The sequence below is a fragment of the Mytilus edulis genome, chromosome 6 (assembly GCF_963676685.1).
Source record: "Mytilus edulis chromosome 6, xbMytEdul2.2, whole genome shotgun sequence".
Taxonomy (NCBI): domain Eukaryota; kingdom Metazoa; phylum Mollusca; class Bivalvia; order Mytilida; family Mytilidae; genus Mytilus; species Mytilus edulis.
The window spans coordinates 10,137,117-10,209,205 of NC_092349.1; the positions used below are offsets into that span (position 1 = coordinate 10,137,117).

The window sequence follows — 72,089 nt, forward strand, 5'->3', positions numbered from 1 at the left end:
AGACTATTCTCAGGAAATGGCACCAGAGAAATTGCGTAAATGCTAAGCAATTGTTAAGTCAATCGTTTGTGTGGCCAATTTTGTTTTACTCTTTTTCATTTAGGATTGGTTTTACAAATGTACCATGAGTTTGGTTCAAAACACCTTGTTGAAACATTGAATGCCAATGGATTTTATGCTTCTTAAAGTAAAGTGCGACGCTATCTAATGTGTTGCCAACCATGAAAATGAGCGAATTCAAGATAGTGTGTACATCTCGTTTATTTTTTTCCTCAGCATCTTTGCAGACACGCAAATGGATGTCATCGCACCTTCCTAAACCCCCTTTTAGATCTCTGTTAAATCTTGGATGAATTGATAGGGATGGTTTGAAACTGGTATTTTTTTTCGGAACAAATGTCTTCGGACTTCCTACAATACCTTGTCTATACTTGTAAAAAAAACCTCAAAATAACGTGTTTGCTTAGACCAGAACCTTTCATGTGTCTTGTCATGTCTTGTGACGGTTGATGAAAATGAAGATGATGAAGATAATGGTTGATTTGGTATAAAGCTTGTTGCACTGGTACACCCAGGTTAGGGGAGTGTTGGCGCACCCTTAGAAAAGTTAAACCCCGCCACATTCTGTATGTGTCAGTTTCAAGTCACGAGACGGTAATGCCGTGTTTGTCGTTTGTTTCTATATACTATATTTGTTTGTTTCTTATTTATTTTGTACATTAGTCGGGTCGTTAGATTTTTTGTTTGTTTTACATTATTTATTTCGGGAATTGAAGACTATGCAGTATGAGTTTTACTCATTGCTGAAGCCCGTACGGGACCTATAATTGTAAGTTAATGAATGTCTCATTTGTAATCATATTACATCTTCTTTTTTTATATGGAATACTTTTGAAGTTTGTGGTACGCTGCAAGGAAAAAAGGGGGGATATAGGTACAAACCCTATAATGTAATAGATTTTAACCAGAGTAAAATACACAACAACAGATAATACTATGGAAGCAATGATAATTGTGAAAAACCCAAAAGCAATGAGTAGTCTATAAAAAAAACCTGAAGTATCCCCAAATTCAATTTTAGGTCTTATTTGACTGTAGTGTTCTATTGCTTTGGTTTGATACCTCACCCAATATGATAGTTTAAAAAATAATTTTAAAGTATTGTCCTGCATGACACTTGATGTTTACCTGAAATTGAAATTTGTCAGAAGGTTAAGGTGCTCTAAACAATTTATAGGTTGAAAACTTGATTTTTGAAGTTTTGTTTATAAAACGTCGTTTTATGAATTTTTTTGATAAAACAATCTCAATGATCAAGGTTTATGTATAATAACAAACATTACTAAAGCCAAAACAGTATCAGTTGTATTTAGGTAGAGTTTAGAAATATAAAAAAATGTCAAAATTGAAACCTTCTCAAATTTTCACAGATTTTTACATATGACCTTTGACCTCAATTTTAAAAAAAATGTGACCATATGAAGTCTTGACGACAGGCATATTATTATAGTACACGATTTCCTCTTTCCAATGATATATTATATAGGTGTGTGTTCGGTGGGGAGACTAAATTCAAAAAAATCTGCCTTCAGTCACCGCACTATTAGGCAAATGGCAAAATCAAAAGCTCAAACACATCAAACGAATGGATAACAACTGTCATATTTCTGACTTGTGGCACTATGGGTTATAGAACTTTTATATCTGGGCGTCACTGGTAAGTCTTGTGTGGACGAGGCGCGCTTCTGGTGTTTTGAATTTTAAACCAGGTGCCTTTTATTAACTATTATTCATGTGTTTCTTTGTCTAACATGTTCTCCTATTTATTTGTATTGTAGTCCTGTAATGTTATGTTGTCATTTTAATGTTATATTTAACATTGCCATTAAAGAGGAAGGTTTGGCATGCTACAAAACCAGGTTCAACCCACCATTTTTTCTTTAAAAAATGTCCTGTACCAAGTCAGGAATATGACCATTGTTATATTATAGTTCGTTTCTGTGTGTGTTACATTTTAACGTTGTGTTTCCGTTGAGTCGTTTATTTTCTCTTATATTTGAGTTTGGATTCACATTACTATAAGACGTGTCACGGTACTTTTCTATCCCAAATTCATGTATTTGGTTTTGATGTTATATTTGTTATTCTCATCGGATTTTGTCTAATGATTAGTCCCGTTTCTGAGTGTGTTATATTTTAAAGTTGTGTCGTTGTTCTCCTCATATTTAATGCGTTTTCCTCAGTTTTAGTTTACGTTGTGTTTCCGTGAGTCGTTTATTTTCTCTTATATTTGAGTTTGAATTCACATTACTATAAAACGTGTCACGGTACTTTTCTATCCCAAATTCATGTATTTGGTTTTGATGTTATATTTGTTATTCTCATCGGATTTTGTCTAATGATAAGTCCCGTTTCTGAGTGTGTTATATTTTAAAGTTGTGTCGTTGTTCTTCTCATATTTAATGCGTTTTCCTCAGTTTTAGTTTGTGACCCCGTTTTTGTTTTTTGTCCATCGATTTACGAGTTTTGAACAGCTGTATACTACTGTTGCCTTTATTTATAGAAGTATCATAGGTGTACTAGTAAGTTGTTTTGTACTGCTTGCAATGCCTTCCTATTCCAGAGAGTATTGATGTTTTTTTTGGTCCGTTTTTCTTCTTTAATTGAAGTAAACAGCAAAGGCATATCTTCTTGTATGCTGTCCTATTTTCCTCTTGAATACAGTTAAGATTTTTCTAGGGTTTTGCTTGGAAGTCTTAGGATATAATAAAAACTTATTAATTAGATCATCAACTTCATGTACTTAATAATGTGCCAACTATGCCCAAACTAAGTAAATGAAATTGGAGATGAACCCATTCAGACGGACATGTACACCTTATAATCATTTTTACACTAAATATTAATTATTGACCTATCACTGAGAAGCAGATCTAATGCTGATCAATCAAGTTGACGAATAAAACTCTGCAATGACTTTAAAGAAATATAGTTGTCTTAGAACCAAAACAACTAAATTATTGTTAACCAGTCATTGAGTCTAAGAGTCAAAGAGTATGGATATTTGCCACAATGAAAAGTCGGACCACAAGGCCGATACAATAAAACAAGACATGAATTTTCCACCTATACAAATATAAACTTATAGAAAAAAGATTCTGGGGTCACAGTAAACCTGACATTCATCGCATGCAGGAAAGACAATAAAGAATCATAAATCTTACTCTTACTTCCTGGAGCATTTCAAGAATGACAAATATTGGTCATCTGATGATCGGTTCATGTTTATTGGTAAGTATACGATTCTTAAAAGGGATAGTCACATATCAACATGTATTGATACATTCTGATTATTACTCGACAGTCATGGATTTATAAATATGCCATAAAATCCCAGTATAACTAGACTTGAGCAAATTTCCTTCGACTCCTAACTAACAATGCATTGCTCATACTTCTAAATGCTGTTTTGCTCAAGGAATAGCAGCTAATAAACTATGTGTATAAGTCTTTAATTCGACCAGGTCGATGATTAAACCAACAACTTTCAACACATTAGGTTAAGAGTGATACCAGGAGATGAGATTGATGATTGCAGACAGATAATGGTATATATTCACATATGTAATTGGTCAAAGTTTTCATCTTCTATATTGTTAGATGATGCAACACTGATGTTGTGAGTTCGAACCCTGCAGGTGGATGGCGGCTCTTGATCTTAGTTCAATATAATTGCCTTCTGGATGTTTTTTGTTCTTAACCCTTTGCCATTATACATTGCAAGCAACAAAATAACCTCTAGTGCTGAAAGAGGTGTTCAACACCAAAAAATTATCAATCAATCAAATGCTTTTGGATCTTTTGGCGTAGATTTAAAGACAGAATATTAATTTAGAGTACGATTTTATTGCTGTATGATTATATAATATACAAATGATCATAGCATAACTATTTATAAAGGACATAAATTTGTGACAAGTTCCATACTGAAAACAAGTAAATTATGGCTCTATGTAATCATATCATAATGTAAATTAGTGGCAAAAAATAATTTTTTACATTTCACTTTGTGGATTTATTTTCACAATTTTCTTCAATTTAAAAGGAGTATTTCTTTTCGTGAAAACAAGTACATGACGGAAATGTTCAATTACCCTTATGGTTACAAATTAGAGTCCCCCCTAATGAATTCAAAAATGTGCTAATTTTTCACATGTGGATTTTTTTTAAACAGACATCAAACAAGATAATAATTACCAATAAGAGCAGAGCTAACCAATTAAGGTCATGGTCATCATCAAGATAGAAAGGTTAGAATCATTATTCATCCTTTTCCAAGTTGGAAAGTAAATAGTTTAGAAAAATTAAATTAGTTCCTACTTTGTAAAATCATGAATAATGCTTAGAAAATATAGTTATAAGGAAAACTTGTACATGTGATTTTTGTAACAATGATATAATTTTTGATAAAAACAATTTTTTCTCCATTTGTCTATTTGTTCCAGGAAGAAAATAATTTACACAACTTTTCTTATGAGACAGTTTAAATCCTGTTTCAGGGATAAAAATTCAAAAAAATAAAGGTGCTTTGGTTATTAATTTCTATTTTATGTGTGCATAAAATATATATACTACAAGTGAGGTGAGAGAAAAAAATAAGTCCACAATTGTAGAAAATCAATGGGGAGTATTTTGTTAAACCTGTATAAAATCAGCAGTTCTATAAGAATTTCTTTAAATGTTGCAGCAAGAGCTTAGAATCTATTATGTACCTAACACAACTTCACTACTCACAAGAATTACTGCAAAACCAAACAGTCACTACGACATTGAATTTTAAAAATTAGACAAAGCACATTATTTCTGACACACTATTATACAAGCCTAAAGATCTAATGGATTAATAAAACCTGAAATAATATGTAAAAGAGAATCTGTTAATCTTGAGGTAAATGAACGAGTAACAAATTACAGTGTGAGAACATATAGACTTCCCCAGCATCAAATGTATTAATTCTTGAAGCAGATTATTTGATAAGACCAGAATACATTCATGCTCCACACAAAAGGTGATACTGGCAGAGTTTCAGTATGATTATAAAATAACTAGCTTTCTCTCACATACTTCATATATATGTTTAGGCTATAGGAGTCTCCAGTGTGGAGGTTGATAAGGTGGTATCACACGACATTATTATTATATATGCATCTGCAGTCTTTCACACAGTGAAATAAACCAATGGAATGATTTCATTAAACCATCACAGAATATATTCATTTTATATTTGACCCCTTTACCCTGGTGAAAACTTAAGACAAGGAGACATCACCTACAGGTTGATGTTTTATTCTAATGATGTTTAATTGATCATAACACAGTGCTTTGTGTGTAAAATAGGATGATAATACTGAAAAAAGTCACCTTGGAACTAAAATAAAATGTTTAATTCAATGCTGATTTCTAATGAGAAATTTAACATTCCTTTCTTCCATTTTTATCTATTTCAAACATGGTCTGAAGTTGGAAAGATTCCAATAGGAATATCTTAACGAAACCCTTAAACTCTGAGATAAGCAGTCGTTGGTGAGCATTTTTATCACTTTTCTGTAGGATACAAACTCAATATGAGTTAAAATAAACTATAGCTAGTTTATTTATATCAAATTGTTCTTTTTATGTTATTAAATATTTAGCAAGATAGATTTCTATTCAAGTACCTAAATCCTACTCAATTCTGACTGCAAAAAAATATTACTATTATTTCAATAACATAGATTGAACATTGATGAATCAAACTGAAAGAAATAGCTGAAACTATTTTACATTTAACAATTAAGCAAAAACCTATATAAAAACACTAAACAAAAGACTGGAACAGAGCAATCAAAACCTGAGAACATATAAATCAAAAATATATATTGTTCCTCCAAATTGTAAGCACGTCATATACAAAAATAATCATTTTCATGATCTATATCTAATCTGTACAAGGGAAACTATATTTACAAATAAATATTAACATACAAGCCTTGGAATGCTCAGAAATAGTCATGACTTATTAATAGTTTATAAATAGAGCCTATAAGATACTCAAAATTTCTAATTTCATCAAATTATATTTATTACTTATGTATGTATGTATATGGAATTTTGTTTTTGTATTCATCACAGAATGGCATACATTCAAGATATATATGTGTTGATCAGCATATCATTTACTTCTAATAATAGCTCAAAGGTTACATTTTGAAATAGATCTTGCAGAAATTTGTTTTCCAGAAATTTTAATGATTTTCATAGAATTACAAATATTGAAAACATTAAAATGAAAATGTGAACATAAGATAGTCCATGTTGTTCAAAAATATATAATGAGAAGAATTGGTTTCATTGCCAATGAGAACTCTCCACCAAAATACAAAAAACAAACCAAAAATGATATATAGATATAGATCCTTGTTATGAAATTTCCAAAACAACAATTGGAAAAGATAAAAAAAATAGTCAGAAAATTAAAAGAAATAGCTCAACTTTCTATGTTTATAGGGTATTGCAGAACTGTTTTTTAATACTAAAAATCAAATCAAAAGTTCATGAGCTAGAGTGGTTATGGGTAAATTTATAAAAAAAATAACGATTCTTTTGCAAAGTAATTTGAACATAAGAACATTTTTGAAAAAAAAAATATTTACTTTTATTCTACATCCTTTTTATTAAATCTACGTTTAGATAAAGTGAACCAATGCCATACTTTGGGGGGCAACCCTACATGAATAAGGAAAAAAAATCAATGACCGTTTCTCTGAAAATTTCCTACAAAATAAGCATATCAAACAACAACATGTTTACAGACACTTAAAGCCATTTTCAACAACAGTAACATCCAGGGGAAAAAACAAACAAATCTGACACATAGCAGTCAACATAACAAAGCACTTTTTATTTGCATAAATGCATAAATGAATGACAAATAACAATAACAAATCTAAGTCTACTTTAAAGTTTTGCAATACTTGATTGTCTGCTTGTGAAAATTCCAAAATATGTTTACTTAGAATCCGAGTTCTCTCTTCTGTTGATACAGAGTTATCTCTCTTTGTTTTTACTTTAATATTAAATAAATCTAAAATCCTAATGAGAAAATGAGAGAATTAATTTTGGCTACAAAATTTGTAGCTTTTCCACACCTCATATACAGTACACAGAATGAAATGGCACTTGTGTATCTAAAGCCTTCGGCCAGCTTTTACTGACTTTAATCCAACAAAACAATCAAGTATTGCAATCTTTTAAATGATAAAATTGCATGTATGATGTATTTGGCAGTTATGGGAAATTCATGATCAGCAGCTAAAATTTGATCTGAAATATTTCCTTGTTCATTAGTTAGTAAAAAAATCTATTGCTACACCAGTTTTTAAAATGTCGTTATTTTTCTTTTACTCAAATGAAAAAAAAAAGTTTTTTTTTATTAAAAAGCATTAAATCTTAAAGCCTTTTTTTTTTTATAATATTTAATTCTAATTGTTTGAACTGTTTCACTGTTAAAATGCTTGTGTAAGTCATGCATATCCAATATATATAAAGAAGTGCTAATATATATATTTTTTTGCCAGCATTTAAATAAATATACATTGCTTAAATACAAAATGTCTTAAAAAATAGAGAAATGTTAAAACACTTAATCTTAACCAGCAGCCATTTTGATTTTTAATGTCGTCTGCAGCATTAATTATTATCTGCCTGTTCCTGGTCGACAGCTTTATCATTGCCTAATGTTTCATCATTTTCTGTTACCCCACTATTGTTTGCTGCCTTTTCAAGGGAAATAACTCTTTCCATTAAATCCTGAATAGTTTGATTCTGTTCTCCAATCACTTGCTTTAATTGTTGGATTTCTTTATGGACTGCTGGTGATTTCTGAAAAAAGGCGGGAAATAAAAAAATCAACAAATGAATCAAAATATACATAAAGTAAAATTATGGACAATTATTGTCGTCTATTCAGGTTAAAAGTTAACAGTCTAAGGAAATTTGAATTGATCAAGGCTATCTACTCATGCTAAAATTTGTTTTGGTTTAACCCATTTATAAAGGTTTAATTTAATTTTAATACATGTAGTGCAATATACAAAGACACAAATATTTTTTTTTACCTGAATCCAGATACTGTGAATTCATTATTATTTGTTGGATAACAATTTTTGTGGACTTCATGGGTAAATACGAACCACAAATTTAAACGTTCAAAGAAATATGAATTTCCAATAGTCTTATAATAAATTTGAAATTAAGTATCCATGTAAACACAATTTTTCTTCAATCCATGAAAATAATTGAATCCAGAGTAATATCTTGTTCAATGAGGCAACCAAACCAGACAAATACAATTGGGTTTTAGTATGTATGTTGTTGATCATTGTTACAAGTAAATGATTACTTTAGCATATAATGCTTATAAGTGCAATTCATTTTTTAACCAAGATAACATTTGTCAGAAGTTAAAAAATAACCCTTAAATCATATGATTAATCTTAAACATTGACATTTTGCACTTCTTGCAAAAAACTAGCCAAGAAGAATTTCATTCATATAAATATGCATGTGATTTGTAAGCTGAAAAATATGCATGTGACCCATGACCTGCAATCTCTGAAACTAAAGGAGCAATCTATTAATTACTATGCTACTCCTCCACCATTAAACTATATTCTAATACTCGAGGTAAAACTAAACACCAAAATCTTTCATAAGTATAGGCCACAACAAACAAACTAAAACTGTCATCAGAATGTTCTAAAAATTTGTGCTTTGAAAAAAATCTCAATTGCTTCTTTTATAATATACGGTTATCGAAACACAGCACTTCTAATGAACAGTCAATATGTTTGGGGTGGGCAAATATCAGAATATAGCTGTAGGTTTTGACTAAAGTATATAAAACTAAAATCTAAAATCTAAAAGGGCTTTTTCAATATAATTTTAAAAATGAATATTCTTTTCAGCCTTCTGACCCAATTAACTTTTTAATTTTTAGGTCCCTAGTTCAATTCGGAGAGGTTAAACAAGACGCAGTTGCCCTGTAGGGTTGATTTTTACAGGCCAGCTGAGCAAGCAAATTTTACATGCCTGGAAAGCTGGGCCTGCGCTTGAGTGTGAAGACTGCTTTATGAGTCATATCTTTCACTGTCGACTTCCCATGTAAATATTGTACTTTATTACTTGTGTACATAAAACTACCATAGCAGGAAGAGCGAGTGTCAAGCTTTAATCATGTGCATGTTCTTAAACCGTGAAATTCTGTTAAAGGAGTAAGTAAATTTTGGAGTTGATTTCACAAACCAACTTACAACTATGATTCATCGTAAGTATTCTGAATTACTATAGGTATTTTTGTGAAACGGACTCCTGATTTACAGATAGGAAATTTGAAAAACTGTGGATTCATTAATATTGGTAGGTATCGATTTTCTTGGATTCATTAAAACTTTCTTTTTTGTGGATTTTTGATTTTGTAGTTTTGACAAAGTCTGTATACAAGCCCCAAGAACATTTGTATCTCCTTACTGTGGATTCATTATTATTGGTGGGATCCTAAGCTTTGTGGATTCATTATTATTGGTGGGATCCTAAGCTTTGTGGATTCATTATCATTGGTGGGATCCTAAGCTTTGTGGATTCATTATTATTGGTGGGATCCTAAGCTTTGTGGATTCATTATTATTGGTGGGATCCTAAGCTTTGTGGATTCATTATTATTGGTGGGATCCTAAGCTTTGTGGATTCATTATCATTGGTGGGATCCTAAGCTTTGTGGATTCATTATTATTGGTGGGATCCTAAGCTTTGTGGATTGTGATGGAAAAAGTTAACTAAGAACTTAAGTATTGGATAATATTGATATTTTTTAAACATGGAAATATAGATTTCACAACTGTAACAAGTTTGTTACCATATTTCTCCACAGTTAAATTTTAATAAAAGTGCAAGGCTAGCCAAGCTTTTTAAATAAGTGAAATTTAACTGTTGAGAGTGTGGAGAAATATTGTAATGCACAAGTTATAATGATGGAATATGTTAATCTAATGATTTTAATCCTTCCTTTTTCAAAGATTTTTGTGTTCTTTATATAAGGCATTTCATGATATCACAATAGGAAATTTCAGAAAATTTGACCAATCATTTGCTAAGAACAAATTTTTCATTAGTGAAGAGAAACATTTTTCTAACATCAATTAGGAAATTTATGTGAAAATAGCAAAAAAATAGAAAATTAAGTATCCACAAATAATGGTGCCCATGTTAATAGACGAATTCACAGTAACTGACTGGGTCAACAAGCTATCTGTGTAAACAAAGTTAGTTGCAGCATAGAAATAGCAAGAACTGTATACATATAGGCAAGGAAGCATTGCCATGCACATATAATACAAAGTATGTGAAAAATATACTGTTAGAACATTTTATAAATCTAAAAATGCCCATGATAAAAACAGTGAAAATGAACTAAATATTTGATTACCTGATTATTACAATTGGCCTAAAAACTATTTCTAATTATAAATATAACTAAATCAATGTCTACATATTCAAAATACTCTTATTAAGCCAAAAATAAATACAAATTGTTTTATGTTGATTAACTACTCATCTAAAATGCAGCTTTTAAAAAAAAAATCATTGCACAAATCATTTTTTAAATTTTTTAAAGATATTTTTCACCTCTAACCTTGTTTTGTTGTCTTAAACAAATTGCAATAATAAATGTAAACAATAACAGCTGAATTTGCAATATCCAGACATTTTCATCTTTAACCAAACACTTTTTTATCTAAATTACCAATTTAGTTTCTATAATTATTAAAAGTAAATATTTTGATACATATTTTCATTCATTTTCACTGTAATTCTCTAGAATACTATAATACGAAAAAAATTCATGCACTCAAACTAAACACTAATAATACACAACACACCAAGATTAGAAATATGTATACATTTTAGCACTTTTCTCCGTTTTCTTCTTCTTCCGTGGAATTCCCTTCATATTGAGCTAATTTTTCTTCTAATGTCTTTATGCGCTTTTCATGTGCTTTAACTATTAATTTGAGTTTCCGTATATCTTCAAGAATACCTTGTGGATCAAATCCCTGTTATACACAAATAGAATACAAGATATGCATTTAGAATTATTAAGTCATGCAAAAGTAGAAAGAGAGAAATAAGATATAAATCATAATTTAGCATTGCATAGCTTAATATTTCATTAGATTCTGATTTTTTTCTTCTCATTCTTAATGTTCACCAAAATGCTCCAACCATTGAAGAAACAAAGAGTTTAAATACCCCCTCCCCCTTTTCCACTAGTTACTAGTAATTGACAAAAAAAAAAAAACAAGCTCATCGTGCATTCCTCCTATTCAAACAATTGTAAAACAGAAAGTCACTTCCAAAACACAAAACATAATTTAACTTAACATTATAAAGTTTCTGATGAGAAAAAGGCAATGAAAAAAAAAGTATTTCTAACAAGTCTTTTTTTAACCCTTTTCTCCCTTTCTAATTATTTGCTGATTTTACGATTTTTGAACCCCTCCAGCAGTAAATTTTTTAAGAGCTTCACAGATATTAAAAGTTACATCAAAATGCAAGCTTAGAACAGGCTTTTAAGCTATTAGCATCGAAAGCATTGACCATTAATTCTTTTAGTTGATGGTTTTTAATAAGCTTGAAGGTCAATATGGGTCTTCATTACATGCTCAATTGAGATATTTAGTTTAGGTCCAAACATAACTTATTTTCTGAATCAATGACAAAAGGATTGGACAACTTTTTTACGATCTTTTCATATAAAGCATATATAACAACGATGCATCATGTTTCGTCACATATTTGTTTCCTTTTTTCTATTCACTTTGGTAACGACATAAAAACAAAACCAAGACCAACGAATAATCATGTTGATAGGTAAATTAATTGGTGGATTAATGGATCTATGCTTAAACCAAGTTTTCTTCTGGTATTCATGAAAGCACATTTAACATGCTAAAATAAAGATTATAAATACATGTATATGAATATGTTTCTATTTATAGTTAGTTTCCTTCTTTATAATTATATTCAATCTGACTAAAACATACAATTACTGTGTCCATGTTTTGGTTACCATGATCTGACAATGCTCGTCATTCTATCTGCTCTAATTATTATTTTGTCACAAGAAATTTAGTTTCTTAATTTTTTAAGGCCTGTATTATTACAACCTCATTATGAAATTTAGTGTAATTTCAAACAGCAAAGACAAGATAAATGTCATCATTCTCCTACATGGAAGTGACGAGAAATCTATGCATACATATAGACTTATTATGGAAATTGGTGTAAATCAACCAGCAAAGACAAGACGAATATTATCATTCTCTAAGTCTGAGTGACGATTGATAGACAAGTATTATTTGTATATGACCTATACTAACCGGTGGTAATGCTGCACCAGATTCTTCAGGAACTGCCACCTCTTGAACTGATGATCTGGCTGGAGTGGCCTGAGTGGCTGGAGTGGCTGCAGCAGTTGGTTTGTGTATAGGTTTATCTAATATATTGGATTTTTTAACTACTTTCATCTGTTCCTTTTGCGTAGGTACATATTCATCTTTCAGTGAGATCTGTTGGAAAATAAAGTTAGGGGTCAAAATAAGTCATCTTTTGATGGCAAATATTGTAAAAGTACAAAAAATCTTCAACAAAGCAGAAAAAACAGAATAATTAAAAATCACACTATGACATACTCGAACAACATCACTTTGTATGATTTGTTGTTGTCATGAGCTGATTAATTGAAGATATTTATAGAAAAATTATTATTATTCGTATTTGGTTCTGTATATTCATTAAAAATAAAAGTCTTGAATAGAACCAGTATTTATTTAACTTTTTTTCAGAAGATGTTTTAAGTAATAAATTTGATTAGTTTTACTATTTTATGGAAATTACTGTCATAAAAAACTGTATGATATTAAAAAAAATATTTATAACAATAATAGTTATGTCCAAAACACATGAAAAAAAAACCAACCAGCATATATGTTAAGTTAAAAATTACATAAAATATAACCACCACACAATTAATGCTCTTGGCTTTTTTTTTCTGTTCATACTTCCCCACTTTCAACCAGTACTCACCAGAATTGGATCTGATTTTTTGCCGGCTAACCATTCATCTGCAGTGACAGCTGGGGTATCTCCTGCTGTATCAGGGTAAAGGTCATCTTGGAATAATTCAGACTAATAAAAAGATAAAAGGAAATTACATTAGTTTTAAGGTCTTTGCTCATTATTTAAGGCTGAATGGTGTCCCATAGTTGTTAACTTCTACTTCATTTGGTTTCCAGTGGAGAGTGATCATACAACAAAGTGGTAATGATTTGGCCATCAAGACAAATGAAGGATGAAGCAAGAGGACGTAGAAAACGATGCAGTTTCATTCATTTCCATGAATTAAAGAGTAGTTTGATCACTCCTTGAATATTACACCAAGAGTACAGGATACTTTCTCATGGTGCATATTGAAATTATTGTAAGACTAAATTGGAGTATTTAGTAGGCATCATGTTAGAATTAACAAGTGTTTTCAAAACCGAAAAGAGTTCAGCCCAGTTGTTTCCAGATTTTTGTCTGGAAGATCATGATTTATTTTGGTTATATTTATTTGGCTTTGAAGGAGATAGAAATATCTGTATGTTATATGTACCTTTCTAGGAACAGTCATTGGTATAACTTCACAGAGACCACTATTGTGGAGTTTATAAAATCTGAAAGAAAGAAAAATAAAAATTTACTATCTTCATCTTGCCTATATACTTAATTGCCTTCTGAAGCTGACATATTCAAAATCAATCTACTGACGTAATTTAGAAGTAAACCAGAAATTAAATAATTTTAGAACAATATCATAACAAAAATTAGAAAATTTTGGGAAAAGAGCTGTGAATCTAAGTATATAAAGTAGGCAAACTACAATATAGGTGCTTAATGATCTAGACTATCCAGGGTGTCTTTAATCTATTGTAATTTATACTTAAATGTTTGTAACTTTATCAATTAAGATGAGTATTTTTTTATAAATTGATCACCGATATATAAAATGTAGCTTTCTGCTAGCTATTGATTACTACATTCCCCAAATTAAATTCCTTTAAAAAGAGATTTCCAGTAAAGATTTATTATTATTATGATTATTTTTTTTCCACATATTATTACCTAGCTATTTCACAACTATTGACACTAAGTCCTCGTTTTGGCATGTAGCCAAACCCTCTCTGTGCATCCTTGCACTGGTACAAGCTTAAGTAATGTACATAAGGAGCTTCATCTGTTACTTCATAATATCTGATAATACTGTCACCCTGTAAAATATCACATTGTCATTAATTCATTAATTAAAATCCTGAAAAAAGTCACACTGCAAAATGTCACATTGATTAACACCAAGAAAATAAGTAACACTGCAAAATATCACATTGATTAACACCAAGAAAATAAGTAACAGTGCAAAATATCACATATTTATAATTATGAAAATATGTCACCATTCAAAATATCAGATAATTTAAATTGCAATCTAGGGAAATATCGACTAAAAAGGGTATATTATACAGGGACAGATCATCCAAGTTAAAATCATTGCTTTTACCACATTTCTAATTGTATACATTGAAAATACACTGATGTAATCAAATCATATAAAACATGGTTTTTGGAGGGGTTTGTGTTGCCCTGTCTTTAGTTTGCTTTGTTGTGTTTTGTTAGTGTTGGTTGTTCCTTTCTTTGTTTTTGACATGGAGTTGTCCGTATGTTTTTATACTTCTTAGCCAATCAAGCATGTATTGCAATAATTGGTAGAAAATATCAACAATATATTACCTCCTGTATGCATGTGTTGTATTGGCAAGAGAGCATTGATACTTGCTTGCCTCAATTAAAATTATGTATTTAACTTTTATTTCAGGTGATTGTTCCAGCACAAATACTTTTTAACTATGTTAACTGTCTCACTTATTTACTATCCTTGTGCACATTTGTTTATGTTTTATATTCAGAATATTTGGATATTTTCATGAAAATCTTACCCTTCCAAGAAGATATATCATACTTGTGTCAGGGTCATAAAATGGGAACATCACTCCATTGCTTTGGTCAATCTCCTCACGCATCATCTCTTCTGATAGATCATTCTAAAAGGAAAATTATTAGGAAATGAGACTAACTCTAATTAAACTATAAATACACAGTAATAACACAATGATAGATGATAAAATATGCTTTCATATAATAGTAAACCTAATGCTATTTTTTATCCATTCAGCTTTTGACTGTCTGCACGTGATTTGAATTAAAAAGAGATCAAAAACTCAAATGGCTGGGTTGTGAAGATTGTTTGTTAATTGATGGAGATCTATAATGCTACAGTATACTGAATAGCTTAATGTTTTAAAAATGGATGAAAAATCCATCAATAGCAGCTCCACAACTTCAACATCCTTGCAATCTTTAAGTGAGGTTTTAAAGATCTTGATTGATGCAGTAGATATTGTCAGTTGAATACACCCAGAACATGTATGTACCCACCTACCTCCAAACATCAAGTAAGTTTTGGACGTCATCCAACCATGCAAATAATATCAATTCTTATCAAAGTATTAGAAAATAAATCTGTCCAAAGTCAGGATGTTAAGTAATTGTCGTTTGGATCATGAGTATTTATCGTTTTTTGATATTGATTAGACTATTGGTTTTTCTGTTTGAATGGTTTTACACTAGTAATTTTCAGGGCCCTTTATCATGTTTATAGCTTGCTGATCATTGTGAGCCAAGTATCTGTGTTGAGGACCGTGCTTTTGATCTATAATGGTTTGCTTTTACATGTTTTACAAATTGTGACTTGGATGGAGAGTTGTCTGATTGGAACTCGTACCACATCTTCATATATCTTTAAGTTGTGTATTTGTAAATAAATTCTTACCTCATTCCACAAGGCATACTGTCTGGTACTCATTCTGGAGAAGCCTGCAGAGAATATTTTACCATCCTTTAAATACACAGCCTGTGCTGGCTTAGCTCCTTCATGGGCCTTCACTTCCTATACACATCAAATATAAAAAAAAATATATAAATACATATACAAATGTGTCTCCCTTTATGGGCCTTCAGAGCTCCAGATAAGAATTCACAAATTGTGGTTTTTACCCACCATTTTGTTATATAATTGGGTGATAAAGTTTTTTAATTGCATTATCAATTCCTATTCACCCCTCAGGTTGATACCAAATTGGGTTTTTCACCATCAAGCTCCTTAATGTATTGTTTTTTTTCATAAACACAATATTAATAATTAGGCAATTTCAACCCCAGATTTTTTTCCATCTTGAATATGTTTCTTTCTTTGTTTAGCTGTTTTGTTTGGTTTAGGGTGAGGGTTAGGGTTATTTGCTAGCTGTTTTATTTGGTTTATTCACTGAGGAGCAATTGTAGGATTAATTTGTGTCCCGTTTCAAACCTTCGGCCATTTTTGTATTTTCTCACAAAAACGGATATGTGTATTCACAGGCACTCGTCTTATACCTTTACGTAATAAATTGTGAGACCAGTGCCTGTGTGTGTATTCATTAATTAACCGTAAAATGAAAAAAAAAAATAGTATAAAAACTCTAATTATACTTTATGTTTTTGTTTTATTCAATTTACATAAATCTTGGTTTAGTTGTCTTTTATTAGAAATTTTGGTTTCTGATGCTATATCATGTCATAATTGATTTGGCCATTTCACTTGTTCCAACTGATTTCGTTTTTGACGAAACCCCGTGTTTATCAGCAATGTTCTCGTTAAGGAACGCACACACGCCCGTGCGTTCGATGGACGCTTCCTAAAAACACTGACTGAGTCTTGTTATCATCATAACTTTCCCTCAGCTTTTCAAAAGAAGCAGAAAACATGGTTCTATTCAATATTTTAACCGGACATTCACTTTCGTTTTAATTCAATGTATGTTATGATAAATCCCGAGCAATGCGAAAAAATATGAACTACATGACACACGCTAATTGGATAAACGCCGAGAAGATCGAATTGTTTTCAAAAACACGTGTACCTATTGAGCAAGGGAAAACTCCAACAGGGACCCATTTTAGCTGCTTGATGCAGGGATCTATTTTTAGAACGAAAGGAAATTTCCAATTATAAATATTATAAAAATAGATTTACGCGACGACTGTAAACAGATAAGGGTAAATAACGCAAACGGTAGCCAATAAAAGGGTTGAGAACTCATGATTTTGGTATATAATTGGGTTTTCCTTTGAATTAATTGGGTTATTGAACCCTGCAATGGGCAATTGCATTGGGTTTTTTATTATTTGTATTGCGTGATCACGCAAATACGCAGCTTATCTGGAGCTCTGGGCCTTCACTTCATATCTATGTCAAATATAAAAAAAAAAAAGATAAATAAATACTGTAATTTTGAAAAATTATTGTTTGCATTTATAATTGCATTTTTAAGAATGAAGAAAAAAGTTGTTTAATTATTGAGATTTCGAAAAAAAAATGTCTGTATACATACATGTATCTATGTTAAAGTTATCAGATTATTGTGATAACCACACATCTACCTTAATAAAAACCTCACAATATTTTTTATCCCTTCATACATACACCTAGCAACAGAAGATTGATTGTCCGTGTTACATATTAATCTTGAGCGTCAATTTTTGGCTATTTCAAGGCTGTCAGTTTATATGGGAGATGGAAGCCGGAGTGCTTGGCTAAAACCATCAACCTTGGATAGCTATAGGAAACTGTCAATCCTAGTCAATTAAGATTGGAATCGAGTGCACCTGCACCAGCAGGGTTCAAACTTACAACCTCAGTGTTGACTGGCCTAGATACTTACACCTAACATGTCTCCCGATCTTGGGTCGTACACTCTCATCATTTTATCTTTACACGTAGCTACAAATTTTGACCCATCATAATTCCATGATGCTGATAAGATGTGGTCAGGAGAATCTATCTGTACAACAGCTTCACCAGTTCCCACATTCCAAATCATTATAATATTGTCTTGACCTGTAAAAGGAAAACAACTTTATTTGGCTTCTTTAAATATTTATACAAGCAACATTGATTGTTTTTTAATGATTTTTTTTGTTGTTGAGAAAGACATAAAATTTATTAATCATGGTAAATCTTTGATGAGTTTATTTAATGTGTATCAAAAATTGTGTAAATAATGTAACCTGTTTGGCAAGCTAAGAGTTTACAAGTTTAAAGTTGAGGCTGAAATTATACACAATAAATATGTACGTACTATAGCGTCAATGTATTTTAAAAAATTATTTTGAGTTATTTGGTTACGGTCTCATTTGTTTTATTTCGGTCGTGTAGAACATGTAGAATGATGAGGAGATGAGATTATAAGCCCAATATCATTGTTGCTGCTCAGATAAACAGATAACTTTTGTCTTACAAACTAAGAAGTTACTAGACTACATCTCACATCAAGTGTTATCTCTCTTTCATGAGATTGTAGCAGAGAAATATTGTCTTGTTTACAGAACCAAACAGTTGAGTAGATACTACGTGTACTTTGGACAATGTTGGATTCATTTATTTTTTCATGGGTAGGAATTTTCATGGATTGAGGAACACCTAGTATTTTCATGGTTATTTCATGGTTTTGCCTAGCTAATGAGTCTGCTAAGAAGCATTTAAAGAAAATATGTACAATGCTGAACATTAAAATTTGTGGTTTATCTTCATCCACCATGTCCACAAATCCATGAATATTGGTCAATGTTGGTATACTGGAAATAATACATTTTTTTGTAATATCTTAATCCGCAGTAATTGGAAACAAATATGTATGACAAACAAACCTCTATTGAGGAGAACATCAATCATTTTATACTAATGAGACAAACAAACCTCCACTAAGGAGAACATTGCTTATCTAATACTAATATGACAAACCAACCTCCACTGAGGAGAATACTCTGTGCTGTAGGATGCCATTTTACAACACCAACTCTCTTTTGATGTCCCAGTAAATCTACAATTGGTTCTGTTAAAGGTTTGTTGACGCCACCTTCTGGGATCTGCCAGACTTTAACATAACAATCTTCGGAACAACTAGCAATGACATCATCATTATGTGGACACCATTCTATATCTAATACTGCTGCCTTATGACCTGATACCAGAGGAGAATCTCTTTCAACACGACCAGTCTGAAATTATAAAAAAAATATTCCTCAGTGTTAACATAGAAACTGTTTACAGAATGACAGCTTGACTAAAAGAATAGAAGATAGAGTTTGAAGGAAGGGGGCTTATTAGAATAAGAAGGCATTTCAAATTTTATAAGATTGGTGCCTGAATTTAATGCATGGATCATCATCATGCATATACCCTCTGGGGAAAACACCATTTCTGAAATGAATGTTGAACATGTTTTTAATGCTTTGCTTCCTTACTTCCAAGTTTTCAACAAACAAATAAATAATTTAGCTGACTTAAGTGGCTCTTCAGATCAGAATTTAATCACTTCCTTAAAATTAACCTATATAAATTTTTAATTATGGAATTTGCTTGATTTCTTGTTATTGAATTTTTTAATAAATTCCATGTTTATTTTGTACTGAAATGTTCTGTGCTGCGCACAACACTTTCGATTACAAAGGAAATAGTATATTTTCAATAGAATGTACTGTGCCGCGCACAACACTATCTAACCAAAATACATTGTATGGAAAGTGTTATTAACCGCTCAAAAGATTATAATACCAAATAAACATGAAATTTATCATAAATTTTAAACACAAGAAATCAAGCAAATTCCATAATTAAAAATCCTTCCAAGTTCAAATAATAGCCTGTTCTTATGTAAATTGACTAAATTTTGTCATTTTACTATTAAAAATCAATTTGACATGTTTATGCCATAAAACAATAGATCATAAAAAGAGATTGAACGAAAATATTATGTCAACCTACGACTAATAATCTTATTAACAATGTAATGATATGATTTCTTCCTCGTGTAATCAGTTCCTGTTATATATCCTTCCTGTTTGTCTGTTCTTCTTAAACGTCAAGTACAATACATTTAAGGCCACTTCAATGTCAATGTTTTAATCAGATTTTTGAAAAGGAAAAACAAGCAGGCCATTGACTTTCAAAATCCTTCCATCCTGTCAAAAGGTGATTTTGAAAAAATACCAGAAAAACATTAATTCAAAGCTGTTGTTTACTGATGACATTTAATTTGCCTTTTAACTTTTTTGGTCAAAAAGTTATGATAAAGACCATTTCATGTTAAATTTTAGAGAGCAAATTTAAAGCCTGCATGCATGCATTTACATGAATATTAGGTGTCTTTGAGCATTTTGAGGCTCAATATCTAGTTTTAAAAGTGTTTTACTGTAATAAACTAATGAACTAGGCATACATGTATATTTAAATCTATACACAATTATAAAACTGAAAAGAGATGGTCTTCATTGTTTGTGTTATGAAAACTTCTTTTTATTAAATTATCATGATTATTTTACATATTCTGTCAATATAAAAATTGAAATGACATTATCAATCATCATAAACAAATATGTTTGGCCTTAAATTTGTCAACCATTTGTAATTGTTACAAAGGTTAACAATACTGGCCTTGCATCATATGCATCATTTTTTATATTAATGGACTTAGTTTTGGGGTAATACATCCTTAAAATGAATGTAAAAAGCAGGATGTGGTAAATTCTAATAAAAAATACAAATAAATATTTCAAATTATTAAATCAAGAGGTTTAACATTTTCAAGGACAAGGGAAACACTAAACAACTAAGTATTTTCTACTAACACAAATAGATGTTAATTTGACAGGATACGTACACATGTACTTTATCATATATAAGGAAACGGATGATTTACAAATACATACACGAAAAAAAGTGTTTTTAATTGAATTCCCTAGTCATAGATCTATAAGTATTACTCAGTTTATGAGGCAAACAAAAAAAATATTGTCCCTAAGAACAAATTTTATACATTTTATGGACGTTTTAAACTGTGTTATCCTAAGTATCCTACCAATTTTGGTTATGTACTATTTTTTTCAGCCTAAACCTAAGTAAAAGAAAAATATTTTACCTACATGTACAAATGTACCTACATGACCTATTGACCAACTTTACCATATTTATTAGTGCTAGAAGTTAGGAAACAAGTGTATAAATTTGGTTGGCCTCACAGTACAGTATTTGATTGTTACAGTAGGCTTTATTGACAAATTTATTGACATCTTGTCTAGACTACTCTTAAATATTAGGAATTAAAAAAAAAAAAATAATATGATTTGAAAAAAGGTCAAGAAAAGTGCTTGTAAACATACTTGTGTTTTTGTGATGCATGAAAACAATTAATAGTACATTTGGACTAGTAATAAACCCAGAAACATTTAAAAAATAATTTCCAAATTCTTTGAACACTTAAAATAATTTTTCCTCACACATTGTTTCACAAAAAAACTATCTTATTTTTTAATTTCATTTTTTTAAGTTATCATTTTGTACATGCAATCAGTGTGACACTGGTACTTATATATAAGTCAGATATATTTACTTGTATGTATATGAAAAACTAAACCAGTTTAATATTAATTCTTATTTAAAGATTTGGGTTGTCTCCCCTTGATATTATCTAAATTTTTACCACATATTAAGTATAAAACATAAAATATGTCTGTAAACTTTATTCTTGTTTGCTAACGATTTTTTTATGAAGGTTTTAAGTTTTACTCAAGAACTAAACAAAGGAATCTTCTGCAGAATTGTTAAGTGCATGTAACTGATCTTCAAAAATAGCTCCCTGGAAGATTGTAAATGAGCAGTGTTTTAAAGATAACATACAGTACTGTACAAATAAATATTTATGTCCATGGAATTATGTATTTATGATCGGTAATCAGCTCCAGTCATGCTTCAGTGATTCCCTGTGTAATCAACCAAATTTTCCCCAGAAAAAGGGGGAGGCCCCCTGTCCCCCTGAATCTGCCTCTGGTAAAACAACAATTAATGACAGGCAATTTACAAGGTTGTTAAGTGAATTCAAAGAAAGAAGAAAAGTTTCTTTTTTACTCAAATTAATGCATAAGGGAGATAACTGTAGGTTCAAAATGATTCATCTGTACAAATAATTAAAGAATAACTAACTAAAGAGTTCAAAGAGAGACAAATATTCAATGGGTGACCAAACAAAACATTAATTCATAAATGACCGTAGAGCATGACTTAATTATCAGTGGTGTTGTTCGGTCTTGAGTTGAATATTTTTCCATATCTGAATCATTTGATTAATTATTCTTTTTATTTCATTGGCAAATGCCTTTTTTCAGTATTAAAGTAAAACATGTTAACCACAATTTTTTTACATGTTAATTAGAAATTATCAGTTTATATTTCACTGGGAAATCAATGTAATTCATTGCAACCAATTTAAATTAAAAAAAACACTTGTATAAGATAGAATGATCCCAAACTGACGGCATAGTACATTTATCTTATTACAATTAAAAATTGGAAGTAATCCATCATGTTACCAAATTTTTCTGTTGGACAGGCAAAAGTACATTTGGCATTCTTCAATGAGGGACGGTATCTGGTCGTTCCGGCCCCAAACCGATCCGGCCCCAAGTCAATCCGGCCCCAAGTCGATCCGGCCCACGTCGATCCGTCCCCAAGTCGATCCGGCCCCATAATAAAATATGAATTAACTAGATTTTGGAGGAATTTGTCACAAACTTTAACAGTATAAATGGAATTTGAAAAAAGTGTCCGATCGATGATGGATGACAACAGGTCAGAGAAGTATTGGAGTACCAGTTAACGAACTATTTTACATCCATACGAAAATTAGTGTTATTGTGTCTGTTTGTATCGCAGTTTCTACATTTTTAAATTATGAAGTTATTTTCCATGATAACTTTTACTTTGAATTTCATGACGATTTTTAATTTATTCAGTTCACACACAGAATAGCTAAATAATTATTTACAGTCCAATGGACCTATAAAATTTAACGCATCATTATGACTTATTTAATCAAATCATTAGTCTATAATTGGTTTGTTTATTCAACAGTTGTCTGCTGATTATGAACTAAGGTAATGCCACTCGTAATCACTTAATTCAATCCAATGCTGATTAATTAAAATTACGTAATCTGTTTTTCAACTAGGTCTTTATAGTTTGATCGTGTGGTTGGTGTATATTATAATAATTATTTGTATTTTTTTTCAGGTTACATCATAGGCTTCTATAACATATAAAAATATTCTATTCTATAACACTTTTTTTTTGTAACAATGATCGGATATAGTCAATATATTTTTCTTATTTTGACAATATTTTCAAATCAAACAACATTTCTCAATTTTAGAAATTTTAAGAACTTAAAAAGAAAAACAAAGTTTATATGTATCAGCTTGGGTATCGGCTTGTACTGTTCATGTATGTAACTATTTGTTATTATATGTTACACAAGATGAAAGACTTGTTAGGATCACAGTCAATTGAAAGAAAATGCTAATTACTGCTGATTAATGTTGATGTCTGAATTCTTTTATATACGTTTTAATATAATTATACCCAATAACCTTGAAAACTTGCAATAAAGACATAATCAACCTAGTTGTTTTATACTCATCTAAAGAAAATATTTTTTAAAGGCCTTTTTTACTTTTTTTACGTACACCTTTAACATTATAATAAAAATAATAAACATTTCTGAATTACAATTAATATATATTTATTTTTATTCCTTAGAAATATTTTTTTTATTGGGGCCGGATCGACATGGGGCCGGATCGACGTGGGACGGATCGACGTGGGGCCGGATCGACCCGAAAGCATGAGGGACAAGCCATTAGAATATATATACGTAATAAAAAAAAACACTGAAAGTTCCTAATTATGGACAGACACATAAAGAATTAACTGTTAGTTTTAAATCTCAAACCTCCCCCGTTTATTCTCCATGTGGGCTAATAATAGGTTCATAGAGTTAATGGGGTCATAGATATAGGTACATTTTCTGTTTCAGTAAGGGTTAATTTCAGAATCTGTATGTAGGGTCTTGATGGGAACATACATGTACAAATGACACATCATACATGTACATGTACATGTATGTACAAATGTACATGAAGATGAGTGTACAAATAATAATGCTATAAAAGTATTACAATATATCCATAAAATAAAAGTTTAAATCCTTTAGTTGCATGCTTTTGAACAAATTGACACGATCAAATCATTAAGGGAAGTTGCCAAAGTACAGATTCTATATTCATGTATATTTACAGATTTCACCTCTTAGGTCCGAGACCACAATTATTTTGTAGTGCATTTCTTGTAGAACATAAAAAAAAATTAAAATCTCACCTGCGCTTTCTCAATGAAATTTTACAGTGTGTTGAACTACTTTTGGGACAAATTATTTCAAAATTATAGAAAACTTCATCGGCTCTAACTCAAAATATGGACAATTTTATGTTTAGGGCGTCTTGAAATCTTTTGACAGCTTCTGAAGTGCTAATTTTTAACCTTTTTCAGCTGGACCAAATCACTACTTTCCTTTAAAATTCTGGACCCAATTTTTTTTAGTGTAATTTCCCCCCTAACTTGCAATTTGAGGCATTAAACATGGAGAAATAAATTTGGAAGGGGTATAAAAATAAATGGCAAGTAACCCACTGTCAACACTAGGGACTATATTCGTGAACAACGAAAATCAAGGGACCACTGTAACCGGAGAGCATGAATTTCATTACAAAATTGCTCGTCTCCACCGGGACTTGAACCCGGGACCTCTGTACATGTGTTACAAGGCAGCGCGCTAACCGACTGAGCTAAAGAAGTACTTCCCTAGCTCAACCGCTTACTGCTGACTAAGTATCTACTAAGTTTTCTAAGGGAAGCAATCCTGTCACACTTCCCCCACCTCAAGAGTCATTATACTTTTTAATGATGATATCTTCATCTTTTTTATATTTATATTTTAACCTGGCTAGGTAATTCTTCTAACCTTGGGTTATTATTGTTGGGCGCCAATGTAACCGGAGAGCACGCATTTCATTACAAAATTGCTTGTCTCCACCGGGACTCGAACCCGGTACCTCTGTGATACAAGGCAGCGCGCTAACCGACTGAGCTAAAGAAGTACTTCCCTAGCTCAACTGCTTACGGCTGACTAAGTATCTACTAAGTTTTCTAAGGGAAGCAATCCCGTCACACAACAATTGTGGTCTCGGACTATATGGTATGGTTGCCAATGAGACAACTGTCCACAAGAGACCAAAATGACACAGAAATTAACAGCTATAGGTCACCATACGGCCTTCAACAATGAGCAAAGTCCATACCATGTATACAGTCACTGTAAAAAAAGGGAGTCAGGCAAATAATTTGTCTATACATTGTACACATAACGATTAAGCAAATGGCAAGATTTATTATTATTTCTGCAAACAAATTTGACCACTCTTCTTGTTTGACCCCCTTGATCTGCAAAACCCGTCTTTACTCAGGCTTTGGGTGACATTCTTCATATGGTGACTTTTTCATGCAAAAAATGTTGTATTGATCCCAATACTTAATTTGAAGATTTCTGACCTTTGACATGACTTTTGTGTATATCAAATCGTACACTAGACAACACCTACTTGGAACTCACTCAAGTATAACTTGATAACAGGAAATTTATAAAAATTCATAACTTTGCAACTACAAAGTACATGTACATTGTATCTAGAATCATAAACTTCTGCAGGTTTTCATCCACCTTTAAAATAGGAACTGATAGCCATGATATAAGGCCGTTTTAATTTGTATACATCATTGTACATCATGTTTAATTGGGACTTTTGTTCTAATGAATAATTAAAATTTCCATTGTATCGCATAAGAGTGTTAAGGATCTTGACATATACATGTAAGGGTCTGTCTTGTGGAAGTAAACACACTTTAAAATAATGATATATAAAGTTTACAAATGTTTCGGTTACAGGTGTTTTTAATATCTACACTTTAAGATCTTTTTATAAACAACAAGGGAAAATGATCTTTGTAACATTTACACACCTTTGCAATTAATCATCAAAAGTATGCACTTCATCATCAAAAAACAATGTGACTCACCTTTGATAACGGCAAAACTAAGAATGCTCCACCACCAGCAGCCTCTGTTATAATAGCTATGTATTTAGGGTTCACACTGCACAATGTACTATCCCATGATATTTTGGAAACTCTAATGTTGTCATAACACTGATCTCGCTTTAAGGGTTTACCAAATACATGCCGATACTTTGACGTTCTGATACGAAAAGACATCTGAAAGAAAATTATAAACATGTGACATGCCGGTAAAGCATCGCTATTTCACTTACTTTCAAGATTTTCTGCACAAAAAATCTTTGTTTGACACAGACGATAATTTTGCCCTTGTTTAGTTGAACATACCCTTGATAGATCTTTTTAAAAGGGGAAGGGTTGCCGGCACTCTTGTTACACTGATAAACTATAACGCCCTCCTTTGCTTCCTGTAACATACCCGGAAGCGTACGTGCGCATGTCATTTACTCAAAATGAAATCTTAACATCTTTTTTCTCCTTAAATGGAAAAGATCTTATCTTCGGGTGACAGATCTTTCGCTTTGCAATTCCATTTGTCATTACAAAATTTCTTTTACTGCATCGTTTCACTAAAGGACACACTTTAATCAATGATTTATCGTCTAATAAGTTTCAACGATTAAGGGGAGGTAACTACAAATATTTGTCTTGGATATTTCGCGGGAATCTTGAAAAAACTATATTATAATAGATGTTAATGTGATTTGATGATACCATTTTCTTATTTTTTAGGCGTTTTATCCCCAAAGAGATCAAACAAAATGTGCGTTATTTCATCCTTATTTCACTTTTGTCAATGTTTATTAACCCAAAATCTGGGAAATATATGTCCAAAAAAACAAACTGAAACATTCAAATTTACTAAAGGTTGGTATACATCTCTGTTAGGCCCTTGTTATAATCCCACCTCACTATAATGAATAACAAACACAATGCCAATACCATGTATGACAAACTGGACATCATCATGGAATCACATGCAGGGGCCGGGATCCAGCCATTTTAAAAAGCGTGAAGTTCCCAACCCAGGACAAAATTATTTTGGTGTTTAATCATTTTAAAGCTATTTAAACAGTTTTACTCATTAAATTGCTCTTATCCGTATATCACTTTCCAAATTCATTAGCAGTTTAATGATAATATGATAGATTATATGTGCTGACGCCCTACGGCCAGTAGTTTCAATTTTCTTTCTATGAATTAGATGATACTAGCCTACAATTATGGCCAACCGTCAAATGACAGTGATTATGTTAATAATGGGACCACTTTGTTATATTTATAACATGTGTCAATACAAGGTAAATTTAGAACTATGTAATAATAACATTAATAAAACCTTATTTCCGTAATCAAATACAGCTTTTTGGATTTATACTAAACAAATCCTTGCACAGTCTAATTAAAATATAACATAGGCAATATTTAACATGATATATCATCAGAGACATATATACGGAACATGTATACACAAATCATACAAACTTTAATGAAAATATGACGCGAATCCAACCAAAACCTATATATATATAAAAAAATACAAGCATTCGGCAAATATCTCTATGTGTACGGTTATTACTATAGTAGTACTACAAATTCAAGTTTTATCCAAAACTGAACGATTTGTATTCTCAAAGTTGGCTCTCCTCTCTTGGTTATATATATAGCTCATAACGTATCTAGATATCTGTACATCATAAGCTTCCAATTGTATATGTCTGTGCTTTCCCGATGTAAGAGGGTTTGGATGGGGTTAAATGATTAAAGAATAATGCCCTTCAAAAATGAAGATTAGAGAATAACGGGCAAAAAAATGAAGATTAGAGAAAAAATGGTTTACTTTTAAAGATTAGAGAAAAAAGGGATGAAAATTAAATGTTTACAGAATAACAGACCCCCCCCCCCCCCCCCCCATCCAGACCCTCATGTAAATCTGAATAAATCTTTCAGATTTACAGATCGTTTAAAAGTTGCATGGTAAATTCACACAATGATTGTACATGTAAAATTGCTTTAAAAAGAAAAATGGTTTGGTTTTCACATCCAATAGAAAGATTTTGCAAGTTTGATTTCAGTTGTCTGTCCGATAACAGCAGATTACAAACAATATAACAAATGTTTTTGGAATGAATATGCATGTAATATTTGCCACTGTCCGTTGAATATTCTAGCATTCACTTATATTTTAATTATGGTTAACCATAATCCGTTCGACATAGTTATGAATATATTTAAGGCTCCGACGAGATGAAATGGCATGTAATAAATTTGATCGATTCTAACATCATATCTGAATTAAGAACCTTTCCATGAGAAAGCCATGCAAAATAAAAAAAAATTAATAATAACGACTGTTTATATATTTCGGCGAAGCATTGGAAAAAGTATTCCAAAGCATATTACCATGATTTTATTTTTTTGGCACAGTTGTGTGAATAAATCTAAATGTAACAAATATATAAGCATTCTAGGCGTTATCGAATGCATGCAGTGTGTGCACATCTTCAGATAACGTCGACAGTTTATGTGCAGCTAGGTCTAATGCATGGTAACATTTATGATTTTTTGTTTGTAACGTCACAATAGCGACCAGAAGAAACCTACTTGATCCTACTTCTCTGTTGTCGAAAGGAGCTTTTACTTCACGACAGCAAACATTAACGTAAATAATAAAACTGAACAGTCTTTGGTGATATTGAGATTTGAGTCAAATAGGGACGAAGGTAAGTGGCTTTATTTATATTTATACAATTAAATAGAAAATATACTTCGATAAAGGTCCACTCGATTATAGTAATAGTCCTGATATATATAGTATTTGGTCTTTTTCTAACAAAATTTTGGAACTATAAACAGGTGCGGATCCAGAGGGGGGGTTCCGGGGGTTTGACCCCCCCCCCCTTATTTTGGACGATCAATGCATTTGAATGGGGACATGTAATTGGAACCCCCCTTTTGTCCTGGGTTAGGACCCCCCCCCCCCTTTTAAAATGATTGGATCCACCCCTGCTAAATGAGTGCATGAGGCGGGTACTATATTTGGTATCGATGTCAAAGATAAATAAAAGTACAAATGAAGTCAACAATAAATTAACATAATTCTATATTTAGAACTGTATAAGGGATCATGAGGGCATAGTAAAATAAAAAGGACGTATATTTTAGTGAATTGATTCGGACTTACTTGTAGGATCTTGTGGGTTTAGTCCAATTCAAAGTCAAAGAAGACAACAAAAAAGAAACTATAAAAGCTATGTATATTCTGCACGTAAATACTCACAAGAAAGGCAATGTTTATTTAGGTTCCCTTTTTCCTGTTTTCCGTCTTGCTGAACTTAAGATCACATGGTAATGTTATTTGGAATAAGATCACATGGTAATGTTATTTGAAATAATATTGGTCATGGTTTTATCAGCTGCTTATATGTGTTGTGTAAAAGTTGTAATGAATTGTACAAATTATAATTTGTACAGACTTTTTGAACAAGTTATCAGAGTTTTATGAACCGCTTTACACAAATGGATGATGCAAGCAAACAGTCTTTTGTTTTGCATATTTCTGTCATATTTCCACAACTACATGGAACAGTCTAATATTGAGCATTGATAAAAAAAAAAACATTAGAACATACAAAGGCTTTTCGCTTTTTGTGGATACGGTTTTTGTATATGGAGAAAAATATAACTGGAATTTAAACCATTCAAGTATCCTCATTCCAAGTTTTAGGACAATAAGAATGGCACCAAATATTTTAGAAGATAAACTTGAATCACCTATTGCAAGAAAAAAAATCAAAAATCAAAAATCTTATAGTTTGTACAAAAACCCTGTACAAATTATAATTTCTATAAACTTACATCTTTTACACAACATATACATCATAATTATGTTTAATTGTTGACTTGTTTTATACTATTTTTTTTATTATTCTCGTTTACAACATGTTCTTACGCCTCTTTAAAATACCCTTTTTTAATTTTTAGAAGTATGTGCGATAGTGCACGAGAAATACCACCGGACAAGTCCGAAATGTTAGACCACCAGTGTGATATGGTAGTGGACCAAGACTACCAGGACGGAGAAATGTTTTCTCAGTAAGTATATTCTTTTAAGATAAGCACATACTTGTTTATGCAGTCGGGTATTGGTATCACGTCGCGTCGTCGTCGTCATCCGAATACGGATGGTTTCCGGGTAATAACTTTAGTATTAGTGAATAGAAATCGATCAATAAATTGTAACACAATGTTTATAACCACAAACGGAAGGTTGTGATTGATTTTGGGGGTTATGGTCCCATCGGTTTAGGAATTAGGGGCCGAAAGGGACCCAAAACATACATTTATCTAGTTTCAGGACAATAAGTTGTGTATTTCAATTAGTGTGAAATTCTACCACAATGTTCATACCATTTAGTTGAAGGTTGGGATTTATTTTAAGGGACAAACAGTCTAGAAATTAAGGACCAAAAAGGGACAAAAAAAGCATTTTGAAGTTTCGGGACAATAACTTATGGTTAACTGTATGGATATCTCTGACATTGTACCACAAGGTTCCATATAATGGAGGGAAGGCTTGGTGTCAGTTTGGGGTTAATTTTCCTGAACATTTAGGAATAAGGTGCCAAAAAGGGCCAAAAAGAATCATTTTTCTAGTTTAAAGACAATAACGTGTGTTTAAGTGTATGGATCTCTCTTACATTATACTACAAGGTTTCTTACTACAAAGGAAAGGCTGGAATTGAGTTTTGGTGTTATTGCTCCAAAGAAGGGGGGTTTCAATAAGTGAGGGGCCAAAAAAGGATCCCATATAAGCATTTTTGTAGTTTTCAGTCAGTAACATGTGTTTAATTATATAAATCTCTCTGAAAATATACCACAAGTTTCATACTACAAGAAGATGGTTATAGGGGGTAATGGATCAAACCTCTCTAATTCAGAGCTGTATCAAGCTTAAATTTTGTGTCCATACTTGCCCCAACTGTTCAGGGTTCGACCTCTGCGGTCGTATAAAGCTGCGCCCTGGGAAGCATCTGGTTTTGTTTAAAGAAGGTATATGAAATGAACTTCACTCTTTATAACCGGAGAATTGCAAATCTGAATATTAATCCACAATTGCAGAAGATGTCCAAAAATAAGGGGAGAAATCTGAAACATCCAAAACTAATAAGGTCATTCTTAAAGTTTCTTTGATCGAGTAGATTTATTTCGACCCCCATTCATTAGTTACATGTATGAACGTGAAGCATCTTCGCTGTCGTAGTAGTATTATGTATATGCTTATATTGTCCGGGGTCCCGGGTTCAAGTCATGTGTTTTTTAGAATTTTTGTCTGAATTTTCCGTATAAATGTAAACTAAATTAATGGATAATCATCATAATTATATGAAAAAAATACATGCATATTAAAAGGGATAAGCAGTTGGGATAGTTTATCAGACATGCATTAGAGACGTAGGTTGTCAAATAATATTGACACATATACAAGTTGCTATGGAGAAATTTAAATATTAAGTCTGAGGAAAAAATCCGAGGGGTTACACAATATTGAAGAAAGAAAGTGTATGACCTATCATTTTAAAAGGGTGAAGATGTATTGAAATATTACATACAGCAAATGACTTTATTTTAAATTCAGGTTGGCACAGAATAATCAAAATCTTGAGTCAGACATTGATGCAATTGATGAAGAAATTAAAAGAAAGAATAAAAGAATCATCGAATTGGAATTAATGCTAGAAGAAAAGCAAGATTGGTTAAATCTGAAGTCACAAATGGTAAAGAAGCTTGAGGGAGAGTTAAGTCATGTCCAAGCACGTCACCCCGAGGGATTCACTTTTGATGATACCGGAACTAGTATTGTCCCAAAATCATTGGAACAAACATTAAAAGATCTGGAGAGAGAAGAGAGAGAAGAAAAATTCCGTACAAGGTACATGCCCGTTTATCACAGGGAAATCGAAGTATTTCGAAAAGGAGGCAAATACCCAACAAATGCCCCGTATTTTAATGAAGTTTCCATAGCAACAGAATTTTTAAAACGCAAATATTTAGAGGCGTTTGGTGAGTGTTTTTCTTTCGATTACAAGAAGAAGTCTTTTCCAATAAAACCAGACCCATCCCCTCGTACACACATCAGACCATCCCAGGCATCTTTTATTCATCAAGAGGATAACAGGGAATTCTTGGTTTCTGGTCATCTTGGTGAGGTAGAGCTACTCCCAGTTGTCACAGAGTCATGTGATCTGGAACGGTTTTCCGAAATTCCAGCAAAACCAGGAATAATAAAAAATGAACCAGCTGAGATATGCTGGCAAGATGGAGATAGTTCTCCTGATATGTGGAGGACAAGACCAATACTTGCACGCCCCAAAACACAACGACCATCTAATGATAAGAAACCAGTAAAACGTGCTAATGTGAAAGAGTTGACAAACGGAAATAATCTATCTAATATCTATAATAACAATGGAACAAACAAAACACTTCCAACTGAAATATTTAAAGAATGTGCTCTCAAAAGATCTGTTAGTATGGACTCTGTTTTCGTAGGAGATGGTACAAAAATGCGTCCAAATTTTATATGGCGGATGGGTGACGAATGTGTTTCCTTAGAAAACTATATTCATGTGTATACCAGAAATCCAGAAGAATTGTACGAAGCTGTCAAAAATCGGGGTATTGAAAAAGAGGAAGAAGACTACGAGGAAAATGTACTAGTATTGTATGCTGTAATCAAAGCTAATCTAATCGGTATCGATAAAACTAAAATTAAGTCAAATTTACGAATTTTGGATTATTTCATCAGAGAAGAAGAAGAAAAAGAAAAAGGTAAATCAACACAGAAACAAGTCCACACTGAGAACGTTGACAAGACCGCCATAGATATTACCCTTAATGATAAAATAAGAGACAAGAAGAAAAAGATAGCTCTGCCACCAATCCAAACCGGGAGTTTTTATGAGGATATAGACAGTGCCGATAAATTCGATTATGAGCAGAAACCTAGTACTAGTTTTGACATTATGTTTGAAAAACCAAAGAAACGAATGTCTAAACCCAAACTCTCCTCCGAAAAAAGAAAAATCGTCAATTTGATACCTAACGTCACAGACCAGAATATAAAGAGCAATGAACACAAAGAAGATATTAAACATGAAGAAAAGAAAAATATAAGTTTTGACATTATGTTTGAAAGTCCAAAGGAACAAAGGACTAAACCAAAACTGACTTCTGCTGGAAGAAAGGCAAAGTTACAATTGAAACATTCTATTGATGAAAAGAAAGATAAATGTCATGATAACGAACAAAAAGAAGAGACAACTGCTGACAGTCAAATTGCTGTTGAAAATGCTGATGGTGCATTCAAAGAAGAGCAGGCATTGAAGAAACACGTAAGTTTTGATTTCGAGAGTCCCAAGAAACTGAAACCTAAACCAAAGATGAGCTTTATGAAGAGAAAGCAAAAAAACGAAACCAAAAATAACATTGATGATAACGAGGTCCAAAAAGAAAAGAAGCATGAGAAATCGCCTAAAGAACCTAGTAAAACAGCTGAGGTAAAACTTTTAAATGGAGGAAAACTCGGAGGAAAGTTTACAAATGGAAAACTCGGAGGAAAGTTCACAGATGGAAAACTTGGAGGAAAGTTCACAGATGGAAAACTTGGAGGAAAGTTCACAAATGAAAAGCTCGGAGGAAAGTTTACAAATGACGTTTTGATCAAAAGGAAAGATAACAATGAAAATCGGTTCAGATTCTCATTTCTTCATCAAACCAGTTCTATCCCAAGCAGAATCCCTGTTATGGTTAGGAGATCTAATGGACAAAACACGTCTTTAACCAGACTAAATAATGAAAGTCCACAATCAAATTCAGTCAGACGTATTCCTTTCAGTGTATTGAAGGTTAATAACAAAAAACACAAAGCAAAAACAACAGGTCCTTTAGCTGTAAGATCGACCCCGGAGAGAAAAACATCAGTAATACGAGGAACTGATCTAAAAACCAATAGCACAAGAAATGCCAAAAGTCCAAACGATGACAGTGGATTGCCTAGAAAGAAAGAGAGAGGTATACAATTGCCTAGAATCACTCGGACAAGAAAATCTAGAATACCGGTCCGAATAAAGGGCTATGTTTGGAATACTTACAAGAATGAAAACAAGCAGAAGATAGATGAAAGTAGACGCTTACTTGCACCTTTAAGCAGAATTCCAATTCCAAAAGATAAAATACGTCGTCCAAGTAACTGTATTATACCAAGGCTCGATCCAAATGAAAATTTACCCCAAATATGTCAGAGTTTTTCAAAGAGAGATGAGCAAGCTAAAATTCCTGAAGCAAATCGAAATCTTGTTTCTCCTAATCCCGTGAGGATAGGGGAGAAAGGTGAAAGAATTTCTTCAGGATCAACATTAGAATTCCTGCAGTTACCGTCAATAACTACCAAGAATGCAATGGTAAATACAAGTAATCCTGTATCAAACTCAGAACTAACTCGTCTCACACAAATAAAAGGAAGAAAGGAATCCGTCGAGGAAAACAGAATAGTATCTCCTTCTGTTATGGGAACGTTACCACCAATAGTCGGCAGAAGTGACACGTATATAGACCGACCCCTGTCAGCCTCTGGATTCAGAAAACTCCCGCCAATAAATAGCACAGGCAAAACAACGATGGAACGTCCGATGTCGTCTGCTAGTTTATCGCCATTGTTTACTGCATTTGAGAATACAGAACACAGACCATTATCGGCATGTGGATCACCAAAACTTTCACCAATCATAGATGGAAATACGTTTGAAATAATACCTACGTCATCATTATCTGGGTATTCACTACTCCCACCCATACCAAGTTATAAGCGAGGCTCAGACGAAGACGAAAAAGTATATGTTGAACAATCCAACCGAGATGAAACTGATTTAACACCCAATAGGGCAGAATAATTATGGCGGCTTTTTCCTGTTATTTTATTTGTATACATGTTTTGTTTAATTAATATAAAGATTTTGTCTATATACGTAGATTTATATTTATGAAAAGGAAAAAGGCCAACGAAGGAAAATATCGGATTCCAGAGAAATTAAACATTTACGAAACGAGTGTTATGGAAACTTAAACCGGTATTTTACATTTCTGTAGTCTTTGATTTGTGGGGTCATATTTCTCCATCTTAATTTATTTTGTGCATTATTCTCTTTCCCTGCGTAAATATACATGTATGTGCCGGCCGAGAAGGAGATATATACATGCAGGAGAAAAAAAGTTTGCATGGCAATAAAAAAAGGTCTGTCCTTTGTTCTTACAAATCATAAACTATATGTTGTTATAATACTTAGTAATCGACATGTTACTTTTCGATTGATAAAAATGTCACTCTAAATTTCATGCTCATGCGTACGAGGTGCCTTCTATATTGACCTTGATCAGGAACGCTCTGAACCAAAAATATGAAAGCCAGAATTCTACATGCATTAACTTGATATATAGAAACGGTAAACCCCATTCGACCTAAGGAACCTAATAAACAAGAGGTCCACGATGTTGGCCTGTAGAATGTATTTTGGTTTAATGCGTCACTATCTAATTGAAGTACTCTCACATCTCGTGTTATTCAAAAGCACCAAGCCCTACAAGAAAAGATAGAGACAGAAACCTAGCCATCGCAAGTTCTCCAAGACCGCGAAAAAATAAATTGTACGTTCATGGGGGTCAGCGTCTAGGGGATATTGTGACTGTTGGTATTCATCAATGGGACCGATGAAAAAAAAAACAATAGCAGAAGCGGTACACAAATTCCAATAGCAAACACAATTCATACCCTGGTGTGATAAAAACAAACCAACATAATCATAGTCAATCTATAGCGAATAATAAGAAAAACGCCAAAATGATCATGCCTTAAAAGAGAGGACTTGAATAATAGGAAACATCTTGACAAATTATGGCATTTTTTTCCACTCATAAAATTGAGAATTAGAATGATGAATGTGTCAAAGAGACAACAACCCGACCAAAGGGTAAAAGAAAATTAAACAGCACAAGACCATCAATGGGTCTTCAACATAAAACATAAAAGGCTAACAAAAGCCAGAGACTCATGCCTAGGGAAAGACATATTGATCACAGGATTGCATGTGTTTAATTGTTGCAGAAACACTAAAATGAATAAAATGTGCATTTTATGGTAATTTATTTGCAGTTTATTGTATGAATAAATGTTTACAGAGTTTTCAAACAGATATTTTGAATGACAGTTGTCACAGGGGGAGTAGGATTTGCTAATTTTTCCGGAGAATTTGAGATCACACTAGTTTTGTGTAAAAAGGTTCGTGTTGCGTTTGCTTAATATTATCAGTGTTCTGCTATGTGCTTTTATTTTATTTCAATGTTTAGTATGGTTTTCACCGCTAATTTAACAGTCTTGTCTATCCTTTGTCTTGGAAAGAATTGAAAAGTTTTAGATGATTAATCAAGATTTACGAATACTTAAACTCAACGTACAGTTTTAATTATTTCGTTATTTGACGTATGATTTTTTGTTTTTTTTAAATTTTAGATTAAGAAATCAAAAATTGAAAACGGACGTTTGGAGTATCTTTTTAAAAAGTGCAAAACGGAATAAAAACGAAGCGAAACCAAACCAAACAAAGTCTGCCGAAATGAAGCGAAACAAAAAAAATTTCAAAAATGAAACGAAACGGACAAAACGAAGTATTACGAAACGAAATTAAATGAACATTATATTTTATTTAAAATACGATATATATAAAAAATCTCAAATATGATTTTTTGTTCAATCAAAGTGATTAATGAATGTAAAATAGTGAAATAAGAATTCGTTTATAGCGGCCAGTATGGTTCAATTTTGTCAAAATAAGCCAAGACATATTGATGATGAATTATTCACTTGCAAGTAAATAAGTCGACCTCATTAAATCCGTATTCATGTGAATTTCAATTTAACCCCTTAGCCAGAGATGGATAACGCATGAATCGTGCATGCTGGGCTATTTAAAGTAATGTAATGTGTACATTGAAAGTGAAGCAAAGTTAAATCATTTGATTGGTTGATTCAATCCACAAAACATAATTCCTTTACAGACAAAAACGATGATTAGCAAATATTTTTAATCTATAATATGTAATTAAACTGCCATAGAAGAAACTAATTGCACGAGTTCCTGACAGTTCCTGTCCATTCGTTTTTGATATATTTTGTCATTTGATTTTCCTCTGAGTTCGGTATTTTTGTGATTTTACTTTTCCCCGCTATCTATTTATATTTATATCTATATTTATGGTTATATCGCTTAAATGACCATCGGATGTCTTCGGAGGTCATTTCGATAATTAATTAGATGGCGTCTAGAATAAAATACACACGAAACAAATTAAATATATCCGAGCCTATGCCCTGTAAACTGTTTATATTAGACTTTTATAATTTGGATAAAATTAATGTTTCCATTATTATATATAGATCAGAATTTGAGTCAAATCGGTGAACATCACAGTGAATTTATCAGCTAGTATAATGAAAAAAATAAAACAAGAAACATACGAATCAAAGCCAATAAAGTTGAATAAAAAATAGATATTACTCTGCGCGAGGCATATATTTCATAATAAGAAACACTTCCATTATCATGAGTATGATCATTGATTTTAATTTAAAGAAGAGCTTGTATTTCCCTTAACAATGAGATATCAGTATCCTAAAAATGAGATACCAGTATCCCTAAACAATGAGATATCAGTATCATAAATAATTTTATATCAGTATCCCTAAACAATGAGATATCAGTATCCCTAAACAATGAGATATCAGTATCCCTAAACAATGGGATATCAGTATCCCTAAACAATGAGATATCAGTATCCCTAAACAATGAGCTATCAGTATCCCGAAACAATGAGATATCAGTATTCCGAAACAATGAGATATCAGTATTCCGAAACAATGAGATATCAGTATCCCTAAACAATGAGATATCAGTATCCTTAACAATGAGATATCAGTATCCCTAAACAATGAGATATCAGTATCCCTAAACAATGAGATATCAGTATCCCTAATCAATGAGATATCAGTATCCTGAAACATTGAGCCATCAGTATCCCTAAACAATGAGCTTTCAGTATCCCGAAACAATGAGATATCAGTATCCCTTAACAATGAGATATCAGTATCCCTAAACAATAAGATATCAGTATCCCCAAACAATGAGATATCAGTATCCCTAAACAATGAGATATCAGTATCCATTAATAATGAGATATCAGTATCCCTAAACAATGAGATATCAGTATCCTGAAACATTGAGCTATCAGTATCCCTAAACAATGAGCTATCAGTATCCCAAAACAATGAACTATCAGTTTCCCGAAACAATGAGATATCAGTATCCCGAAACAATGAGATATCAGTATCCCTTAACAATGAGATATCATTATCCCTAAACAATGAGATATCAGTATCCCTAAACAATGAGATATCAGTATCCCTAAACAATGAGATATCAGTATCCCTAAACAATGAGATATCAGTATCCCTAAACAATAAGATATCAGTATCCCTAAACAATGAGATATCAGTATCCCTAAACAATGAGATATCAGTATCCCTTAACAATGAGATATCAGTATCCATTAACAATGAGCTATCAGTATCCCTAGTCAATGAGCTATCAGTATCCCTAAACAGAGATATCAGTATCCCTAAACAATGCGTTATCAGTATCCCTAAACAATGAGCTATCAGTATCCCGAAACAATGAGTTATCAGTATCCCTAAACAATGAGATATCAATATCCCTAAACAATGAGATATCAGTATCCCTAAACAATGAGATATCACTATCCCTAAACAATGAGATATCAGTATCCCTAAACAATGAGATATCAGTATTCCTAAACAATGAGATATCAGTATCCCTAAAGAATGGGATATCAGTCAATCTAATTAAAAACCGATCTCTCATCGCTCTTGTTTTCTGATCTGTCGCGTGGGAGATCTAACGAAACCGGCTTTAAGGTCATATGTGAGTGAACTTACAGTTATGAATTTATAAAGATATGCAAATGAGTTGGCGACCTTTTAATAAGCAAAAAAAGTTTATGAATTATTTTGACTGACGATTTCGTCGTAAATAAAATGAGTTACATTCCTTTGCCTTACGTTAAACTTTCAAGATCGTGGAAGACTCAATTTCATTGGTCGAAAAAGACACACCTACGAGGTCACTCACATGTGACCTCAAAGCGGGTTTCGTTAGATCTCCCACGCGACATATCAGAAACAGGAGCGGTGAGAGATCCGTTTTATAATTAGATTGGATATCAGTATCCCTAAACAATGAGATATCAGTATCCCTAAACAATGAGCTATCAGTATCCCGAAACAATGAGGTATCAGTATTCCGAAACAATGAGATATCAGTATTCCGAAACAAAGAGATATCAGTATCCCTAAACAATGAGATATCAGTATCCCTAAACAATGAGATATCAGTATCCTGAAACATTTAGCTATAAGTATCCCTAAACAATGAGCTATCAGTATCCCAAAACAATGAGCTATCAGTATCCCGAAACAATGAGATATCAGTATCCCGAAACAATGATATATCAGTATCCCTTAACAATGAGATATCAGTATCCTGAAACAATGAGATATCAGTATCCTGAAACAATGAGATATCAGTATCCTGAAACAATGAGATATCAGTATCCTGAAACATTTAGCTATCAGTATCCCTAAACAATGAGATATCAGTATTCCGAAACAAAGAGATATCAATATCCCTAAACAATGAGATATCAGTATCCCTAAACAATGAGATATCAGTATCCTGAAACATTTAGCTATCAGTATCCCTAAACAATGAGCTATCAGTATCCCAAAACAATGAGCTATCAGTATCCCGAAACAATGAGATATCAGTATCCCTTAACAATGAGATATCAGTATCCCTTAACAATGAGATATCAGTATACCTAAACAATAAGGGTTTTGGAGCCACTGAAGGCCCAAGAAGCTATAGAACAAATTATGCAAAAACATGCTTTCTGGATGTTCCGACGCCCATTTCATAATCTGAAAATGCAAGTTTTGTATTAATAATTGTTTGACAATATTTTGGTCTCAAAATGTATAAATTCAGTGTAAGACTTAAGTTTCTAGGGACAACATCAAAAGACCAATGTGAATGATAAAGAAAAAATGGAATTCACATAGTTAAATCTGTGGCTGCTGTTTTTTTTTTTTTTTTAAACTCATGAACAAGTTCATAACAAAATTACTAGATTACAAAAGGAATGTAACACTAACAGAATACAGAAGGGCAATCAATGAACAATAGACAAATAAATAAGAAACATTGATCCCGAAAAATCAGGGCTACGTCTGAGGGAAAACAGAATTTGCTTCTTGCAAGGCACTTGCTGTGAACACAATTTGATATGGAGACAAGCGTTTAGTTTAGAAATTTCCTACATGAAGCATTTAAAATATGTTAAAATAAAAGTGAGGTAAGGTTTCCTGAGACAAGATACCTCAAGTTTAATAAAACCAATTTTCAGACATATCAAGTATATTTAAATAATATTTTTACTTTTATTATCAAAAAGATTGGGAAGTGTTTTGCGATGTTTTTGGTAAAAAAGATGAATTTACGAAGAATCTGGTGCCATCTCATACTTTAGATTAGACCTGCTGAGTTATTTATTTTTAATACATTGCCAGTCAGGTAATTTATTTTCAAACTACCACAGAACAAACCATTTATTTTTGTGATTATCAAGGCTGAGTTATTTATTTTCAAAATCCTCCCCCTAAGGACTTTCTTTTCTTAGGAAAAACATTGTTTTAAAATTATTTAAAGCTGCACTAAACACATTGATTAATCTCTAGCAGATTATAAGCGTTACAGATGATTCATTCCGAAATATTTTGTTTTCACAATAAATAAAAAAAAAAAAAAAAAAAAAATACAGCGAATTCCGAATTCATTTGGTCGAAATGGACACAAGGAATTTCTGGTTGAAAAGTCAACTCCATTTACATAATCGTGCTTGTTTTACACTTATACAAAAACGTCACTTGCTTGATAAAGAAAGCATCCATAATTTAGATGTACAGACATGATTTATAACAAACATTTTTAGAAATGATTACCTCCAAGAGGGAATTGAGAATAGAAATATGGACTCTCAGGTTCTTTTCCGACCGACGGCAAAACGATTTCGAAAGAGGGTAATTTCCGTTTGGCTGTGTGGGATGAACAAGTATGCAGTAATGTCCGGTCAGAATGGGGCATACATAGAGAATGACACGCTCTGTGAATGTTGAGAGATCTTGCAACAACTCGTCTTGTAGAATATTTGTGTTCACATTGAACTTTTTTTCACTGCTATTCCTTATTTTCTTGTCCCTTTTTTTTAAATTCAGGGTTTTGTCACGTTTAATAGTACTAATTGGGAATAACTTTATCGTTTTTCACCAAATAACAGTTATCAACTCAAATCAAAATGCTGAAATACTGTACACCGGTTGACTGTAAGTTCTTGTGGATGGTCAAGATGACACTTGTCACAGAAAAAAATGACATCTCTATACCTGAAACTAAGGTTAATTTACAGAGATGTTTTTTTTCTGAGACACGTTCGTACGTGGATGATGAATAAATGACGGGAAATTCAACCTCAGCGTAATAACTATTTTATTATAGTGATACAAATCAGTATACACTGGCTTGTTATTATATATTAGATTAATATAACAGTTACGAGTATATATAAGTAGATATAGGAAGATGTGGTATGAGTGCCAATGAGACAACTCTCTATCCAAATAACAATTTATAAAAGTAAACCATTATAGATCAAGCCGAGGTATGGCCTTCAACACGGAGCCTAGTCTCATACCGAACAACAAGCTATAAAGGGCCCTAAAATTACTAGTGTAAGACCATTTAATCGGGAAAAACAACGGTCTAATCTATATAAAAATACGAGAAACGAAAAACACGTTAAAATTACATGAACAAACGACAGATTCCTTACTTAAGACAGGTGTTCGTTCATTTGTATATCTTTCTATTCTACTGTTCTAAAAAAGTGCTGTGCAAGTACATGGTGGACACTCTTCAGTAATAAATCGATTGTTCTAAAAGATTGTTAGTCTTGTATGTTTCGAGTTTAGTGTGACGTCCATTTTCCCTGAACTAGTACACACTTTTATTTAGCGGCCAGCTGAGGACTTTCTCGCTATTGGTGGTGTTTGGCTATTTTCTGGTCTTCGGTCGAGTTGTTGTCTCTTTGACATGTTCTTCATTTATAAGTGATTTATTAAACTGAAGAATTTCTAGTGTTTCCGTTTTCAAACAAGTGAATAATTATGACACTCAAGTGGGAAATGCTTACTGCTATCTTTTCTGTCATATTCATCAAATTGAGAAAGGAAATGGGGAATGTGTCAAAGCGACAACAACCTGACCATAGAGCAATCAACAGCCGAATGCCACCAATGGGTCTTCAATGTAGCGAGAAACTCTCGCACCCGTAGGCGTCCTTCAGTTGGCCCCTTAAAAAATATGTATACTAGTAAAGATGAACAGATTTTACTTTCCATGTGATTTATATCATATGAATGTTCATTTAAGGTAGATCATAAGTAAATGTTTTTTTAGAAAGAATTTTCTTATAATTTGCCAAAATGAAGATTTAAATATGCTTTTTTCAAAAATATAATAAAAAGTATGGGTCACCGTGCTATTTTTTAAGCTATGAATCGTTGAAAATTGCCCAAATTTGGTTGGTTTGTTCATGAAAAAACACATAAGAGTGCATACAAAAAAATCTATGAGATAGAATTTAGAAATCAATTTTGAGAAGATAGGTTTATATTATGTTTTAAGAAAATAAAAAGAAAACATGGTGTCCCTGAATTTGTTTTCTTGCCACAAGTAAAAATAAAAAAAAATCCCTATTAGCCAAATATAAGTTTTGTACTAAAAGAGTTATCTTCCCTTAAATGGCTCATTTGAAAAAAATGATTTTAAAAACCAAAAAGGTTGATATTTGTTAAAATATTTTGAATAATACAATAAATTAACAAGTTTTCTTTATATAAATAAACTGTCTAACCATTAAATTGCAAATCTGTTTCCAAATTTGCTGATTTGTCAAATATTTAGACCGATTTTGTACTGTGATTGTACAATCCAAGATGGCAGTATACCATGAATCTACGTTAAACCACTGCAATTCAATGTAACAGATATATTTCTGACCTGAGTTTTTTTCTTTCTTATATATACATGTATATTAGACTGATGTTAAATTTATTTACAATTCATTTTTGGGGGATTTTTTGTACCACCAGTAGCTTTAACTCGCATTTAACAGATATATCATAACAGACATATCATATCAGTTTAGATTTTTTTCATTGTTGAAGGCCGTACGGTTACCTTTTAATAAATTGCTTTCATCCACTTTATTTTAACTTTGCTGGATAGTTTTCGCATTGGCAATCCTCAAAACGTGTATTTTCTTTGAATAGCCACTGCCATCCCTCATTCGAATGCCTGTATCAAGTTGGAATATTTCGTTCTTCAGATGAAACATTCTTTGTTTTATTGTTTATATTATTATTATTCTTTTAAGTTAAATTTCTGTAAATATTGACAATGCAATTACCTCTAGAAATTCCCTGTATGGCTACAACTGCCATTTTACTATGAAAGAGGGACGAAAGATACCAGAGGGACAGTCAAACTCATAAATCGAATATAAACTGACAACGCCATGGCTAAAAATGAAAAAGACAAACAGACAAACAATAGTACACATGACACAACATAAAAAACTAAAGAATAAGCAACACGAACCCCACCAAAAACTGGGCTGATCTCAGGTGCTCCGGAAGGGCAAGCAGATCCTGCTCCACATGTGACACCCGAAGTTTCGTAAAAATATATATCCTAGAATGGAAAGGTGATAACCACGTGCTACTTTTTCATTCAAAGGTAAAAAATAGGGATGTGCGGCATGTTTTCAACATTTATATGCCTGGAACTTCTAAGAATTTAAACTTGTACTAAAATTCTGCACTACTCCTCCCTCCACTTTATGTCTTACTTAAAATTCAATTCCACATCCCATCATGTGTATTCATACTAGCAACATTCCCAAGTTGTGTCTCTATGAGATAAAACATATAATAGATCAAACTTGGGAACCAGTACATAAATAAACACAATATCTATGACTAGTATATATTTCACTAAAATATGTGTGATTTATGAAACAACTGTATTTACATAGTGCAACCGTTAAACTATTTAAAGGTGGTCAATTGTGTAAACTTCAAAACGTTCTTATTCGTCTGGAGCACTTACACTCTTTTTATTTTAACGAGTTCGATTACCTTAGTCATAATAACGAGTTAACTAAGTCGTTTAAACAAGTTAGCTGAGTCGTTTAAACAAGTTAGCTGAGTCATTTAAACGAGTTAGCTGAGTCGTTTAAAAGAGTTAGCTGAATCATTTAAACGAGTTAGCTGAGTCGTTTAAACGAGTTAGCTGAGTTGTTTAAACGAGTTAACTAAATCGTTTAAACGAGTAAAATAACTTGTAATAGTGAGTTAGATAAGCTAAGTCGTCAGAACAAGTTAAAAAAGAAACTCCATCAAGACACTAACCGGCTTCTGTACATGCAATGTATTGTATAAAAATGCCAATTTGAAAGTGATTGTACAGGAAAGGCCCAAGTGATAGTACAGTCAAGCTATTGTACAGTCAACAAGTTTGAATTTTGGTGGTGCACCTTTTCAAATAGAAAAATTCCTGAAATATTTGTTTCGGTTCTCTTTCTTTAATTTGTCTCAACCAAATTGTTATGTTATAAAACTTATGCAAAATGCTTATTACCACAATGTTCAGATCATGTTTAAAATTTGGTGATGTACATGCATATTTTACTAGATTTATGCTCCTTTACAAATAGAGGAATTTTTGGTGGTGTCACTGTTCTAGAGTTATGCCCATTTGGTTTTAAAAATAGAAAAATTGCTGATTTTTTCGTATAGTTCTCTAACTGATGTTTGCCTCAACCAAATATTATGAAACTTATACACAAATCTTATTGTCAAACAAAACTCAGATCAAGTTCAGATTTGGGTAGCATCACTTTTATCGTTTGTCAGTTATGTCCTATAATAACTTTACATGATACCGGTATATGCAAGCGAGGGCTTCATCTGTGTCTCATGGACACATTCACCATTTATTTTATTCAGTTTGTAGTATTGTGAACATCTGTTTTGATATCGGCTTTATCTGGTATATTGTCGTTACTTATAACCATAACATGTCTTCATAGAAACAATGTATACATGTTACCAAAATCCTTTACTAATGATACTGGTAAGATGCTCGGAACACATTTAAAGTTTTATTTTGGAAACTTAATCATTGACAGGAATGTACATATTATATACATGAAGCACTGATATATTTGATATCAAAAGCAATGTCTAGGTAAATAAAATCTATGAACGGTCGGCACTTTTTTGAAAAAAGTATCTCCTCCATGACAGTCTTGAACATTAAAAGTCGATATCAAATCAAAGAAACTGCTATTTTCAGTGTTTTGTGAAAGTTGGCTGTCACTGTGCACATAAGTTCAGTTCAATATAGAACCCCATTGGGAAAACTCAGAGAACTCTTTTTGTCAGAAAACACTCAAACATCCAAAAATACTATCCACACTGATCTACGTCCACACTTGTATAGTCGATAAATATCCAACATTGAGATTGTGCATATATTTGGATTTCTACTGCGACAATGTTTTTTAAACTTTCATGGATTAAATATACATGCAAGAAGATGTGATATGAATGCCAATAAGAAAAATCTCCATTCAAGTCACAATTTAAACAACCCATAATAGTAAAATGTAAAGGCATGCACACTACAAGCACAGGGACACATTATACTGTATCCGAACAGCACTAGCAACAGAGACTGCAGTAAATAGATGTAAGAAGCTGTTGTATGAGTGCCAATGAGTGTCAACTCTCTATCGAAGTCACAATTTAGATGGAGACTATATATCAGCAACGGTACATGGGAATGTCGATATTTTAAAACTTGGATCCAAAATCGAGAAAAAAACCCGATAATTTTAAAACTTTTTTCAAACAAGAATTGTTTAAAAGTGCTACATGAACCAATAACTGCAGATTTAGGTTACAAACAACATAGGCAACATATTAAAAGTTCGTGGTATGAATATCCGTGTAGAATTTGCCACTGTCCGTTAAATATCTTTACATCCAACCATGGTTAGCAATCAGCCATGCCCAATAGTTATGCGAATCTTCTTTGAGAGGAAATGACAAATATACAAAATGTATGTGCATTCAAAGCGTGATAGAAACGTATTGTGTGCACATCTTTAGAAACGTCAACAGTACATGTGCAGATCTATTGGTAACGTCTATGATATTTTGTTTGTAACGTCACAATAGCGCACAGATGAAATCTACTTCTCTGTTGTCGAAAGGAGCTTTTACTTCACGACCGCAAACATTAACGTATATGATAAATCTGAACAGTCTTTGAAGATATTGAGATTTGATTTTAAGAAGAATTCTTCAAAGACGAAGGTAAGTTGCTATTTTTATATTTATGCAAATAGATAGAAAATATTATACTTCGATAACGATCCACTCGATTTCCGTACTAGTCCAGTGGTTGAAGTCATAAAACTTTGCTCAGTGCTCGGATCACAAACATCATGCTCGAAACAAGAAATCCAACATTTTGATTGGTTAATTTTGGAGTACAAGTACAAAAAACAGACACGAAAGTTTTATGACTTCAAGGCCTGATATAGATTGATTGTAAGCGGTTTTGTTTGGTCTTTGTTTGGGCATTGTATTTGGTATCGATGTAAAATATTGCGGATTTTTCGCCTGTTTGGGATAAATATTTAAACGAGGTCAAAAAAAATAACAGAATTCTACATTTAAGCTAGCTATTATTTGGAACTGTATAAGAGCATACTAAAATAAAAGGAAATATTTTGTAATTAAGTAATTCTGGCGTAGTTGTTGGTATTGCATAATAGTCAAATCTAACTTTTTAACGCTGGGACTGAGAGACAGGAATTAACTTGTTTTTTTTTCGTTCTTCACAAGAAGAAAAATCTACAAAATGAACTAATTCTAAACATTAATAAAAAAAAATGTAAGAAAGAAGACGATGAAAAAAAAAGAAACCACAAAGAACATGTACAATCTTCATGTAAATACTCGCTAGTAAAGGAATGTTTAGTTTTGTTCCCCTTTTTCGGGTTTCCGTTTTTTGTGCATGGACAAAAGTTTACATGGTAATGTTATTTCATGGTGTTATCTTTTGCTCATATACACGAGATGTTTTATTGTTAACTTGGTTTATCCTACTTTCATATATTTTTTAAAGTATCCCTTTTTTATTTATTAGAAATATGTGCGATAGTGCACGAGTTTGAAATGTCAGACCACCAGTCTGAAGTGAAGTTTCACGATATGGTAGTGGAGCAAGACTACCAGGACGAAGAAATGTTTTCTCAGTAAGTATTTTTTTTATCATATATCATGCAAGATGAGACATAAGATAACCACAGACATGTTTTTGCCATTTTTTTAAAGGAGGTATACTGACTATGCGGTATGGGCTTTGCTCATTGTTGAAGGCCGTACGGTTGTTAATTTTTGTGTCATTTTGTTTCTTGCGAAGAGTTGTCTCATTGGCAATCATACCACATCTTCTTTCTATATACACGGAATATAAAATTGAGAAAGGAAATGGGGAATGTGTCAAAGCCAAAACAACCCCACAATAGAGCAGACAACAGCCGAAGGACACCAAGTGGTCTTCAATGTAGCGAGAAACTCCCGTACCTGGAGGCGTTATTCAGCTGGCCCCTAAACAAATATGTATGCTAGTTCAGGGATAATGGACGTCAAACTTAACTCCGAATTATGCACAAGAAACTAAAATTAAAAAAAATTCACTCTTTCTTATCGTAAAATTGTCAATCATAATTTAATCCACCAATGTTGAAGATGGCCAAACATCTCGGGTGAAAACATCATGCAATACTAATAACATTAGGCATGAATATCGTTAAATTCTTGAATATCAATAATTTCGATGTTTTAAATCTTATTAAAAGGGATATCAAATTTATAAAAAAAAGTCAAAAACTGGGGTTACTTTTGAAATTTATATGTTAAAATTAAAAAATAAAAGACAGGTTATCTGAATGTATACCCCTGACACACAATGCAACTGCTTTATACCCTTGACACAGAGAGCCACATACCCCTTACTAAAAACCCACCGTTTTATACCATTGACACAGAGAGCCACATACCCTGTCTCAAAGAGCCACCGTTGTATACCCTTGACACAGCTGAGAGCCACATACCCTGACTCAGAAAGCCACCGCTTTATACCATTTACACAGAGAGTCACATACTCCTGACTCAGAAAGCCACCGTTTTATACCCTTGACACAGAGAGCCACATACCCCTGACTCAGAAAGCCATTTTATACCCTCGACACAGAGAGCCACATATCCCCGACTCAGAAAGCCACCGTTTTATACCACTGACACATAGAGCCATATACCCTGACTCAGACAGCCACCGCTTTATACCATTGACACAGAGAGCCACATACCCCTGACTCAGAAAACCACTGTTTTATACCATTGACACAGAGAGCCACCGTTTTATACCCTTGACACAGAGAGCCAAATACCCTGACTCAGAAAGCTACAGTTTTATTCCCTTGACACAGAGCCACATACTTCTGATACAGAAAGCCACCGCTTTATACCCTTGACACAGTGAGCCATATACCCCTGACACAGAAAGCCACCGTTTTATTCCCTTGAAACAGAGCCACAAACTCCTGATACAGAATTCCACCGCTTTATACCCTTGGCACAGAGTCACATACCCTGATTCAGAAAGCCACCGTTGTATACCCTTGACACAGAAAGCCACATACCCCTGACACTGAAAGCCATCGCTTTATACCCTTGACACAGAGAGTCACATACCCTTGACTCAGAAACCACCGTTTTATACCTTTGAAGAAGAGAGCTATACATGCATATTAAAAGGGATATGCAGTTGGGATAGTTTATCAGAAATGTATTAGAGACGTAGGTTGTCAAACAAATTGACACATAATAATTATAGAAGTTGCTGTTGAGATATTTAAAAATAAAATCCAAGGGGTTACATAATATTGAAGAAAATAAAGTATTTGACCCATCACTTTCAAAAGTTATAGATGTGTCGAAATATATACAACACATAACTTTATTTTCTTTCAGGTCAGCACAGAAAGACCAAGATCTTGAGTCAGACATTTATATGATTGATGAAGAAATTCAAAGAAAGAATGAAAGAATTATTCAATTAGAATTAATGCTAGAGGAAAAGCAAGACTGGTTCAATCTGAAGACACAAATGGTAAAGAAGCTTGAAGGAGAACTCAATTATGTTCATGCACGCCATCCAGAGCGTTTTACCTTCGATGACGCCGGGACAAGCTTGGTACCTAAGTCATTGGAACAAACATTGAAAGATCTGGAGCGCGAAGAGAGAGAAGAAACATTCCGTACAACGTACATGCCCGTTTATCACAGAGAAACGGAAGTATTCCGTAAACGAGGCAAATACTCAACTAATGTCCCGTATTTTAATGAAGTATCCATGGCATCAGAATTTTTAAAGAAGAAATATTTAGAGGCGTTTGGCGAGTGTTTTTCTTTCGATTACAAAAAGAAGTCTTTTCCATTAAAACCAGATCCTATCCCTCGTAAACACATCAGACCATCTCATTCATCGTTTATACAACGAGAGGGTAACAGGAAATTCTTGGTTTCCGGTCATCTTGGTGAGACAGAGCTACTTCCAGATGTTACAGAGGCACGTGATCTGGAAAAGTTTTCCGAAATTCCAGCAAACGAGTCTTTAACCGGGTTGGATGATTTAAAAGTTACGTATGCAATAGAAAATTTAACGAGGACCAAGAATAGTCAATATGATGGAGATTGCGACTGGAAAGACATGACATCGATAAACATTGCCTATGAACTCAAACTGGATAAACAAATCAACTTTGAGGAGAACCAGACAAGAAAGAAGAGTGGTGAGAGTACCCCTAAAAAACCAGGAATTATAACAAATGAACCAGTTGAGAAGAACTGGTGGCAAGGTGGAGATACTTTTAATATGTGGAGGACAAGACCAAAGCTTGGACGTCCAACATCACCACGGCCATCTTATGATAAAAATCAAGCAGACCATGCCAATGTTGTAGAATTGATAAATGGAAATAATCAATTCAATACTGTGAGTGGAACAGCCAAAAACTCTCCAACTGAAACATCGAAAGAGCATGGTCTCAAGAAATCTTTAAGCATGGAATCCGTATTTGAAGGAGATGGTACAAAAATGCGCCCAAATTTTATATGGCGGATGGGAGACGAATGTGTTTCCTTAGAAAAGTATATTCATGTGTACACTAGAAATCCAGAAGATTTGTACGAAGCTGTCAAAAAACGGGCTATTGAAAAAGAGGAAGAAGAAGACTACGAGGAAAACGAATTGTATCATAAAGAAATCAAAGCTAGTCTAATCGGTATAGATGAAACTAAAATGAAGTCAAATTTAAGAATTTTAGATAATTTTATTACAGAAGAAGAAGAAAAAGAAAAAGCTAAATCAACACCGAAACGTGCTGATGAGGCAAAATATGGTATCCTTAATGAAAAAGTAAGAGCCGAGGAGGAAAAGACAGTTCTTCAACCAGACCAAACCGGAAGTTGTTATGAGGATATACACGGTACAGATGAAGTCGATTATGAGAAGAAAATGAATACTACCTTTGACATAATTGAAGACATCAAAGCTAGTCTAGTCGGTTTCGATAAAAATAAAATTAAGTCAAATTTGAGAATTTTGGATAATTTGATAAGAGAAGAAAAAGAAAAAGCTAACAAATCAGAACTGAAACAAGTCCACACTGAGAATGTTGACAAGGCTGCTGTAGATGTTAGCGATAATAAATCAGAACTGAAACAAGTCCACACTGAGAATGTTGACCAGGCCGCCGTAGATGTTAGCGGTAATGATAAAATAAAAGACGAGAAGGAAAAGATAGTTCTGCTACCAGACCAAACCGGAAGCTGTTATGAGGATACAGACGGTTCAAATGAAGTTGATTATGAGAACAAAATTAATACTTGTTTTGACATATTTTTTGAAAAACCAAAGAAAAGAATGTCTAAACCTAAACTCTCCTCCGAAAACAGAAAAACCGCCAACGTATTGGACCAAAATATTAAGAGGAATGAAAACAAAGAAGATGTAAAACTGGAGGAAAAGAAAATTAATACTAGTTTTGACATTATGTTGGAAAAACCAAAGAAACATACTTCTAAACCAAAACTATTCTCGGAAAAAAGAAAAACCTTTGATCTGATGCAGAACGTCACAGAACCGAATATTAAGAGCAATGAAAATATTGAAGATGTTAAACTGAAGTTAAAGAAAGTTAATACTAGTTTTGACATTATGTTTGACAGTCCAAAGAAAAAAAGTACAAGACCAAAACTCACTTCTGCTGGAAGAAAGGCAAATTTTCAATTGAAACATGATATCGATGAAAAGAAAGATAACAGTTATGATAACGAACAAAAAGAAGATGCAACAACTGCAGACAGTCAAATTGCTGTCGAAAAAGAAGAGCACGCATTAAAGAAAAATGTTAGTTTTGATGTCTTTTACGACAGTCAAAAGAAACTGAAACCTAAACCAAAGCTAAGCGTTATCAATAGAAAGCAGGAAAAGGAAACGGAATACAAAGTTGATGATAAAGAGATCCGAAAAGAAGAGCATCATGAGAAATTGCCTATAGAACCTAGTAAAACAACTGAGGTAAACCTTTCAAATGGAGAAAAACTCGGAGGAAAGTTTACAAATGGAAAACTCGGAGGAAAGTTTACCAGTGACGTCATCAGGAAAGATAATGAAATCAGGTTCAGATTTTCATTCCTTCATTGTACCACAACCATCCCAAGCAGAATACCATTAATGGTCAGGTTATTTAATGCAGAAAACACGTTTTTAACAAGACTAAACAATGTAACATGTGAAAGGCCACGCGTTAATTCAGCCAGAAGTATTCCTGTCCGTGTATTGAAGGTTACGAACACAAACAGGGCAACAATGACAGGTCCGTTAGCTGTAAGATCGTTCCCGGAGAGCAAGACATCAGTAAGACGAGGATCTGAACACAAAATCAATAGCACAAGAAATGCAAGAAGTCCAAACGATGATAGTAGATGGCCAAGAAAGAGAGAAAGATGTACAAAATTGCCCAGAATCACAAGAAAATCCAGAATACCGGTCCGAATAAAAGGCTATGTTTGGAATACTTTTGAGAGTGAAGACAAGCGAAAAATAGATGAAGATAGACGCTTACTTGCACCTTTAAGCAGGATTCCTATTCCAAAAGATAGAATACGTCGTCCAAGTGACTGTATTATACCAAGGCTCGACCCGAATGAACATTTACCCAAAATATCTCATGATAGTTGTTCAAAGAGAGAAGAGCAAGCTAAACTTCCAGAAGCAAATCGAAATCTTGGTTCTCCTAATCTCGTGAGCATATGCGAGAAAGGCGAAAAAACTTGTCCAGGATCAACATCAGAACTCTTGCAGCTACCGTCAATACCTACCCAGAATGCAATGGTAAAAACTAGTCATCCTGTATCAACATCAGGATTAACTCATCACACGCAGATACATGGAAGAAAGGATTACTTAGATGAAAACAAAATAGTATCGCCTTCTGTTATGGCAATGTTACCACCAATAATCGGCAGAAGTGACACGTATTTAAACCGGCCCTTTTCAGCATCTGGATTTGCAAAACTTCCTCCAATAAATAGCACAAACAAAACAATAGAAATGGATTGTCCGAGGTCGTCTGCTAGGTTATCGCCATTGTTTACCGCATTTGAGAATACAGAACATAGACCATTATCAGCATGTGGATCACCAAAACTTCCACCAATCATAGATGGAAATGTCATCGAAATGAGGCCTACGTCATCATTATCTGGTTATACGCTACTTCCACCAATACAAAGTTATAAGCGAGGCTCAGTTGAAGACGAAAAAGTACCAGCTGAACAATCAAACCGATCGAAAGGAAACTGATTTATCACCCAACAGGGCAGAATATTTATGATTTTTTTGTTATTTTCTTTTTAACTTATGCTTTGTTTTATTGTTATAAAGATTTTTTTCTATAAACATGTAGTTTACTGATTTATATATGAAAAGAAAAAAAAATCTACGAAGGAAATATTCTGAGAACATTATAAGAAACAAGTGTTATTGGAACTGAAATGTGTATTGGACATTTATGAGGGTCTGTATGGCAGTGAAAGTTTCATTTCTGTTGTCTTTAATTTGTTTTGTCATTTTCCCTTTCTTTAATTTGCTTTGTGCATTTTTTTTCTTTCTCTTCGAATACATGTATATACATAGATAAATAAAGGGTTTTACAAGATACTCAAAACATATTATGCAGATGGAATATATGTGCTGGAGCGGAGACTATTTATATACAGGAGAGAAATCAAAGTTTACATGAACATAAAAAAGGGTCTTTCTCTTCTAACAAATTATGAAATATATGTTATGAAATTGACATGTTGAGAAAATTCATTTACTTTTCGATTGCTAAAATCTAGATGAAAATAACTCTGTAAATTTTATGCGTCCAAGTTGCATTCTGGGTTGACTTTCATCAGGAACGCTTTAAACCAAGTATATGAATGTATAAACAGGTAAAAACGGTAAGCACTACAGGATCTAAGGGACCTTAAAATAGAGGTCCATTGTGTTGGTATTTAGATTTATTCGATTTTTTGTGTCACTGTCTAATTAAAATACACTCACATCTCCTTTTATTAAAAGGTAAACAGTCCTACAAGAAAATATCAAGACAAAATAAATACCTAGCCATCGAGAGTTCTCCAAGACAGTGAAAAGTAAAAATGCGCTTTCACTGTGGTTAACGTGGCAGACAATTGAGATGGTTGATATTTATCAATGGGACACAAAGACAAAAAAAAACAATTAAGACTAAGAATATGACTTATAGAGGAACTATCAGATTGAGTAAAGGCAGACATGTATATGGAGAGACACATATGTCCATAACTGCTGTGGCGAAAGGACACATACGTCCATGTTTTAATCTATGCAAGCTTCACGTCACCGCTGAACCAAATATTAAATAGGATAATATTGTGCTTCAATGGTTCCCAAATGTAACGGTCAAATAGGCATTACGTCGTATATTGAATGAGGTCATTATTCGCCAAATGAAATGACAGACGAGCTCTCATATTTTCTGACACACGACATTCAACCAGGAAAAACTACCGACAGCAAGAGGATCAATGGTGTACTATGTGTCTGAGTTGCAAGTGAACAATCATGATTCCATCACATCAAATTAAAGTTGCCAAAGTCATGAAAATTTAGGACGTGAAACAGTCAGTTTTAGTCAATAATTAAATATGTTAAATTTTCCTTAAGACAAACAATTAACTAGTTGTCAATGTTACACAACTTAAAACTTCAATATATATCTGGTAACGCTACTGCTCTAACGTATAGGTTTTTTTTTTATTTTTTATGTTTTCATTTTTTGTATGCAAATACATATACGTGTATCTACCTTTTATTAATAATAAATAATAATAATAATGAAAATTTATAAAGCGCCCTATATAAAAAATAAAAATTACTCTAAGGCGCTGTACATACACATGGTAATTAAAACATATCAATGACAATAACATAAAACATAAAAAAAAAAAAAAAAATACATCGTGTCAGATTCAAATACTGAAATAAAAAATGCCTACCATGAAATAAAAGGTCAATACGAAATACATGTTAAAACAAAGAATAAAAAAATAACAATATAGGATAAAAGCATGCAGAACAAGCAAACACTCAATACAAAGAGTAAAAAAGCCCGTAACAGAGAAAAGAATTCAATCTAATTAAAAGCAATACGATAAAAATGAGTTTTTAACTGTATTTTAAAACACTCTAGGGACTTGCATTGTCTTAAACTGTTCGGGAGATTGATCCATAGAGATGCCGCTACCCAATCAAATTGTCTTTCACCGTACGTCTTCGTTCTCACTTTTGGAACGGTGAGTAGTTTTGTGGAACTTGAACGCAAAGATCGGTTTGGCACGTGTAGATTGACTAGTTCCCGGATGTAAGCAGGGCCAATGTCATTCAAAGCGCAGTACACATAAGTCAGTATATTTATTATTAACATACAGTTGAGTACAATCATTATTAACACGTATTACAGACGGATTTTTATTCTATTGTTTAGGTTGAGCATTTCTTCATTGTTTCCCCTATGTGGTGATAGCCTTTGTAAGTTTTTGTTCGGTTCAGCATTTCCTCACTGTCGTTATAGTAATCCCCATAGTCAACCTTCTCTGTCGACCTGTGTTATTCCTGCTGTTCCATCAACGCCCTTAGTGTATACAAGTTTTCCATCGGAAGTGATAGCTGTAATTGGCAAAACTTTTAGAAAATTTTGGTCTTCAATGTTCTACAACTTCATATTGTTTTTTTACCTTTTAAATTTTTTTTGATCCGAGCGTCACTGATGATTCTTAAGTAGACGGAAAACGCATCTGGCGTAAATATAAAATCTTAATTCTGGTATCTATGATGAGTTTATTCACCTCCAGCAGTGATATCCCGACAATTAAATGCAAGTTTTACTTTGATGCCCAGATTTGCATAGATTGTTCCAGAAGAAAGTCATTTTCGGAAATAAGAAAAAAATCTATGAGATAGAAATTTTAAAATTAAATAAGATGATAAGATTTGTTTTGTAATATGCTTTAATCAAATAAAAAAATAGTGTCACCGAACCTGTTTTAATGCATAGAAGAAGACAGATTGTGAACTGCTATTGTACAATCCAAGATGGCGGCAGTATACAGTTTATCTACCGTAATGCATTAGATGTGTTATACAAAGCTTCACGGTAAGCTCTTTTTTGAAATTTCAAACTATAGAATGAAGGATTTTAAATTTTCGTATGTTTGTAAATATAATGATATTTTAAATATTTTTTTCACAATACAGACAGCGATCTTATAGGTTTTAGACGATCAAGTAGGGATATGTTTAAGACTGTATGTTTTTACGTTGAAAATTATACTCCTATTTTTCATTTATGCGAATATATACATAAAAAAAAATAATCTATCAAGTCAAGTTTTTGCAAATAACATAATTCAAACTGTACGGCTATTCATCAAATAGGATATTCTGTTTTGAAATAATTTAGAAAATAATTCTATTCAAATGGAATTGAAGTATTTGCAATGCAACTTAAGATAAAATTTATGAAAACCATATGTTTAAAGAATTTAAGTCTGTGTTACGGCTTGTTATCGATGGTTCATTTTCTCTATTATGTTCTTAACACGAAATATTGTTTCAAATAATCAATAAAACTGTGCTGTTTTTTTTTAATGAATCAGCATCTATACAAAATAGTAAAAAAAAGGGAATATTTTAAAATGCATTTCCAATATGTTCTTCTTCCCTAAATGCCTTTACTTCATTCACAGCCAATCAAAAGGAATAAGTTTTGTATTGGTGTTTTTTTATTGAGTGGAAAATATCGTCCAACAATAAAGTGAAATATTGCTGTTGATGTACAAATATCTTGTAGGATAGTTGTTTTTATTAATCTGCTGTGGTAAGGTATTATTATATTCACGCACATTTATATTGTATGATGATCCCATTTATATTTCTAAGTTTTTTATGTTTTCTACATAATAATCATATCATCCTTTGGACACCAATGCATATGCAACACTTCCAAACGTGGTCATTCCCCAAATGCGTCCCATACCCTAAAACTTGTGTATTTAGCCAAAACGTCTCCATACAATCCCAAATATCCCAAACGGCTTCGATTGCACATGCACCAAAGAGGTCCTATAGTTGTTACTCTTAAAACATGTCCACTTGAAGAACTCAAAAATTCTTAAAACTATATGCTCTGAGATTTCATCAGAGACGCCAATAACGTTTTCAACAATTCAAACCGATGTAAGACAACGAGTTTTGAAAGATTACTAAAAACTGAGAATCATCAAGACACCTGGAGGAAAGCATAAGTTATGCTTAAAGACAAATAGAAAAAAGAATATATTGTTCTTGCATTGGTATTGACAATGTTTCAACTTTTGAATTAAGGCAATTCAAAACAAAAATATTGATTAAGTGGTCAGTTACTAATATTAAATTGTTAAACGCTAGTTGTTACTATTTAGTATAATTTCAACCTCGCTTGTTAGAATTTAGAATTATTTTGAAGTAACTTATAATTTGCGACAGATGCATACATTATTCACCAGCCGCAATTATTTCTATAAAAATGTAAAGTGATAATGAAAATCTCAAACTTTTAGTCTTAAACATTCAAAATATTGTTTTATCATAGTGAGTTATTTTGTTGTGATACCAAACTATCTTGATACTATATGAGGGTATCTCAAGGACTGACTCCCGGTGATCTGATAAAAAAAATCTGTACTTACTTCCCTTTCTTTGTTAGTTAGATTAAGACAGCTTGGCATCCAATAGACACGTTTTGGGTGATTTGGACATGCTTGAATTGATGGACACGTTGGTTGATAAACACGCAAAACATGTCTTGTTATGAAGAAAAGTTAAGTAACAAACGCTACATCATTTAACGCGAAGTACTGTAACAACAAGTCCAACTAGCTTAAATTCTGATACTGCCATTTTAATTAACATCTTTTCACACTCTGAGGGTCGGATAGTAAACCTAACATTTTAGCAGACTTGTTCAAAAGTGATATCGTTAAGGTACTGTTTTCAAGTCATTAAAAAATGCAATTTGTTAGAATTACTATTGATTCTTTCAAGGGGTCTTTACACTGAAAATAAACAGATTTATTCGACAACGAGTTATTTGCTTGATACGGGTTTTCTTCTCCATAATTTGTTACTGTAATTCTTACTCCTAATGGGAGGGATTGTTATTCATTTTCATATGATAATAGGCCAACTAATACTATCAGCAAACGTATTTACACTACCTAAAACTGGCGTTAATGTGTTGCTAAATGCATGTTCTATCATAAAATAGTCCAGTCAAACTAAAATTTAACCTCAAACTAATTGCAACAGAAAATGTTTTAATTCTAATCTTTAGCATTATACCCTTTATATACACAGAAAAAAAGTCCCATAAAATCAAACTTGAGCAAAACTCAAAATCAGCATTTTGAATTTCCTATGGAAATTAACATTGGAAGGGGAGATAACTCTTGCAAATAGAGTCTTTTTTGGTCAGATTTTGGTAGTTTTCTAGAAATTTATGTACTGTATGATACTTTGATGGGGTTATAAGTTTGTATTTGACTAGATTATATAATCTTCTGCTCATGCAATGTACTAAACTGAAATGTTATGGGTAGTTTTATTTTTTTCATGCATTTTTTTATTAAAGAAATTGCAAATTTGAAGCTTTGTGACCATTTTGAAAAAAAACATGTGACAATTTGGTATTGTTTATACCTGTATATTATATTTTTTTCAGCAACTTACATATATAAAGAAACTTTTAACCTCAAAAAGAAGAATACATGCTTAATTATTTTTTTTTTTATTAAATTTGAGATGCTTTACCTTGACATGTTGAAAATTATAGCTTGATAAAAGATATGAAAACACCTTTAGAGTTGTTTGTTATACTCTAAAGACCGCTACAAAATCAAGAATCAAAACATATTGATGAATAGAAGCGGTAAAGTTATAATTTTGTATCGATTTTTATTGATCTTTCTGCCTTTTTTGCAAGAGTTATTTCCCTTTTCAATGCAAATCTCCATAGGAATTTTAAAAGGTGATTTTTTTATTTTGCCTCAAGCAAGATTTAATGGGACTTTTTTCTGTGTATATTTGGGGTATAATGCTAAAGATCAAAACTTAAAAATCTTCTGTTGCAATTACTTTTGGGTTGAGGTCAAATTTATGCTAGATTGACTGGACTATAAGGGGGGATTGACGGAGTAGCGTTTTATTCATAAACATAAATGTATCAATACGTCTATCTTCATCTACTTAATCTTATGTTTACATTTATATCTAAATCAACACGACATAAATTGTCGTCTGTTATGTCACCTATTATTCATTGTCATTAATTGCCAAAATTATTTTGTGTCGACTTCCGTTTACCTCTACAATCCGAACACCTGTGAAAACCGAATAAAACGCAAACTCCCGTAGGTGTTCGGTTTAGACAGGTTTCACTGTAGTTCATAACCTTGACAGAGACTTTTAATTTTGTGTGTAATAAAATAAATGCAAAACACCTAAAAATATAAATGTCTACAAAGGTAAGTATTTAAAATACTTTTATATAGCTTTACAAAGTGTGTATTACCTGGACCAAGTCAGATATTCATCTCTACCCAATCTTACATCAAGAAATTGACAATGGTGTCTCGTTGAAAACAAAATTTAAAAACAGAACGAATGATTTCAACTTACCAATTGTAAATTTTCTATTTCTTTACGAAACATCCAAGCAACGCCAAAATATTAGGTATACTAGTACATATGAAGCACTTTATCTTTTGTCCTACGACACAAAAATCCTGTGATATCCATAACATTATATGTTTTTATAAACACAGACCAATTCATTGTTGTAGCAATCATTTGGCTGTTCAAAGACGGAAAACGAATGATAAGTATTGTTAAAAGTCAGGTCGGTGATGTCACATACACGTCATGGAAAGAAATAGTTTCATAATCAACATTTCTTTTAAATTGTCATCCTCTAGTAAAAATATGTTTCTTTAAATGTAAGGCTATATGATGTTGATTTCTTATTATGCATAGATATTATTAAACATGATGCTCACAACATCAACAAATGCACGTTTCGACCATACAAAGGTCCGCAGTAAATCTCTAGGACAAAATATATGGAATTACCTAAAAATAACACAACATTGAATAGCTGATAAAGCATGTAAAGCTCGTACAAAAAACTTTACATGTTCCCACAATGTACATATATTGTATACTTACAATTACAGAAGCATATACGTTCTGTCTCTATTTTTTTTATAAAAAAAACTACTGTTATCATAAGATAGTATGAATATGAGCAAGAACAAATAGTTATAGTGAAAATTAGTAGCAATTAAAAAAATTCGATGATTTAAAAGAAGAAATATCGCAGAAAAGAGAATAATTACATTCCCGACATGCTTGTTATTCGTTCACACACTAAAAGTCCACATTATAAAGGCGTTTTAAACTCAGACTAGAGAATCCAAGGTGAAATGTACATTATATTTAGAATGCATGTCAAAGATGAATGAAATCAACAAGTAACTTATTTGTTTACGGTTATAACCAAGCCATGTTTTGCTGCAGAATAAATTAGAATATATTGGAAAATTACATATATAGTCATATAGTCTGGTTCGTTCATAACAAGCGAGTATATATTGATATCGTGCGATCATACGGATACGATAAGGCCATGGCCATACGAAAATACGCATATGGTCATCAGAATACGTATATGGTGCGCATACTAATATATGTTCCAGAACGTTAATAAATGCAAAATGCATAAACGATTGTATACTTAATTATTTATCTTCATTTATTATTTAGCCAAACCCTGTATAGCCGAGTTGTTGACTAATTATCTGTCTAATGTTCTCAGCACCATTCGTTCGACAGTAAAATATGACATTTAGACAAATTGTGATGATTTATATAAATTCAGTGTCTGATGTGTATTCATAAATATTTAAAAGATAATAATAAAAATGTATTCAATTTTTAAGTAATGTCAACTTTTCTGCGAATTCAGTTTGCAATCCCTATGTTCAACCGAAAGATTAACTTAATTATATAACGCGCAAATTTCTAAAGACAAAACAAAAAAAAATTTTTTTTTATTTCACTGTTGCTGCTTTGCATCGATCTGACGAATTGAGTCCTTATCAAGTTATGTTCTATTTTTTTCTGTAAAATCACTGTCCCATGCAGGTTATGGGTGTGCTGGGCGCTCACAGGTAGCCCCATTCTTTATATTTATGTCCCAAACCCGGAGTCTGTAGGATAGTGGCTATAGTTGGAACATGTCTGTCATATTTGTTTTTTCGTTAATCGTTTTGTAATGAGTTAGGTCCTTATTTCTTTATTTTGAATTGTTACATATATATATGTCTTTCATTTCCTACTATACATTGTATACGATATGTTTTTTTTTCTTACTGTTGAACATGTTGAAGGCCGTTCGGTAAATCAAGATTACTAAGTAAACATTCGTTGTAATTGTACTGTGTTGATAGTTGTCTCATTGGCAATCCTACCATATTTCCTTAGTTATATGCTGAAACTATATATTTAACTGAAATGAAAACAAAATCTGCTTAAAAAGTTGATCTTCCGTCGATATTGACTCAGTTGGACAACTACAGACCATAATTTCTTTTAAACATCATTATCATATAGTGGTTATCTTTTCGTTCATCCTTTCGTGCCCTAACTTTCAATACGGGACTTTGTTAAACGTAATAAATATAAAAAGGAAACAATATATATATTTATTGTCTCTTAACATCAATAAAACATAATCAATATTTACAATTGTATACAAACACGGACTTGCTGTTTTTATTAATAACAAACAATTTGGTGAAGTCATTGTTAAAACACATTCCATACGGACTTTTTATGCCATGATTGTCTTCGTTCAGTATTTCTTTACAGTTTTTTCAATCTGATGACATTCTCTGTATGTTGTTGGTAGTGTAACCACTGTTACATTTATAAATATTACCCTATCTATCGTGTGTCATTCCTGTTGTACCTGAAACGTCCTTACTGTAAACTTGCGTTCCGTCTAAATTGATACATATGAGTCTATTACGACATCCAACAATTAACTGCTCATCCCTATCATCATATGACATACAGTCAATATGATCGTCACCCGATCCTTCTTGAATTGTTTTAAGAATTTTCGCATAAGTGTCTAATGTTTTGATAGTACCACGTTCACCACCAACATAGATTCTGTCATGTCCAGCAGTGATACCATGACATGTAAATCCAACATTAACTGTGTCGCCCTTTGTCATCTTCTTAGTGTTGATGAATTGTATAGACTTATCGTTTGGGAGGGTAACAACAGCTTTATCGGTACCGGGTATCACAGCAACACAAAGAGGATAACAGGAAAACATAAACCCTGTTTCGTAATCCTTGCAGTCTTTGTAGACAAAATGTTTCGGATATAATCCTGAATAATTAGTCAGGAGCAGCTTATTATCACCTGTGACACATATATACTTTATACAATGAGGGTATCTTTTACTCAATTGTAATTCTGCATCCATTTCAAACCCAGCAATTTGTTTTGTTGGTTGTGCCATGATCTGGGCCTGTTGAAATTTATTTGGTTTATATTGAATTTGACAAGAACTAAAAGACTCTGACAATGATCCAAAACATTCAAGCTTGACATCTTTCTTTTCATCATAGATTATTTTAATTTCTTGTGAATACGATATCATCTGGAGGACACTAGCTTCGACGATTTTGATATTTGTTACTTGTTGGTGCAAGGATATAAATAATTGATTATTTGACCCATGATTTTTTAGAAATTCAATTTCGATATCGTTTTCTTTTACGTTGTTCAAAACTTTTGATATTTCTTCTTTTTGTTTGAAGATTTCCATTTCGTGTTTCCCATGCAGAGATGACAATTCGGCATGAAGATCGCGTTCTACATCATCTATTTGTTTCAATAATCGAGATTTGACTGTACTGATCTGTTTGGTTATTACTGATTTAGTTTTCAAAAGTGATTGTAAGTTCGACTCTCTAGCTGTTATCGTGTAAATCATTTAAGGTTGTAACAAGATGATTAATCTGCAGCATAACGTCGGTAAATAATGCAGACTTTTTGACATCTTTCGAGGCATGTTCTAATGGCAGAACGTTTTCACATTTCCTGTGGTCTTTAGGAATGCAGGCTCTACAACAAACGATCTCATGATCTGTGCAGTAATAATCTGTTAGCATATCTGAATGGACGTTGCATATTTTCTTTGCATAAAGTGGGATATAAGAAGCGATAGTAGAAATATCGATAACATGGTGAGATTTAAAAGCTTTGAACCGGTCATGAGACTTAGTGCAGTCAGTACTGAGTCTTTCGTCACAGTCGAAGCAAAATCTTGTTGCTGATGACGACTTATTCTCTTCTGAGCACAGATCACAAAAACTAGCTGTAGCCATTTCAGCATTCTGAAGAAATAAAATGAATGAACGTTATCGTCTATGTTAAGTAAAATTGTCTAAAGTATAATATGAATTGTCCATTGGTTCTATTTTAAATTTTAGATCGCTTTGGTGGAGACAATAAAAAATGGTGGGACTACATTAGAGTATTGAAAATTATTCTTTCTCATAGCTGTATGGTTGAAACTCACAATTCAAAACACACATTTGTGTTGTTTGTGTTAGTTAAGAATAGATTTTAGGTGAACGTCAATGTAAGAACAATCCAACTTAGAAGGCAAATAAAATTATGTGTTTTTAAACATTTGACTTCTAAAAGTACGTTATGTCTGGATTGTAGTACATTTAGAAAATATAAATATCCACGAAAACAGTTATACGAATAATATTGAATACTGGAAATGCGCCATTAAGTTAATACTTGACCAGACGGCACATAACATAATCTTGGGATGTGATGTCAGCAACAAACAATGTATATACTTCTCAACATGAATATACATATCATTACAAGTTCTAAACAACCCCAAGTGTCAATAACTTGCAAATACATTTAAAAGTGATTCTCATAAAGTTAACGTCAACGCCTAATTTAATAAGGATGAAATACATGTGGTGGATCGATGATTGGAAAACACTCTTAAAAACTGCCTAAAGGTTGAACGGTTAAAAGAATTGCAGCATTATATACCTGATAGTAGTTTTTAAAAGTCTGTGACAATCACTTTGTGATAATCATCTCTAAAACTGTAAATCCAATGGTTGTCTATCGTGACAGAATATGTATCCCTACCTGGACATTTTTATCTACTAAATTGAATGTACTATAACAAAATTCAAAAATTGATTCAAAACTTTGATTCAAATCTACTTCGGTACATATCATTCTTTTACTAAAACTAAAACTAGTTTCTTGGTCAAATATGTCAATGAATTCATATGCTAGACATCATTTTGACATCACAACTGATCTCTCTTTCTATACAGAAGTGTCCAGATTATATCAATATGATATATTATCAATTAACTTAACGTTAATTATTTTGATAGGCATGAGTATATTGTTTTAAGTCGAAAATAAACTGACAGCGCTCTCCGTGGTATAAAACGAAATGACCAAAAGATAAACAAAAAAATATACAAAAAAAGATAAATTTTCCAGGTGACCGATGCTTGTTTCTTCGACCTTCTCGTTATTTTATCTTTTTCTTAAAAAGATCACTTTCTAACATTTGGTTAGGGTTTCATTCGCCTGCTGTCGATTTAATTCGAAATTACATCACCTTTCAATTACCAAATTCATAAACCTTTACTAGTATACCATATATTTATTCTTTTTGTTTGTATTTACTATCTGGTCAATAATTAATCTTAAAGTTGATATCATACACTGTGATACTTACAATCTCTGACGTGTTGATGTATAAAAAATCTCTTTCTTTGTGGTTCCAACTTTTTACACTCTGAAGAAATAATATTGAACTATTTAATCGAGTCACCTTTTCCCTACAGTGATTTATTGTCATGACCTACATATATATACATGTTAAGAAAACGACAAAAAATATAACTTATTTCACAGTCAGGATTCTACTTCGTCAAAATTATCTCCCCATTACGCCAGTTCGTTTTCACAATCGTAGAAATGGAAGAAATGGATGACGCGCTGTCAATTTTGCTCTCGGAAACCGATAAATTTATCCACATTCCACCATTACGATCCTTATATGTCAGTTGTGTTTTAAAAGACAAATGTATCAACTAGCTAATGAGCATCAGTTAATGATCTTGTCTGCATTCATTCAACTTAAAACTATTGTCTGATCGGTTGTCCGGTGGAATTTTCGAAAATTCATAAACATTTAAAAAAATTCTTATTAAATATTTCGTGGAAGGGCAGACTAGATATTTTTAGTGGTTGAAGACTATAAACCCTAGTTTTCACACACACAAAATTATAATTTTTCGAAGATATGCATTTTCATCATCCAACTTGAAAGACTGTCGTCAAGTACTTTCAGTAAAAAAATAGCTATTCGAACACACCTACTCTGTTTTTTGTGATTCATTAGATAGGTATTTCACTTGACCCTTATATTTCATCTTTTAGTACTGTGATTTTTTTATGTTATAAAGTCAACCTGTAGTCTTGATATATAAAAATGATAGAATCTGAAGCGAGACGATGTATGAAATAGTCTTGCTTTGTTCGATATCAAGACAAAATATTCTACTCAAACACGCCCTAACATAAAAAGGTGCACTCGATTGTCTCTTTTCGATACAATTGTTACCCATTTTTTTGGAAGTTTTTCTTGAGTCACATAATGGAAGGGCAGACACGAAAATTACTGAACTAATAGATTGATATGTTTTCCGTCCGTGGTAAAAAAAAAATAAAAAATCGGAGGTTATGCATTTTCTACATCCAACTTGAAAGATACCCATGTCGTCGACTTGATATCTAATTGTTCTGCTTAACTATGTACTAAATAAATTGAAAACTTATGCAAATGGTGTTTTTAAAATAAAACACTTCGTAATTGAGAAGAAAATTTTAATTTTGTTTGTTTCTATTAACTTTTAAAATTTTTGTCACTATAGTAAACATTACAGTAAGCATTTATCGCCTTCTCTAACAAAGAGCTTCGATTCTATTGTTCTATTTCAACCTGGTTTACGACTGTTTCAAATTAAGTACAGATTTATAAAAGCATGTGTCCGATTTTACAATTATAATAACTACAATCAAATGAATACATGCATGCACATTAGTTCTTTTAAATGTTTCATTGTTTCGATTTTAACCTGTGCCTTGCTCATGGGTGTGTGACATCAATAACAGACAACAGTAAATAGACTGTAAGATTGAAAAAAAAAACACATTTTTTTTTAAAACGTGCAAAGTTTAAGATAAAATAACTAAGAAAGTATAACTATATATAAAATTGAAATGGATGATTGTCAAAGGTCAGTCAATATAGTTTTGGGTGGGGTTCGTGTTGCTTATTCTTTAGTTTTCTATGTTATGTCCTGTGTACTATTGTTTGTTTGTTTGTCTTTTTCATTTTTAGAAATGGCGTTGTCAGTATATTTTCGATTTTTGAGTTTGACTGTCCCTCTGGTATCTTTCGTCCCTCTTTTGTTTAACTTGCGTTGGATGGGAATCGCTATCCATTGAGTCAAGGTCAAATTTAAATTTAAGTGATTGTTCAGAGTTATTTAGTATAAAACAAAGGGAACGGCAGACAATAATAAGAAAAAAAGAACTAAAACAATTACAGTGTTTTGGACATAGTTGGGATATCCCCAAACAACTTGGTCCTGTCGTTTTTTTCTCTCTTAGTTTTCAAATGGAAGCCGTATTATAATAAATTTGTAAAATATTCCGCGGAACCCTGTGTCTCGCCTGATATTGTTGATGTCAGTGCAAAAGCGTATTAATGTTGACCGTCTGTACATTTATCGATACATTAATCGGTAAAAAGAAAATAAAAAGTTTTACTGTAGATGCTTTTTCTTGATATTGAAGACACAAATCAAAAGACTTATACTTTATTGTAAACAAATTAGACACTTTAAATCAACTCACACTAAAGTAACAGGGAAATGAGTGAGGGGGAGGTGTTGGGTTCGGACTAAGCGACAAAGCATCAATACTATAGAATAAGAATTCTCCGATGTTTTTTTTAGTGTGAGGATCATTTGAACATATACGAATATCAATTTTTTATTTTTACTAATTGAATTTTCTGATCTATTTCGCACTAATTGAAAAAAAACTGTTTGAAATATCGACGATGGATATGTTCCAGTTGTCGTAACCATAATACTCTCATTTTGTCCTCCAATGTGAACTACCAAATAAAACAAAATCACTGGGTTTAGTACTTTCAAGAATAACCCGACGTGTGCCACTCGTTGAGCAGAATCTCATTACCTTTCTGGAGCACGTGATATCCCCTCAGTGAATTTGTAGTACCCAGACATATCAATCTATTGAGTCAGCCAATTGTAACCTTTTTTAATGCCCCTGCAACTGAAAGTTGATAAGCATATTGTTTAACCCCTGTCCGTCCATCCGACCTATTATGGGTATATAGTTATTCCGCATACTAGTAAGTCCTTCTACATTTTGAATCAAAGGAAGTTTTCTCTTTACTGTCTTTTTGCTCATATATTGAAGTTGTGCATGTGGTCGTTTTTTAATAAATATTTGGTCTTTTGGGAAATAATTATACTTTGTCCTGTTTGGGGTATAAGCGGTTAAATGTTATACAATGTTATAATTATTCTAAAATAACACTTTGCATCTGGATTATTTCCAGGTAACTCCTCCTATAGAGAGTTTTTTTTTAACTCTGCTGGCTGTTTGTATGTATATTGAAGGTGTGTATGTGGTCAGGGTTTTAATTGTTAATAATTGTTGCTGTTTTGGGAGTTATTGTATAAACTTGGTCATTTATGGGGTATAAGCGGATAAATGTTATAGTTATTTTAAAATAACACTTTGCATCTGCGGGGGCATTAATAGTGTCTCCCAGGCACAATTATATCTCAGAGAACGTCTACTTTAGAGAGGAGTGCGGGTCATTACTTTGTCTAGTCTACATATTTTTTCTCATGTTGTGCTGTTACACTCAAACTCTATCTAACAAAATGACTCAAATTCAAAGTTGTAACTAGAAATCTACCTTTAAATGTGACTCTAGCTCGAAGTCCAACTCGAAACTCAATGCCAAGTAGAACTTTAATTCTTGTAATGGCCTGAATTCGAAATTTTAGTCAAAGTTTAACTAGAACAGTAACCCGAACTTGAATTTGAACTATAATTTGATGGTTGGCCATAATCAACATACAACCTGGAAATATATCTAAATATAGAACATATTTTTTCTTAATTGGTCACGTGGTTTTACCTCATCAAGTAATGGGATAACCACATCAAAGAATGATACGACCACTTCAAATAATGAAATTAACACATCAAGTAGTGTACATTCGTCATCATTACGTAATGTTAAAACCATATAGAGAATAGGCAAATCATCATTACGAAATAACAAAACCTCATCATGTAATGAAACAACTACATAACGTTAAGTCACATTCTCACATCAAGTAATGTTAAAACCTCATTGACTAATGACACAACCACATCAAATAATGACAAAACCATATTGAGTAATGACAAAACCATATTGAGTAATGACAAAACTATATCAAGTCAATACGAAACCATAACGTGTAATATCGTAACATCATTAAGTAATGTCAAAACCATATTAAGTAAAGACAAAATATCATCAAGTTATTCATGTAATTGTAAAACAACATAAAGTAATATCAGAGTTCCACATAAGACAGCTGAGGCGTTCCATAGGTGTAGGTTTATCGAGTCGTTATAGATCCCTAATAGTTCAAATAATAATGACATATTTAAAGGGTTATTTTTACGCCTTCTTGCGCATGATCAAAGCAAACAATAAAACAGCCTTTTATAACTAGTTGGACTAATTACCTTTAAGTTTCCTGATCTTGTGTTTTACTTTGTTGTCAAACAATTATGCAGAATCCTCTCGAAACATCCATGCATAGTGACATTAACAAGGATTCATGAACAAATAATATCGAGGCCCAAGTAATAACATAATCACTAATTATTTGCAAATATATTCACATAAACCATGAAATTAGTATACATTTTGTTTATGAGTCAGCTGAAGCACGCTTCCGTGTACGGAAGTTTCTCTCGCTGTATTGAAGACCCGTTAGTGGCTTCCGGCTGCTGTCTGCTCTTTGGTCGGGTTGTTGTGATTTTTTGGTACATACACACGGTGGTATTAGTTTCATTGCAGTTTCCGATCCAAGAGATCTTGATAGTTGATAGGTGTTGATTAGTTCCGCTAGATAGACAGGTATGATTTTAAAAGTATATAAAAACAGTTTCTGGTTTTTGTTTACGGTACTGCACCGAGATCCAATGAAGTGACACAAGAACTGGTGTAATATGATCGTGGTTTATAGCTGCCGAATTCTGTACTCACTGTATCTTGACTAAAAATCATATTGCAGAGTGTTTCGTAGTCTAAACGTGAAGTGAAAAGCGAACAGATTAAAGTTCTACAGACACCATCAGTGATATATTGACGATTTCGACCAATGTTTCAAATTTGGAAGTAGCAAGACTTTTTTACGGCATTGACTTGCGTTTTCATGATCAATGATATACCAAAAAAACACCAAGGTTTTTGACCACAGATGCATTAGTTTAAACATATTTATTTATAGTGGATTAGGAAACACGTTTTGCCACTTATATTAATCCCTTTCCACTTTGCGGTTGCGAGTGCTGCCTTGTAGCGTCATTTGCGTGGTCTTTTTCAAAATCTACAAGAGTGTCTTTAACGTGCAAGAGATATGTCTCTCTCTTAACACAGGTCAGCCATTTATGGTCCCCGTCCGATGGACTTTCGTCGTTTCCTCAAGACCATACTCGCAAATGGTGTCAAGGGAGATCCGAAAATTCTCATCCCGGAACGGGAATCGAACTAGGAACCTTTGTGTTAGTAGTTGGATGCACTTACCACTACACCACGGCTTTCATATGCATTGCTAACTATTGATCCATCAAATGATAGATGGCAATTCGAGAATTCCTTCACACGAGTTTTTCAGGTTTTTGGTGTAAATAAAATCAGTTCCGCGTTGTCTTGGTTCAGTTTCAGCATGTTTAAGACCATCTTTTTACTTATGTCAGGTAAATATTTCTCTAAACGTGAAGATATGTTGTCCCAATTATCGAGTGGTTTGATAACTAGGTGGACGTGAGTGCCATTAGCATACCCATGATAGCTTTTAAGTTGTGTCGCCGACATATTGCACTGATATGTTTTGCAAAAATACAGTACTAACGGGGTCCATTGACCGAATCTTGCGGATCATCATATTTGATGTTAATTACATCTGACAATACGGAGCCAATTGCATCACGTTGAGTTCGACTATCAATATAGGATCTCATCCATGACAACGCTGAGCCAGTTGTGCCATACGAGTATTCTAACCGATTTACCAGGATGGGATGGTCGATAGTGTCGAATGCAGCGGATAGATCTAGCATAACAAGTACCGCACAACAGTTATTATCGAGTGCCAATGCTATATCATGGTGGACCCTTAGTAGAGTTGTTGCTGTTGAATGACAGGCACGATATGCTGACTACATGTTGTCTTAAAGTGAGTTTGCTTCAAGATGCTGATCGAAGCGAGTTTCACTCCCCTTTTCCAAGATCTTTGACGTAAATGGCAAGTTCGAAACGGGACGCTCGTTTTTTAACTCATCAACGTAAAGACAAAGTGCTTAAAACTGCTTCCTTGTAAAATGCTGGAACATACGATTCTGCCTTTGAAGTGTTTATTATCTTGGTTATGATAGGTAGTAAGTTTTCGATACATGATTTTAAGAGATGATTAGGAATCGGGTCGAGCATGACTTTAAATATATTAACTGCATACATAACTACGAATGAATAAGCAAATTTTTCACATTTGCCACATGGGATTGGGACTTCGAATATTATTGCAGGGGTGTGCCGTTTTTTGCCCCCCCCCCAAAAAAATAAATAAATAAATAAATGTACTTATTTTTAAATTACATTCACTAATATTTAGTACTTTTATTTATGTTTAATATGAAAGAATGGCCTTTACTTATATACACTATTTTACTTTTGAAATATATAGATTCAGTAACTTTATATTTATGGAAATATAAAGTCCCTGATGGATTCAAATACCACAATTGGCCATTAATATAAGATTTGAAATTAATTATGTATATACGAGTTGTAGAACATAATGTAAATCTATATAAATTGATGAAAGAGCAATGCAGACATGAAATACACGTCTATTTTCCCTAAACACCAATTAAATTAGTCGCGAAATTAATTAGAAGAAGATTAAATATACTATGGGCAAGAAGTAAAAAGATTAAAGAAGATGAAAGCTGATAATTCAAATATTAAAGTTGAAAACTGAAAGATAAAAAAATGAATAATGCCAATAATTCAGTTAATAACTCCAAGATAAAAGAGGGGCATTTCGTACAATTATCATTGATATGGTAATAGTTATAAATAAACTGTCTACTACAATTAAATTTTTGATCGAAAAACTTAGGATTTGTTCCCTCACGAAGAGATCACCTTAGATCTTTTTGCAAAAACCTTTTGAATTTGAACTCTAAATGCTCTTAAACTTTGTACTTAATTTGACCTTATTCACTTTTTGATTCGACCGT

At 32.6% G+C, this 72,089-nt stretch overlaps 3 protein-coding genes across 8 annotated transcripts; 2 read left to right on the forward strand and 1 right to left on the reverse strand.

The window, feature by feature from the left end:
• Nucleotides 1–6,920: 6,920 nt before the first annotated feature.
• Nucleotides 6,921–26,824, reverse strand: LOC139527079 (coronin-1B-like). 6 transcript variants are annotated; one of them, XM_071322343.1, is made up of 12 exons: nt 26,574–26,702; nt 26,250–26,444; nt 19,033–19,285; nt 17,950–18,125; nt 16,023–16,139; nt 15,130–15,234; nt 14,261–14,406; nt 13,752–13,812; nt 13,184–13,285; nt 12,478–12,666; nt 10,999–11,151; nt 6,921–7,921 (listed from the first exon to the last, which is right to left on the reverse strand). In XM_071322343.1, exons 2-11 carry the CDS (start codon nt 26,442–26,444, stop codon nt 11,002–11,004), a joined length of 1,494 nt encoding a protein of 497 aa, XP_071178444.1. In that variant the 5' UTR covers nt 26,574–26,702; the 3' UTR covers nt 6,921–7,921; nt 10,999–11,001. The 6 variants fall into 6 exon arrangements, with proteins under 6 accessions (XP_071178444.1, XP_071178445.1, XP_071178441.1 ...); XM_071322344.1 differs by having other exon boundaries at nt 10,978–11,151; XM_071322340.1 differs by lacking the exon at nt 10,999–11,151 and having other exon boundaries at nt 26,574–26,824.
• Nucleotides 26,825–28,837: 2,013 nt separating this feature from the next.
• LOC139527080 (ookinete maturation protein 1-like) lies at nt 28,838–35,269 on the forward strand. Its single transcript, XM_071322346.1, has 3 exons — nt 28,838–28,969; nt 30,231–30,341; nt 31,885–35,269. The coding sequence occupies exons 2-3, from the start codon at nt 30,235–30,237 to the stop codon at nt 35,195–35,197; spliced, it is 3,420 nt and encodes a 1,139-aa protein (XP_071178447.1). The 5' UTR covers nt 28,838–28,969; nt 30,231–30,234; the 3' UTR covers nt 35,198–35,269.
• An 11,493-nt stretch (nt 35,270–46,762) lies between these two features.
• On the forward strand, nt 46,763–53,597 carry LOC139527081 (putative leucine-rich repeat-containing protein DDB_G0290503). The gene is made up of 3 exons (XM_071322347.1): nt 46,763–46,929; nt 47,768–47,876; nt 49,657–53,597. The coding sequence occupies exons 2-3, from the start codon at nt 47,797–47,799 to the stop codon at nt 53,552–53,554; spliced, it is 3,978 nt and encodes a 1,325-aa protein (XP_071178448.1). The 5' UTR covers nt 46,763–46,929; nt 47,768–47,796; the 3' UTR covers nt 53,555–53,597.
• Nucleotides 53,598–72,089: the final 18,492 nt, after the last annotated feature.

What these genes read in the sequence shown, in the direction of transcription:
- LOC139527079 (XM_071322339.1), bottom strand. Translation starts at nt 26,465, where the DNA reads ATGTTTATAATTTTCTTTCAGATGTCTTTTCGTATCAGAACGTCAAAG. An exon ending in GAGTATTCTCCTCAGTGGAG is followed by an intron (nt 18,126 to 19,032) that starts GTTGGTTTGTCA and finishes TTCCTTTTACAG; the next exon opens with GTCAAGACAATATTATAATG. An exon ending in GATCGGGAGACATGTTAGGT is followed by an intron (nt 16,140 to 17,949) that starts GTAAGTATCTAG and finishes TGATGTGTATAG; the next exon opens with GAAGTGAAGGCCCATGAAGG.
- LOC139527080 (XM_071322346.1), top strand. Translation starts at nt 30,235, where the DNA reads ATGTGCGATAGTGCACGAGAAATACCACCGGACAAGTCCGAAATGTTA. An exon ending in GACGGAGAAATGTTTTCTCA is followed by an intron (nt 30,342 to 31,884) that starts GTAAGTATATTC and finishes TTTTAAATTCAG; the next exon opens with GTTGGCACAGAATAATCAAA.
- LOC139527081 (XM_071322347.1), top strand. Translation starts at nt 47,797, where the DNA reads ATGTCAGACCACCAGTCTGAAGTGAAGTTTCACGATATGGTAGTGGAG. An exon ending in GACGAAGAAATGTTTTCTCA is followed by an intron (nt 47,877 to 49,656) that starts GTAAGTATTTTT and finishes ATTTTCTTTCAG; the next exon opens with GTCAGCACAGAAAGACCAAG.